The 65,750-nt window shown below is 42.2% G+C and overlaps 18 protein-coding genes across 18 annotated transcripts; 11 read left to right on the plus strand and 7 right to left on the minus strand.

The window, feature by feature from the left end:
* Positions 1–17: 17 nt before the first annotated feature.
* On the minus strand, positions 18–897 carry BDB00DRAFT_878877 (uncharacterized protein; the record flags this gene model as incomplete). The annotated part of the gene is made up of 3 exons (XM_053127791.1): positions 18–226; positions 340–438; positions 576–897. Coding segments are annotated over 3 exons (630 nt in total), but the record flags the coding sequence as incomplete, so codon positions are not given.
* Positions 898–1,151: 254 nt separating this feature from the next.
* On the minus strand, positions 1,152–3,276 carry BDB00DRAFT_855776 (uncharacterized protein). The gene is made up of 7 exons (XM_053125747.1): positions 3,042–3,276; positions 2,837–2,935; positions 2,590–2,736; positions 2,316–2,500; positions 2,080–2,244; positions 1,816–2,011; positions 1,152–1,664 (listed from the first exon to the last, which is right to left on the minus strand). Exons 1-7 carry the CDS (start codon positions 3,145–3,147, stop codon positions 1,507–1,509), a joined length of 1,056 nt encoding a protein of 351 aa, XP_052973411.1. The 5' UTR covers positions 3,148–3,276; the 3' UTR covers positions 1,152–1,506.
* A 233-nt stretch (positions 3,277–3,509) lies between these two features.
* On the plus strand, positions 3,510–3,873 carry BDB00DRAFT_775011 (ATPase, F0 complex, subunit J; the record flags this gene model as incomplete). Its single annotated transcript, XM_053120192.1, has 3 exons — positions 3,510–3,624; positions 3,718–3,753; positions 3,848–3,873. 3 exons carry the CDS (start codon positions 3,510–3,512, stop codon positions 3,871–3,873), a joined length of 177 nt encoding a protein of 58 aa, XP_052973412.1.
* A 332-nt stretch (positions 3,874–4,205) lies between these two features.
* BDB00DRAFT_878880 (YjeF N-terminal domain-containing protein) lies at positions 4,206–5,098 on the plus strand (the record flags this gene model as incomplete). Its single annotated transcript, XM_053127792.1, has 3 exons — positions 4,206–4,217; positions 4,300–4,572; positions 4,679–5,098. The coding sequence occupies 3 exons, from the start codon at positions 4,206–4,208 to the stop codon at positions 5,096–5,098; spliced, it is 705 nt and encodes a 234-aa protein (XP_052973413.1).
* Positions 5,099–5,221: 123 nt separating this feature from the next.
* Positions 5,222–8,589, minus strand: BDB00DRAFT_148557 (ADC synthase). Its single transcript, XM_053116244.1, has 8 exons — positions 8,361–8,589; positions 8,198–8,279; positions 7,841–8,099; positions 7,432–7,766; positions 7,109–7,354; positions 5,966–7,021; positions 5,445–5,902; positions 5,222–5,373 (listed from the first exon to the last, which is right to left on the minus strand). Exons 1-8 carry the CDS (start codon positions 8,492–8,494, stop codon positions 5,346–5,348), a joined length of 2,598 nt encoding a protein of 865 aa, XP_052973414.1. The 5' UTR covers positions 8,495–8,589; the 3' UTR covers positions 5,222–5,345.
* A 435-nt stretch (positions 8,590–9,024) lies between these two features.
* On the minus strand, positions 9,025–11,587 carry BDB00DRAFT_885273 (WD40-repeat-containing domain protein; the record flags this gene model as incomplete). Its single annotated transcript, XM_053128401.1, is given in 11 exon segments — positions 9,025–9,125; positions 9,201–9,633; positions 9,650–9,808; positions 9,879–9,990; positions 10,057–10,221; positions 10,293–10,464; positions 10,657–10,854; positions 10,975–11,023; positions 11,154–11,196; positions 11,288–11,369; positions 11,467–11,587. The coding sequence occupies 11 exon segments, from the start codon at positions 11,585–11,587 to the stop codon at positions 9,025–9,027; spliced, it is 1,635 nt and encodes a 544-aa protein (XP_052973415.1).
* A 2,628-nt stretch (positions 11,588–14,215) lies between these two features.
* BDB00DRAFT_894004 (uncharacterized protein) lies at positions 14,216–15,258 on the minus strand (the record flags this gene model as incomplete). The annotated part of the gene is made up of 3 exons (XM_053128499.1): positions 14,216–14,626; positions 14,782–15,036; positions 15,163–15,258. The coding sequence occupies 3 exons, from the start codon at positions 15,256–15,258 to the stop codon at positions 14,216–14,218; spliced, it is 762 nt and encodes a 253-aa protein (XP_052973416.1).
* Positions 15,259–19,494: 4,236 nt separating this feature from the next.
* On the plus strand, positions 19,495–22,298 carry BDB00DRAFT_855792 (uncharacterized protein). Its single transcript, XM_053125748.1, has 4 exons — positions 19,495–20,153; positions 20,255–20,333; positions 20,489–20,710; positions 20,804–22,298. Exons 1-4 carry the CDS (start codon positions 19,540–19,542, stop codon positions 21,833–21,835), a joined length of 1,947 nt encoding a protein of 648 aa, XP_052973417.1. The 5' UTR covers positions 19,495–19,539; the 3' UTR covers positions 21,836–22,298.
* Positions 22,299–23,676: 1,378 nt separating this feature from the next.
* BDB00DRAFT_775015 (uncharacterized protein) lies at positions 23,677–24,134 on the plus strand (the record flags this gene model as incomplete). The annotated part of the gene is made up of 2 exons (XM_053120193.1): positions 23,677–23,784; positions 23,907–24,134. 2 exons carry the CDS (start codon positions 23,677–23,679, stop codon positions 24,132–24,134), a joined length of 336 nt encoding a protein of 111 aa, XP_052973418.1.
* Positions 24,135–24,604: 470 nt separating this feature from the next.
* Positions 24,605–26,401, plus strand: BDB00DRAFT_878886 (regulator of chromosome condensation 1/beta-lactamase-inhibitor protein II; the record flags this gene model as incomplete). Its single annotated transcript, XM_053127793.1, has 5 exons — positions 24,605–24,915; positions 25,020–25,188; positions 25,291–25,701; positions 25,798–26,120; positions 26,197–26,401. The coding sequence occupies 5 exons, from the start codon at positions 24,605–24,607 to the stop codon at positions 26,399–26,401; spliced, it is 1,419 nt and encodes a 472-aa protein (XP_052973419.1).
* Positions 26,402–26,709: 308 nt separating this feature from the next.
* Positions 26,710–28,637, minus strand: BDB00DRAFT_792884 (uncharacterized protein; the record flags this gene model as incomplete). The annotated part of the gene is made up of 6 exons (XM_053121166.1): positions 26,710–26,754; positions 27,039–27,136; positions 27,216–27,368; positions 27,481–28,263; positions 28,351–28,491; positions 28,619–28,637. The coding sequence occupies 6 exons, from the start codon at positions 28,635–28,637 to the stop codon at positions 26,710–26,712; spliced, it is 1,239 nt and encodes a 412-aa protein (XP_052973420.1).
* Positions 28,638–30,323: 1,686 nt separating this feature from the next.
* BDB00DRAFT_148787 (uncharacterized protein) lies at positions 30,324–39,072 on the plus strand. The gene is made up of 26 exons (XM_053116245.1): positions 30,324–31,065; positions 31,153–31,257; positions 31,371–31,502; positions 31,583–31,957; positions 32,064–32,387; positions 32,466–33,150; positions 33,231–33,348; positions 33,415–33,528; positions 33,598–34,380; positions 34,456–34,605; positions 34,680–34,895; positions 34,960–35,022; positions 35,093–35,181; positions 35,247–35,364; positions 35,428–35,553; positions 35,625–35,792; positions 35,897–36,042; positions 36,112–36,472; positions 36,559–37,136; positions 37,220–37,273; positions 37,343–37,495; positions 37,563–37,847; positions 37,948–38,230; positions 38,298–38,456; positions 38,533–38,726; positions 38,801–39,072. Exons 1-26 carry the CDS (start codon positions 30,558–30,560, stop codon positions 38,847–38,849), a joined length of 6,336 nt encoding a protein of 2,111 aa, XP_052973421.1. The 5' UTR covers positions 30,324–30,557; the 3' UTR covers positions 38,850–39,072.
* A 584-nt stretch (positions 39,073–39,656) lies between these two features.
* Positions 39,657–40,759, plus strand: BDB00DRAFT_774987 (uncharacterized protein; the record flags this gene model as incomplete). The annotated part of the gene is made up of 3 exons (XM_053120191.1): positions 39,657–40,195; positions 40,259–40,562; positions 40,646–40,759. 3 exons carry the CDS (start codon positions 39,657–39,659, stop codon positions 40,757–40,759), a joined length of 957 nt encoding a protein of 318 aa, XP_052973422.1.
* A 1,360-nt stretch (positions 40,760–42,119) lies between these two features.
* On the plus strand, positions 42,120–42,999 carry BDB00DRAFT_855804 (uncharacterized protein). The gene has a single exon (XM_053125749.1). It carries the CDS (start codon positions 42,289–42,291, stop codon positions 42,811–42,813), a length of 525 nt encoding a protein of 174 aa, XP_052973423.1. The 5' UTR covers positions 42,120–42,288; the 3' UTR covers positions 42,814–42,999.
* A 13,828-nt stretch (positions 43,000–56,827) lies between these two features.
* BDB00DRAFT_855813 (uncharacterized protein) lies at positions 56,828–58,508 on the plus strand. The gene is made up of 2 exons (XM_053125750.1): positions 56,828–58,325; positions 58,423–58,508. The coding sequence occupies exon 1, from the start codon at positions 56,894–56,896 to the stop codon at positions 58,298–58,300; it is 1,407 nt and encodes a 468-aa protein (XP_052973424.1). The 5' UTR covers positions 56,828–56,893; the 3' UTR covers positions 58,301–58,325; positions 58,423–58,508.
* A 1,342-nt stretch (positions 58,509–59,850) lies between these two features.
* On the minus strand, positions 59,851–61,048 carry BDB00DRAFT_855815 (uncharacterized protein). Its single transcript, XM_053125751.1, has 5 exons — positions 60,929–61,048; positions 60,503–60,844; positions 60,281–60,365; positions 60,194–60,209; positions 59,851–60,113 (listed from the first exon to the last, which is right to left on the minus strand). Exons 1-5 carry the CDS (start codon positions 60,981–60,983, stop codon positions 60,075–60,077), a joined length of 537 nt encoding a protein of 178 aa, XP_052973425.1. The 5' UTR covers positions 60,984–61,048; the 3' UTR covers positions 59,851–60,074.
* Positions 61,049–61,726: 678 nt separating this feature from the next.
* BDB00DRAFT_855818 (fk506-binding protein 2) lies at positions 61,727–62,499 on the plus strand. The gene is made up of 3 exons (XM_053125752.1): positions 61,727–61,759; positions 61,886–62,061; positions 62,204–62,499. Exons 1-3 carry the CDS (start codon positions 61,749–61,751, stop codon positions 62,341–62,343), a joined length of 327 nt encoding a protein of 108 aa, XP_052973426.1. The 5' UTR covers positions 61,727–61,748; the 3' UTR covers positions 62,344–62,499.
* Positions 62,500–63,116: 617 nt separating this feature from the next.
* On the plus strand, positions 63,117–63,959 carry BDB00DRAFT_855821 (uncharacterized protein). Its single transcript, XM_053125753.1, has one exon. It carries the CDS (start codon positions 63,417–63,419, stop codon positions 63,705–63,707), a length of 291 nt encoding a protein of 96 aa, XP_052973427.1. The 5' UTR covers positions 63,117–63,416; the 3' UTR covers positions 63,708–63,959.
* The last annotated feature ends 1,791 nt before the right edge of the window (positions 63,960–65,750 follow it).

The following is a 65,750-nucleotide window of genomic DNA, read 5'->3' on the forward strand; positions in this document are numbered from 1 at the left end:
TTTTGTTGCTGCGGCACCGAGTTATTACTGCTATGGCTTGCTCGTCGTCCGCGGCTTTGTTTCTTGTCCTTTTTACTCGTGCTACCTTGTTGTTGACGAGGACGCTGTTGCTGTTGCTGTTGCTGCTGCTGCTGCTGCTGCTGTTGACGACTTCGCGTGCCGGGTGCAGGTGTTGCGTGCGTAATAGTCGGTGTATACCGCTTCCACTGGCCTTTTCCTTTGCCTGCTTTTGTTTTTTTTAAAATAACAGTAATAGCATGTCAGTATCTCGTGGATGTGGGTACAACAAAAGGCAAGACAACCTCCTTGTCTATTTCAATAACAATCAAACAAACGAACCTTTGCGTAAAGAGATTTTATCCTTTCGCTCCGTGTCGTCGGCCGTGTTTGTCGCTGGCGACTCATTGGGAGCAGGCCATGCACTTGAATCTTGCTTGTCTAAGTATATAGAGAGAGAGTGTGTGTGTGTTTAAACAGGTTAATTCATCTATCACAATAATCCACCTCACCCCTTCGCCCCCATTCTAAGAACACAGGCTATGTGAATTTATAAATAATCAGAAATGGTTCTTTACCTTTGTATTCGAGCTCGGATATTTTATCCGTATCGTTGCCGGTGGCAGCCTTTCGAGCTTGCCACACATTCACTTGAGGTGCAGGTGCTGGTACAGTTTTGCTTACGCCGCCGCCGCTGCTGCTGCTGCCGCTGCTGCTGCTGCTGTAGTCATCGTCAGTCTCCTTGGCTTGGTTGTGGCGCCTGCTACCGTTACTTTGCTGCTGCGGTAGAGGAGGGGGAGACCCAGAAGAAGAGGACTGCACTGTTGTTGTTGTTGCTCTTTGGTCTTGCCCTTGTTGTTGGCTTTCGGGTAGAGACGATTGAACCGTAGGACTGACCATGATGGCAAAAAGAAAGAAAAAAAGGCGTAAAAGATTTAAGTTTTCAAGCGTGTGTGGGCTGTTTTTTTGTCCGTTGGGTGAATGTAAGAGGAAGGCGGAATTTACGCCAAATGGTAGTAAAGAGAGGGAATCAAATATAGAAAAGAGAAAAGTAGTATGTATAAGCGAGCTTTGTGAGGGGAGGAAAGAAAAGGTGACAATGTACAATAAGAATTCAGGGTGGAGCGTGCTTCACAGAGAAGTAAGAAGTTTAAAGAGAAAAGAGAAGAGAAGAGTGAGAGAGTTACAACAGTTACAGTAAAAGTAAGGACGCACACACACACACACACACACAATTCAAACTCACTACACAGGTAAGCAAGGGCAAGAGAGAGAGAGAGAAAGAGAACTTAAGGTTTGTAAAGATAGCTGCACTCCTTTCTGTCGCCAGCAGGCAAAAGGGAATATGTGAGAAAGAAAGAGAGAGAGAGGGAGCGAGCGAGGGAAAAGACTTGTTTCACGCAGAAAAGAGAGGCATTATTGATTGCGCTTACAATTGCCCGCAATTTAGGGTCCCGCCCCCTCCATGCTGTATGCACACTTTGGTAACGGCTCATTGGACAAGTTTTGTTATACAAGCACTTTGTATTCTCTGCTCCTAGTCAAGTACAACACGCTCTTGAGAACCATGTCTTCCAGACACTGGATGATCCTTTCTCGTGCAAGATCCGCGTACATCTTTTCTTCTTTCCTGACTCTGGCAATGATGTATTCTTGCATGATTCCGCCTACGGTGCATGAAAGACGGGGTATAGCCCCAGCCATCGAACACAAATTCGCACAAGTGGGGTGTTCACAGTGAGCGTGAGAATATATAGAGAGAGAGAAAGGTCGCGCAGCAGCACCCACACACACTGCGGAAGATCCAGTTTCACTTACCGAATGAAATTGTCAAGGTCTCTTGCTTTGCACGGATGATGCGGTATATCACTTGCTGCACATCAGCGTCCTTGACCAGCCTGAACAGTCCGGCCCCATTCGCGACCTCTACAATGAGCCCTTTTTTCGAGAATATTTCTGTAGCTCGAGCAAATATTTCATTGATACCATTATTCGTAGGTTCGTCATGCTTATACTGCAAAAGGACGATCGTTTTCATCAGTAAATTCGTTTCAAACCCAACGAGTCCATCTATGTACATACATCGTTGACGCAGACATGGCTTGCTAGCTCTACAAGGTCCTTTCTTGACATGACTTGGGTGTATGAAAATCGATCATCTGGGAATTCCTGTTGCACATGTGCCAGAAACTGCTTTTGGAAAAACTCTTCGTTGATCTCCACAGTCTCCTCTTGCTTTTGCTCTATCTGAATCCGCTCATTCGTCATCGATTAGTTTCCTTCCTCTTTCGATACTTGACAGAGTCTTTGTTGTTTACCTGACTGGCAGTAATTACACCCCGCCAGAAATATTCATCGTGCATCGCTCGTAGTTCCTCTTCAATTGCCTGTCTGTGTTCGAGAACATCTTCGGATAACGCGCAAGGCTTGCTGTACAGCGTCTCATACAGATAGACTGTCTGCAGATCATGTAATATTTCTCGATTTGGGTTTTTTATGACATCTTGAGCACATTAAAATGAAAGGTTACATGGCTATAGCGAGACAGAGAGAGAGAGAGAGAAAGAGAATAGACGCAAAGGGGAAACATACCAAGATGTTTGATAGTGATTTGTCGAAAACCCATAAAGTCGCCAATAAATCCACGGACTAGAATGCAAGTGCCCAAACCACGGGGCTTATTCTTTCTGTCCGGATGTTTCCACTTGATGCAACGCAGCGTTCCTGTTGCATCATCAACTAAATAGCGCATGCTTCTTAAATAAGAGAGCTCTTATGAAACCAAGAATAATAGCTTTCTTTTCCTCCCCTCAAAAATACACACAAAAGAGACTATTACTTGTGTATATTATCATATTATAGGTTTGTTCTACGGCGACTATGGTTCCACATATTTCAGCTTCTCGAATGAGCCGCGATTCATTCAACAGGTAGTGCCCTTTTTTTCAAATAAATCGGCATTGGAGGGTTTTGTTTTTTGTGTTGGTATATAGTAGTCCAAACCATTCGTAGTGGCGTCTTTTTCGCAAAACTAGTTTCTTTACCTCGTCGATTCGGAAATGGGCTAAGTGATAGGATGGTATGAATGAAGAGTTTGAGGGGTATAGAATAGAGAGGATCGAGTGTGTATTGAAGGAGTGAAGTCGACATGGTATACAAAAAGTAGAGAGGTGGGGAAGGTGTGTGTGGGGTTGAGAGAGAAGAACACGCGCGTTGAGTTTCTTCGAGGAGCGTGTGTGTTTCGCGTTTTTTTTTCAGGCTCCCTCGAGCAAGTGAATTATGAAGGGAGTGTGTGAGTATCATAGAACAAGAGAGGTGGCTTATCCGTCTTCCCCAGTGACGTATCATCTCCAGTCCGGACTGCATTGGGGTTGAGTTGTCCGGGCACAAAAAAAAAGAGCGACGGGGGCTCCGAACGGCGAACCACACCCCCTGGTAAATTTTAGCGGTAGCGGCACAACGAAGTTTTCCTTATTTCACCTTACTTTTCGAGTCAAAAGAAAGAACACAACATGTTTGGTATGCGCAAGTTCAACGCTCCTGTCCTCCGTCCCGCCGCTCCCTTCATTGTCGGTGGTGTCACTGTCTTTTACTTGGTTGCCAAGATCCAGAGTGCCTTGATTGAGAGTAATGCTTTATTTAATTGTTCATCCGCATCATAATCCCACAAAGGAAATGGCATTGACTCAAAGTTCCTTTTTTTTTTCTGTGAAATTATAGCTGACGAGTACAAGAACGACCCCAGAAACCCTGCTTGTATGTATCCTATCTTTTTTTTTCTCGCCCTGTTTTAAAATGAGTCGCGTCGCAAACACAGGAATATTGATTTTTTTATTGCTTATTTGAATAGTGGCTGCTGGCAAGAAGGCTCACTAAGAGAAAACTCCCCCCGTAACGTCTAACGCAAAACAACTCTGACGACGAACTCGAAATCTCGCATTTGTCTATATACAACAACTTGTAGAAAAAGAATAAACGCACTCCTCAAAAAAGCTTTTGCTGTTTTTGTATGGTAACAGAAAAGAAAGGTCATAGTGATGTTATTTATTGGATATCAAGGGTTAGGATTTTGGTACTACAGACAGCACTGTATTTTTTTTATTGTTGTAGTATGGTGCTGTTGAGAGTGTGTTTGAGAGAGTCTGAGTTGTTCCCTTTCCTTTTTCTTCCCTTTTTTTTTGTGTGCTCATTGAACCAACAGTTTAAACATGTCGCTGAAGGTATGCAAGATTGGCGCAAAAGAGGGAGGAAATATATACATAATGCCTAACCGAACGGAAACGCGTGTTTTGCTTTTTTTAGTTATTGTCGCAAAAGGTAGCTCAAGCTATTGACGAAGAGCTCATGTCAGCCGCAGGGGGATTCTCTGTCGACCAGCTCATGGAGCTAGCGGGTCTCAGCGTAGCGCAAGCAGTGCAAAAGTCGTTTGATAAAACGCAGTTCCCAAACATCTTGGTATGCGTTGGCCCGGGCAACAACGGCGGGGATGGACTAGTAGCCGCTCGACACTTGTATCATTTCGGCTATAAGCCTGCGCTGTATTATCCAAAGCAACCCAACAAGGACTTGTACCAGGTAGTATATACTTGCTGAATTCAATGATTATGTATACCCTGGAAAAAAAATGTGTGTGTGTGTGTATATATATATACTAATACTAAAAGAATATGTATATATAAAGCGCTTGTTGACACAATGTCGAAATCTGGAACTACCTATCCATCAAGACTTTCCCGGTGACGGTCATGCCGATGTCCTTGTCGACTCAGTGTTTGGATTCAGTTTCCACGGCGAAGTACGCGATCCGTTCAAGGATGTGATCAAGACGTTTGAACAGACCAACAAGCCAATCGTCTCGGTTGATATCCCAAGTGGCTGGGATGTTGAGCAAGGGTGTACCGACCAAGTCAAGTTCCAACCGGAAGTCTTGGTATCTCTGACCGCACCTAAAATGTGTGCCAAACATTTCAAGGGCAAGCGTCACTTTTTGGGCGGTCGGTTTGTGCCGCCTAGCATTGCCAAAAAGTTTGACTTTCAAGTGCCTCCGTTCCCAGACAGTGATCAGGTTGTCGAGCTATCTACAAGTGAATCATCGCTTTGAGAATAAAATTGTCTATATGTATTTTCGATAAAAAGGGCGAGGGGGCAGCTTTTGTACAGTTGAAATGGTACATTGAAAGAAAAGAGAAATTTACAATTAAAATAAGAAACAACGGTTGAATGCTTTGTATATATAATGCGTGTGTGTGTGTGAATGTTTGAAGGGCAAGAAAAGAAAATATGCAAGAAAAGGGTGTTTATATTCAAAAGAAGAACATCTATGGTGTACGTACGACGGGAATCTCGGTTTAGCAGTGCGCAAGGTATTCCTTGATGCTATGTTATTTATGTTATGCAAGTCAGTTTCAGTGTATATAAACTTCTATTGCTAGCATTTCGACCTTTACCTCGGTGCAACGCTTCTTGTTTTCAATAGCGTCTCTTTCCATTCTTGTTCAGCATCTGACAAGAACGTAATGGCTCCACCACCACCGACAGAAACTTCCACTCCTCCTTCCTGAGATGGATCGTCAGTCACCACAGCTGTTCGAATCACAACGTTGAAATCAGCGCTGCCGTTCAGTGAAAAGTAACCAAGACAGCCAGAATAAGCGCCACGCGGTCGATGTTGTTCCAATTGATCTAGTAACTGCACAGAGCGAAGTTTGGGTGCACCTGTCATTGAACCTGGTGGGAAGCATTTCCGAACCGTCTGCACGCTATTGACGTTCGGTAATAGCGTGCCACGTACCGTGGATACAAGATGGTGTACTTTTTCATATGTCTCGACGTGCATGAGTTTGGGGACACGAACAGTGCTGGGATCACATACTTGAGCAAGATCGTTTCGAATCAAATCGACAATCTTTATAAAAAAAATCAGCCAACAGAAGCTTTGAAAATTCATAGAAACCATTCATTCCTATACCATAAGATTTTCGGCTCGTTCCTTGACATCTTGCCATAAAGTTTGCTTCCGTTGCTCGTCTTCGTCGATATAGCAAAATCCATCACAGGTCTCATCTTTGCACGCACATGCCAAGGCACGGCCCACTGTGCCCTTGATCGGCTTCATTTCTGCAACACCCGCCGTGGATACGCTCAAGAACCGTTCAGGACTCGAGCTCAACAGCGTCATGCCGCAGACAGGGAAACGCAACAAGGCAGAATACGGCGCTGGGTTGTTCTTGCGTAGATAGTGGGTATACAATCGCGTCAAATCGTTGGATCGCTTGCTCAGCTGGTTTTGGTTGCAGCGGAATCGTGTGGTCAAGCATAGCTCGTACGATTCACCTTGGCCGATTTCATGGATACATCGATCAATAGCGTGAACATAGTGTTTGTGTTGCATGTCTGGCGTAAAAAGCGACTCTTGATCAATTTGCTGTGACACTGTGTTTGTTTCCATGGAATCGTCTTGTGTCATGGATACTGTTGCTGCCTTGGTAACAGCTTGTGTTGCCTCGTCTAGCCAAGACTGAGCTTGCTCCTCAGTTGCAAATCCAACGTCGTTGTATGGATGGCCACCGATTCCACCAGCAGTAGTGAGTTTGACCAAGCAGCACGCCTCAATTGTTTGTGTTGCATGATCGAATTTCCAAAAGCGGTCAACGAATTGGAAGCCTGCGTCAGGCTCACGCATGCATCGACAGTGATTAGCATCGGGATGTTGCTGGCACTGTTGTTCGATGGGCGTAACATATCCTGCCAAGCTTTCGCGTTTCATTTCATAGCCAAAGTAGCCAATGATACCACCACAGAACGTTGCTGCTGCTTCTGATGATTTGTTCTCCTCTTCCAGCTGAAATTGAGACAAGAGATCGGAAATGTACGTAAAGTAGTCTTGGTTTGCAGTGAGTTCAACAGCCCATTCAGCATTGCCGCTTCGATTTTGGAACGTGATGCGTCGATGAAGAGTCGAGTAGACCATGGTGAATGCTGGATCGATAGACAATACTGACATGTTGGAATAACTGGATCCTTTCTATACAGATTAACATCATGTAAGGTAAATTATGACCAAGAGATGTATATTTGTTCTATCAAATAAAAAAGAAGAGATGAAACGTACCCGACTACTGTCAAGCCAACCCACAGTATTCGTGTTATTCATTTGCCCCAGCACATGTTCTGCGTCCACCCACACAGACATTTTTCTTGTCAGTAGTCGATGGGTTGCTAGGCTACTTGATATTTGTTCATGCTCATGATCACCAGCAGCAGCAGCAGCAGTAGTAGTGGTTGGTGTAGTTGTGCATGACATGGCACGTACTGCAGGGTCCAATGGAACGCTGAACGAAATGTGTACATCGGTTCTCTAGAAAAACAGAATTGACATTCTTTTTTAGTAAAAAGATCAAAAGGCTGTCTTTGTGCAAAGAGATGCCTCCTCACCTGCTGATACCATTTCATGGATTCTATGGCAAAATTACGCATCATCCGTACGCCATGTTCGGTCGATACTGATTCAGGATGGAACTGTACACCCCACAATGGCAACGTTGTATGCTGAAAACCCATTACGGTCATACGAACGCTTGAGCCATGGCCATTATTTGTCGTAGTACCATCAGGATTCAGCGAGAGCGGTCGTTGCAAAAAATGATGCCGATCATCGTCCTGAGCATTATCCGAACAACCATCGGCCAGGTATTTCGAATTACGCAACGCTTCTACATCATCGTCGTTTTCGTAACAGTAGGCTGTTATCTTGAGCGATTCGGGAAGTGCTAAAGAAGTAATTAAAAGGCATATTTAGAGCGGATCGAGAAAAAAAGGGAGTGTTTTATCCAAGTTTCTTTACATGCTGGATCAACGACCAAAGAGTGATACCGCACAGCCCAGAACGGCAAAGAGCAATTGGCAAATACAGAATTTTGAGTTTCAGTGACGTGAATTTGCGACATACGACCATGCATGATGCGAGATGCATAGGTGACTTTTGCCCCTAGAATATGGGCAATGCCTTGATGACCCAAACAGATTCCGAAAATGGGTCGGTGATACTGAGATTGTGCAGGATCCAATTGCGCTTCAAGAAGCGGAGTGCATATTCCGAAATCCTTTGTATCTTTCATGTAAGGTTTCTGGTGCGACAAAGAAACAAGAAAATAGAAAAAAAAAAAAAAAAGATCGTGGTATAAACAAAAAGAACACCTACAGAGGTACGTTCAGGTCGTCCGGGACCTGGAGATATGATGATGTTGTGGAAATGTGGAAGGATATCTTGCTTAAACTGGGTCCTAGATGATCGCTTGTTTAGTGTTGAAAGATAGAAAGCGTAGGGTGCCTGAGGAGGGTTGGAAGGAAAAAGAAAAAGTTACCATGTAACCTGATCGTTACGAATGACAACGACATTGGCCTGATTATCACATAATTGCAGTAAATTAAAAGTGTACGAGTCGTAATTGTCGATAATAAGGGTCTTTAAACTGAACAGATCAAGATGCGTAGGCATTGTCTGTTTAGAAAAAAAAAAGTCAAAAACCGATATATCAGATAGAAGAGAGAGAGAGAGAGAGAGGGTCGCTAAATGTTTTTCCACGGAATACTCCACACACGTAAATGTTATACCAGATCCGCCACCGAGTCAGAAACAGAAAAGGTGCAAGCACTGTAAGTCTTTACTTGAGGTGTCATGTTGAGTCATCGTCTCCTCATTGTATAGTCACTGCACTTATAACTGGATACATTCATTGCTAGTGTACATAAGCTATTATTGTTTCTTTGGATTTGGATGTGTACATGCTAACATACACATAAAAAAACTAAAAGGACCTTCCACAAGTATTTAAAGGAATCTCAATTTTTTTTGATGTTCGCTTAACAGGAATAGAAATTTTTATACTACTTTCCAAGAGAGATGGGAGAGGGAGAAAAAAAAAACAAGTAAAAAAATAAAGGTTGTTTGTGTGTGTGTGTGTGTAGGCCGGTGGGAGAGAAAAAGGTGGGGGGGGGGGAATGGGGAAGAAATAAGCGACCGTGTCTTTATGGACCGATAGGCTCATAGGACCAGATTCTTGCGCGATTGTCACCCGAGCCAGTGGCAAACAGTGGTCGTCTACCAGGGCTCGTTGCTACGGAGATGACTGGGAGAAAGCATCCGACTTTAGTATGCAGTAAGTACATCCTCAGCGAACGTATCGAGTCGCAACTCTTCTTACCTGAGTTTTTGTGTCCTTGCAGCATGAACTGGGTCTGTCCGGTATACGGATCCCAAAACTGAACACCACGATCCTTTGATCCAGACACGATCCAGTTGCCATCGGGCGTGGTTGCGACCGACAGGACAAAATCCTTGTGGCCAGTGAAGACTTGCTTGCAAGGATTCTTTCCACGTTCACTGCTATACATGTTGTTGGTAGCCAGTTGCCACATGCGGAGCGTCTTGTCCAAACTGCCGCTCACGAGCGTCTTGCCATCGGGCATAAATGCAACCGAATACACGCTGTCCTTGTGGCCTTCCAATCGCTCAAGCACCTGACCTGTCGTCGCATCCCACACGCGTACCACCTTGTCCAAACTACCTGCGGCCACCAATCGACCGTCCGGCGAAATTGCCACACTCGTCACGCCTATGATCCTTTTGGTCGAGTTCTTGGATGGGTAGCACGTGGATGCAGCGACTCTCGTTCCAATCCCATATCCGTGCTGTGCGATCGCCTGAGCCCGATACAAGGAAGCTGCCGTCGCGACTGAACTCCAATGAATAAATGTCTTGGTCGTGGCCTTGAAGAACGCGACGAATACGCTTCTTTTGGATATCCCAAATCTACACGAAAAGATCATAGGTTTTTAGCTTCTTTTATACTTCTTCCAAATTTCCCATGCAGTAGACTTACGCGAATCTGTTTATCTTCTGCACCCGTTGCCAAGTGCGTGCCATCGGGGTTGAAACTGACTGAGCGAATGTACAAATCACCTTCTCTGCCGGCATTTTCATCTTGCAACACCCTAGTAGAAACATGATTGATGCAGTGTGAGACTAATTGGAGACACCCATTCATGTTGTGAACTTACGCAATACGTGTGGCAGAGTAGGTGTCATAGATATAAGTGGCTTGATTACAACCAGCAGCAAGATAGCGCCCATCATTGCTGAACTTGACGCAGCACACTACGCTGCCGTGATCGAATGTATGCACCAAATCAACTTTTAAGCGTCGCTGGACCTTTGGGTTGAATCTGATAACCGTTGAAAATCAGTCCCTATCTTGAAACTTGAAAAGCATCCATAGAAAAAGACTACTACTTACAAAGCAAACCAGTCTTGTCCTTCCACTTTCATATTAGGCGGTACTGCTTCTGGGTCCATATCGGCATAGCCGCCCACCATGCTGGGATTGCCACTGGCACCGCCTAGAGGTCCAGCTCCGGGCGGCTTGGAAGGATTAGCTCCCGGACCGCGTCCAGAAGAGACCATTTGATCTAGATGAATAAACAGAAAAACACGTAAGCAATCGATGAATTATAAAGCGGGCTATAGTCACACACACGCGCGCACACACACACACACACACACACACCCATTGAACATGAAATGCAATAACACACACGCACACACAAATACGCGTCTGATTTATCTTTAGCAGAATTATCAAAAATAGCGAGTATATTTACTTTGAGGAGGCGGGGGAGTACTAGTAGGATGTGGAGCGCCGCCATTGAGATAAGGAGGGCCGGCAGACATGGGCGGAGGAGGACCACCATGTGCGCCAGCGGGTGGAGGTGGAGGACCACCAGGGTAACTTGGATGGTGTACAGGCTGGTTTGATTCCATCATTGCAGGAGGCGGAGGTTGCGCGTAGCCGCTAGGACCTATTGGAAAGGGTTTTCCTTGTAAATTATTATTATTTTTTTTCAATCTATACAAAACGCGAGTATAACACGTCGCGGACGCGTCTTTTATAGCAGTAACAAGAGCGAAAAACACTTTACCACCATAGCCACTAGCAACAGGAGGAGCGCCGTGTTGAGAATGTTGTACCTGTGTGTGTGTGTGTGTTATCCAATCGTGTTAGCTCAAATCCTCATCTATTTTCCCTATCGACACTGGTGGCAGAGATGTATTTTCAACATAGACAGCCCTCACACTCCCATTCTTTTTTTTTTTTTACCTGTTCCAACTGTTGGCGAAGTCGTGCAATCTCCTCTTCGTACCTATCATAGCAATTACAAAATACCAATTTAACAACAATTCTCTTTTCGTCTTCCAGCTGTGTGTTGCTAGTTTTAAACATTGAGTCCGTACTGTTTCTTGATGATTTGTTGCATCCTTTCCATTTCCATAAGGCTCTGCTGAAACATATTCATTTCTTGTATTTGGCTGTTCACTATAACAAAATAGAATTCATTCAATTTTAATTCTTCAAATCCTCCCGTTCTTTGAACGCAACATCACTCTCCTCCCCAAACACTCTCAATATTTACTCTTGTGTTCGAATTCGTCCCGTTGGCTTTTGCACATTATGGCGTCCTGCGTAAGCTGGTCAAATTCCGCTCTGACTGCATCGAGCAGTTCAATGAGACGGTTCTGGGTTGGCGGGACCATAGGGCGATGGTTGTAAACAGACATTGCCTGTTGTCGTTTAATGCGGGACAGTGTAATGTGGGTCCAAATTAGAAGAATTGAATCGAAGAAAAGAACAGATTGTTTGTTTGGTTTTTTTTTTGGAGAAAAGGAACCTTACTCTTTAGGTTTAAAACCAAACGGTCGGCAGGCAAAGCTTAAGAACAAGGGGGGGGGGAAAGGGGAGGGGGAAGAAGAAGAGCTGTATTATACTCTGTTCAAGTGTCCTGTGGTAGTTGTGTGGTTGTGGTGTTGTAGTGGTGGTGATAATAGTGGTTGTGGTGGCAGCGTAGGTGTTGTAAGCGATGTAGCTACTAGAGAGAATGCGCGGATGAGCTTTAACTGTGGTGGTGTTGTTTTAGATGGGTGGAGTGTTGATGAACGATAAAACCGGAAATGAGTGCGTGATAGAAAAAAAGAAGAAGGAAAAAAAAAAGAAGAAAGAAATAGGGTGGACCCGTCCTATTCAGTTGCAGCAACCAACCGAAGTGAAGAAAAGAAAAAGAGCTAATAGCACTGAGAAAGAGTGTGAGTTTTTTTTTTTTTGTGTGTGTGTGTGTGTGTGTCGTCACAGCAGCAGCTGCTGCTGAGTGAGCGAACAGAAAAAAAAAAAAAATTCTAAAAAAAAATGGGGGAGGAGTATCTGTTTTTGGGGGGTGTGGGAGAGAATTGATTGGTTGGGGGGAGGGGGGTTGAATCAGGGTTTATGATGCACTCACTGAAAAGAATCCCACCCCCCAAGAGTGGAGTTTGCCACCAGAGGCATCCGCAACGGCCGGTATTCTTTAATCCGACACACTCGTCCAGTCGTCACTCGTCCGGACTCGGGGGAGGAAAGGCACCCACCCACTCACTCACTCAGCTTCCCCCCACCACCCACCCTCACTTAACGTATTTACCCACTCGATTATGGTTTTACGCGTGGTTGTGCCACATAAACATCGGCCTTGGTGTAACGTGGTTCATGTACCCAGTCAGGTCTAGTTTGCTACTAGTAAGTATTACATAGCCACCACCTGCTGCTTTGCTGCATCGTGCACCTTCCCCCTCTCCCGCGCCCGACAGCGGAGAGAGAGAGAGCTAAGGAAGGGATGATGCTTCCTCACTCTCACTCTCTCCCTCTCTCTCTCTCTCTCTCTCTCTCTCTGTGTTTCCCTCTCTCTCTCCCCCCCACAGCATACATGCCTAGTTGCAACACAGGGATTACTATGTGTCGCTCAGCATTGACAACACCAAAGACAGACCAGGACGAGAACTATACACTGCTTGGTTACATACAGCCCCAAAAATAACAGTGTGTAGAAGACGAGTGTCCGGACCTTCTCGAATACGGGCATCTCGCGTTCGAGTTACACGAAAAACAAAGCCATGGCTGATGACCCCAAACTCAAAACCTCTTCCATCCAAAACACCTTTGGCTGTATTCACAGCAGTGTCACAAGTAAAAGGATGGGTCGCAGATTTCAGATGGATCTTGTAGACCCTGTTTTGATAGAATCACCCAAAATGGCCTAGCGTCCTTTTTTTACGTTCCGCACTGCTTCTACGTTTCCATGACGAATTCACGAGATATCATACGTAGCATAGCAACTTGGCGCGGTGCTGCTGGTAATATGTCCAGAAGATTAAATATCCTTATCTCTCTAAAGTACACATATTACATATTCATGGGGTTTTACTTGGTTTATCGCGTTACGGACTTTTTGACGGTGTGTGTGTCACTCTCAATGTCACGCTGACTTCTTTAAGCTAATATTTTCATTGCTGCATCTCTATCAAGTCCTCAGTTTTCACTGACGGTTTTGACGTAATCTATACTCTATTCGATGTCCCCACTCAAACATGCTTAATGATAAGCCAATTACTCCAGCAGAAATTTCCCTTGATACTAGTGCATCAAACCGTTCTAACGATCGTTGAATCGGATGCGACATTGAATCCTCCCTGTAGCTGTTGTTGTGCAGCAGCAGCAGCACTTTGATTATCTTGGGTGGTGTAAAAATGTAAAGGACAGGTACGCACGTATACTATATCTCTGGATTTGAAAAGGCATTGGGCATCATCAAATAAGATTGTTTGTTGATAAGGTGCATGCCCTCATTAATATCAACTGCCAAAAATTCCGCATATGGCTAATAACTACAAACATGGTTCATCTGGCTATTTATCTTTTATTTTTCTGTATTGCTGCACACGTACGCTTCGGACGCCTCATGGGCGGGCTACCGTATATGATGATAATGGTTCCCGACCTGATATAAAATTTATTAGGCAATGTACCTATTAGAACCACCCCTTGAATATTCTTTTGGTCTAACAAAGCATACCAAAAATAGTACAGCATTATTTATAGAGGTATTTATGGTTTTTTCTTAGAGCACAGTAGTACGTACGGTAGCATGATGAATTCTTACAGTGTAAATGGAGATGTTGACGACGACGATGATGATGATGATGCCACTTTTTGATGGCAGCGATGATAACAATGTTGATAATGTCACAAGAAGCGAAAAAAAAAAACAGGAGGTGAAGAGCAAGAAGAAGGGTAATGTGAGAAAAGTATGCGGGTATTATAGACGGCGTCACCAGAGATGCATAATAATAGGACGATCAATGCTGTTGTTGCTGTAGATAGTGTTGCAGAGAGCCTCTTGACGAGGCCAGAGTGACATGACTTCTGTAAACAGGTGGTGGTAAAGATAACATTGAGCGTTCGTGCTCTTCCATGGAAGGTGGGCCGATGTCGAGTATCAGATCCTGAGATATTGTGTTATACATTGGCAGCCCCTCCTCTTCTTCGTCCCTTTGCCGATGAGTACTCGAGCGTCTGTCGATGGCGTTGTTGATCCGTGTAATTTCAATGATGAGAATAACGGCATCGTTCTTTCGACTCTTTGCTGCTGCCGTCGAAAAGTCAAATGATCTTTCGATATCTCTTGGTGACCGATAGTCCCATTTGAGTCGATGACTCGTATCCAAAACCGTCATGTTCTTGAGACACTCGTCAAGTTTTTCATAGAACTACATGAAATAACGTGTTGAATATGCAATGTATGCGTGAAGGTATTTTTGTTGTTACGACCGCTTCGGGTCGCTTAACCACCGAGAAAACACAAAAAGTCGGTGACTCCCTGTTTTCATTGCTACAACGTTGCAATTCTTTCTCATAAACTAACCTTGCTTAATTTGATAAAATACAATCCTCGGCGTCTTGCAGTCCAACATGCTATGATTGCAGGCACAACAAGAATACAAAGCGGGTACCAAGTTTCGATGGACAGCTCCACTGCAACAACGGCAAAGATAGCGGCGAGAATAACAAGTACCATAGCAAGTACAAACAAATATGTGTCAAGCCATACATGTGGAAAGTCAGTCGATACAAGCTGCTTTATATTTTGCATTCGAGATTCAAACAGCTCTTTTGGCATCTACAACATGTATACATTTTTTTTATAGAGTTTGTCATTATCATTAAATTGTATCCATGCAAGCACCTATCATTATTGGAACGTACAAGAAGAACCAGCAGAGGAACGAAAAGGTAGACGACATACAAACCTCCGAAGCTGTGCATAGTCGTCGTACTCACAATGTCTTAGAAGGGCCGGTCGCCACCGGCTGTTGATTATAACAAACGATGCCAAAGCCATGACATCAAAGTAGAATGTTGTATAAGGAAAAAGAAAAGATCGATTGCAAAAAGGAGGAGAACGGGGGGAAAAGAAAGAAAAGGTAGTATTTCATTAAAAGCCACAGAGCACACTAGGACCTATTTTTTTCCAGCAGGGTGTTGGTCTTTTAACCTGCTCTATATACAGCCCTTTAATTTAAAGAAATTCAAGAAGCCACTACTGTTGCTACACGCGTCTTATCCTTACTAAGCCTACTACATATGGACACGCCAAGAACCGCTATCCCCATCATCATGCATGGGCCTGCATTCACCGTAGAAGGGTTCGCCTTAAAATTTGTGTATCAAGAGACTCACTGATCGACATCCATGTTATTATCTATGAGTATTCACTAAGAGAACAATAAATGGTCATATGAGCTTATTTAGAAACTGATACAATAACTACGAGTCGCACTTTATCGTTTCTGCGTTTTCTTTTCTTCTAGCGTTGAGACTCAAGAATCTGTAATTGTCGCTCTATTAATACACATTGACAATCATATGCATGGATGAGCTTTTCTCTTCTTTTTCTCGTGCCCCGTAATGCGGCCAAGCAAAAGAAAAAGTGCATACGCATGCACAACGGCTGTTTTCTTGATTATCTGTTGACATTTGCACCAAAAGCAAGCCAAAAAAATTGACTCCGGTATATACACGCCATACGATAAGAGCTCTTCAATTTTTGTATAGTTTCGCAGTGTTGCTGTTGTCATTGAGCTGTACGTGTGGCGCTAGTAGATGACATACAAGGGATCTACATGATTACATTCGATTCTTTGAATTTATATATACTGGAACTGGATATGATACATTTTTTAAAAGCTTACTTTATGTGACTACGATTCACATATCGCCTCATACGTACATATCATAGACACAGAGGAAGAGATAAGATTACTATCTCTCCTTCGGAGACGCCTGATAGTGCAGTAGGTATGCGTAGATACATAACATGCGAATCACCGTAATCTTCACGATATGACATGCATCGTGAGCCGACATCAGTATGCATGATGTATGCAGAAGGCTTCCGATAAGCACTGTTTGAATAATGGATGTTGTCCATCTAGCGAGAGCATATTTTAAATTCAACATTAAAAGTACTGTTATTAAAAACAACAGCTGATCTGTTAAGTAAAGTATACTAGTATCACAATAAGTTTTGTAATTTGAAGTGTTTTAAAAAAATGATACGAAATTTAGAGCATGCCGCTCTCTTCTGCGTTTTTCTTTGTCTATCTAAAAAAGGCAATATAACAGTAAAAAGTATCTATATTACCTTCTTAAACAGATTGCTTCGTTGGTTATCCTGTCTGTCTCAAAGTATAGGAAGAGGATAATCATTACTTGTGGTTAGCTACCATAGAGGAGCAAAAAAAAACCTATAGTCACACACTTTGCTACTGTTGCTGGTACCTTTAATTCACCGTGAACCACGACAATCATTGCTTTAGTAAAACAGTAATATGCAGCTTTTACATGTAGTATGAACATGCGATATCTCATCCGAACTAGTAGTACTTAGTATGTAGTCCTCTCTATACAGCAGAGGGTGACAAAATGACAACGTACACCGTTTTCCCGTGTTATACTCTCTGCTGAGACTTGTATCATCCCTCTCACGTTTTGATTGTTTATATTGTTATACTTGACGCCAATGTCGTGATATATAATAGCTGTATGTATCGCAGGAAGGAAGGACAAGCTTTGACAATGAATTCATTATACTTTTCGAACAAACTTACATAGCAGAAACAAGTAAGGGTCTTATTTAGAAATCGTCGTGTACGTTGTTGGTGCTCATCGCTTATTCTGGTTTTTTGGGAGCTTATTGACATTACTCCTTGTTGGTACTCCATTACTGCTACTGATGCTAGCTGACAGATTAACATGTTTTATCCGTTTCAAGTGAGTTGTATTAAAACTTCATTACAATTCATACAAAGTCTGAACACAAAGCAGCCTTTTAGGCTCTATTTTGAATAAATCCAAGCAAACCTACACATATTTGGAGATATATCGCCACAGCCACCGCTGTCATCCGGATTTCTCTACTTGGCAATACACACATACACATATGTATATATAATAGCAGCAGAATTGATGGTTTGTTATATAATCGCTGCCTTTTTATATTAGCTTGTGTAATATTTGTGTAAGAGGGGCTTAGTGCACACATGTATTTTTATAGTATTATAATAGTTAAAAAGGCATCTGAGTGAGGTTATATGATATCACATTCAGTATGTATGCATCGTAGTATTTCGTCCTTAAACAAAGCTAGACCATGCTTGACGTGTTTGTTATTGTCGCTTTTAAGATCATCACTGAACTTCATATGAATTTGCACGTACTTCATTTCGAAAAAGGAAGGCACTGTAGTACTTGAAGCTTCGCATCAACTCAATTGAGATCGTATTTAAATGGAAAAACGCACAGAGCAGTATACAATGTTGTACACGGCGCTCGAGAAGCTCGACTACAACAATGACTTTGGATGTTTACAACTTTATCCTTTCCATTGCTTGTGCAACGCACCACTTACGCACATTTGACAAACCACCATTAACAAGACATATTCCCACTAGACTCAATAATAGTTTAGCCACCAGTAACATTATTATGTAGTGATTTGTACAGTAGCTCAATTTTTAAAATCTGCTAAGAATGCCACTCTTAAAACTACATGAGGTTTGATCATGCTTTTTGCAAGGAAACCATTATCACAAAAAAGAAAACATTCAAAAGCTATAACGTATAAGTCTGGCGAGTTCTTCATAATACTGACTATTCGTAAGCGAGGACCATCTTTTAGCAGCCTAGATACTGTAACAAATGACAGTTTAGAGTATATCTTTCCCCATCCGTCTTACATATGGCTTCACAGCATCGACCGGAGAAGTCATTTACCAGCGGTGAAATCCGTCGTCGGATGAACATTATCGAAAACGAAAGCACCCCACCACTCTTCAAGTACTTATTGTAGCAATTATTGGTTTCAGTAGCATAGGTTGAGTAGTACTGCAGCGATATAGGCTTGGAAGCTATACATTACAAGGCGAGAAAAATAGCAAGTGCACTACTACGAAAATGTTGCTTATCTCCTTCAAACGAGCGGTACGAAAAGTTACCTGCTGTACATGGACAAGTCTCGATATTTTGTTGTTCTTCTTTTTATTGATTCATTCATTTAGCATATTTTTGTGATGAAAAACCAAACATTTCATTTGACAAAGGATTCTCTTATATGCGAGTGAATGACGTAATAGCATGTGTGCTTTCATGTAGTAGCTGTAGCACCAGCGCAGTATATGATAATGAATGATGAATACAGTAAGTCCTGTTTATTTGCACCTCCACTTTGTGCAGCCTTTTCCCATGAGAAACCGCTACTGGAAAAAGAGGAGGGTCTACTGTTATCGTCACTTTGTTCTGTTAAATGAAAATTCTAAGAAGTGGGATGCAACTTGTCCAGACATTGTCTGTGCGTATAATGAAAATTTTGATCTATTTAGTTATGTGGTCCGCCTAGAAAATCAAGCTAGGAATAACAGGGCCTTTTTTTGAATTACCACGGTAATGCGGTGACCTGTCAATGTAAACATGTTACCAGCGACAGGTCGTAGTACAGCAGATGATCGCCGCTGTGTGACCATAATCATTATCATCGATCAAAGTTTGTCAAGCACAATCCGTAGTACTAGTAGTACACGCTAACTCATGAAGCACGAGACGACAAATTTAAACAAGTTCGTGGCATGACGGAGCATTATTGAATTAGACAATAAACATTCAACTGATTAATGCCACTTTGCTAAATCGAAAAATCCTCACGCCCCGGTAGCTGCTGCTGTTCATGGTCAGTCGGGCTTTAATGCGGGTCGATCCATTTCGTTTAAGGGATCGACGTGTACGACCTGATCCGTTTTTGGTAAAATATAGTTTTCTCCCTTGCAAAACGGTTGCCTCCAAGCAAACAAGTAGGTTTATTGCAAGGTAACCAAAGAGACACCAGTATTCTGTCTCTAATACTAGCACTTATTACAACTGTCCCTACTACTCCAATTTGTCAATGCACTTGTCCAAAACAACAATGATAGGTCTCGGCGTCGGACTTGTAAAAAGAGGGAACAAGTGTTGTGTCACCCTGGATTGGTTCGCTTTATTTCTGTGAAAAAGAGGGGACGAGCTATTTCGGTGTGAAAAGTTATTGTTAATATTATTTTTGCTGTTAATACGTACTGCGTGCGTGTCCTCCATGACTATACATCGTTTGTGTACATTCGTTTTTATTTTTTTTGCCGCAATCGCACCTTGTCTTGTAGTAGTATTTGCACATGACAATGTCGAATTATCTCAAGACGACGAATTCTTAATTACAAAATCCTATAATCGCAACCACGACCAGAACAACAGCAACAGTCATCACAACCACAATCACCACAACCATGACACTGATCGGTACCATGAGCACGACGACAGCGACGACAGTAAGAACGTTTATCGCCAAGTAGAAGTACAGCACGAGACCCATGAAATATACCCCATTATTGCCGATATCTCTTCAGCAGAGTTCCAAGTATCGACTTCGTCCACAGGTGATGATGATAGCAGCAATACGGCTTTGAAAGATCAAGAGAATGAAGGACAGAACACACGACCTGGCAGTGCTTCGCTTACGGGTAATGACGACGGCACAGTGTCCAGCGCCAACTCGAACCGTACACCGGATTTCTCCATGGAAGTCAGTGAACACGTTCGAGTCGATTTGTTTTGTATTATCGACCCATCGTTCTGCGAACGGGTGGCAGTGTCATTGAGGGATGCTGCAAGTCAGTTCAACCAGGTGGTCAATGTTAAGAATGATTTATTGTAAGTAGTTTCAAATAGCTAGACACACACATTTATGTATCCGCATTATATATACTCGCTATGCGCTACTGACACAGAGCCTCTTCTTTTTTGTGGTCTAGAATACAAGCTACGTACTACAGCTTTTGTGAAAAGGGATGCGCAAATAATACGTTTGGATGGGGTGCCCCTTCTTCGCAGGTAAGAAAAACCGGATGACGGCAGAAAGAGAGAGAGAGAGAGAGAGAGAAAAAGAAAGGAGACTTTTCATGTGTATACATTTTATGCATTGCAACTCATGCTTTCGTTTTTCTTATATTCATGCTAATACAACAAAAAAATCATACGCACATTAGTTCACACTTCCTTTTGAAGATGGTGCAGACTTGAATTACATTTATCCGCAAGCATTGGCGAAGCAACTGGCACCGTACAGCAATACGTCTGCATGGGCAAACCATGATATTGCTATCGAAATTAATCACGACGTATACATGAACTCTATTAACTTTGATAAGGCGTATAATGATGGATGGAACAACACGGGTGTTCCTCCAGGGGGATTGTATTACTTCCAGGCAAGTGTTATGATGCGATTAAGTAGGAGTGGAGAGGCGAGTATCGCGCAAGAAAAGTTTAAATTAACGTTCGTCCTAACCGGAAAACAACAGAACGATACGATTACAGCGGACCAGGTGGACATACGATACATTATCCTCCACGAGATCCTACATGGACTTGGGTTTATTAGCTCATGGGCAGCATATTTTGCCAATGAGGCCTCACCATTTCGATCACTTATTGATGGGATCATTGATCCAGACGAACTGCAACTCGTTACACCGAGTCCATACTGGTACATCAAACAGCAAACCGGTCCCATCTTTGTCACAGGGTTCCAGCCAACCATGATATTCGATAAGTTTCTGTACATCAGCAACCCACAGAGCAACACATCGCGAGCCGAGTCGCTTGCATCGATTGGATTTGACATGCAAAATTTCTGTGTACAGGACAATCAGGCCTTCATCATCAACTTTGTGCAGGAGTTCAACCGGTCAAATCAATCACGGACGGCCAACCGGCTATGGACATCGATGGGTGAAGAAGGTGCTTTGACGTTCCATTTCCCGCCTGTTGCTGTGGACAATAGCTCGTATATTACAAACCAGTATCTGAACCAGACATACACGGTGCCAATGAAGCTACTGACAGGTGACCAAGCGCTGACGTCGCACATGGAACTCTCGGACCGAAATTTCCGACCTGGTATTTCGATTTCTCATCTGGAAGGTTCATACAATAACACGCCAGATTTTATCATGACTGCTTCATACATTCGTGGCGAACGGCTCGAAGATATCATCGAGGAAACGTACAGCAATGTGCCGGTGATTTATTACAATGAAACGGTCAATGGCACCACCACACAGCATGAGTACAAGTCGGCGATCGGCCCAGGTGTTTTACGCATGCTCGACTCAATGGGGTACAGCACTGTGCTCAGTAAAACCAACTACACGACAACCGGAAATGTCAAATCGGGTAAAATCCCGTCCATTTGTGATGACAAAAACAACAACCATGGCATGGCGCAGGCTTCCAAGACTCCAACAGCATCGGATGCAGCTGCATCGTCCAGTATAAGCATTGGGGATGTGGCGTTGTGGGTGGTTGTGCTGTCATCGGTTCTTTTGTTTTGAGTGGACAAACACACGCCCCTTTTTCTCCTCCCCTACTACTCTCTTCTTCTTCTTCCTATCTATCTCTACCGCTTTATATATACATACTTACATATATCATACACTCTCACATATATACACTTTCATCACCATCCACATTCTCTTCTGTTCTTCTCAACTGAACCCCCCCGAAATAGCCCCTCGCTCGAAAACAACAACAACAACAACACCAACTCCTTCTTCATGATTCATGACGCTTGTATATTTTCTTTTGTCTTCTTCTCCTTAACTGCCTCTTATTTTGTTTGTGTTTATTTGGTTCTTTTCTCTCTTACATGATCTTTGCAGCAACAAAATAACGTTTGTTTTTATTTGGGATCAGTTATCAAGATGATGTTGTTATCAATCTGGTACATGATATTAAGATTGATAGGATTCTCTTCTATCATAAAAAGTACTTCATATCATCAATGCATAATCATACAGCCAAAAAAAATACATGCAGTATTTGTACATATACAGCAGGAAATGCTACTTAATTGAACAAAACAAATGCTTTTAAGCATGAAAGGAGCAGAATGCATGATGGAGCATGAAAAAACATGTACATCTTGTTTTTATGACGGTCTCTCACTGTATCATTGCTGATCCATATCAAATTGTCGTCCTCGTTGTGTGTCTAGAACTTGCTTTTGTTGTACTGTACATTATACTATATGGTACTGAACCCGGTCATTCTCGGATAAACAAAACGGTGTCATGACGATGATGATGATGACGACAAGTTTTTGTTAGTATATAGAAGTTATCATCCACGATGGTAATCTGGGTAAAAACGGTTACTAGGTAACAAAGAGTAAATAGGTAACAGCAGGGGCGAGTCCTGTTTGGTTGCCACCCAACATATAAATAAAATTCATGCGTTGCCTAGGTGATAAATACACACACATATTACATTACATACATTGGTTAAAGAGGAGAACGGTTTTGTTGATGAAGGAAGGGGTGTGTGAGTGTGTTTGTGTTGGGGGAGTTGAACAATTAGGAGTTGGCAGTATAATCCATTATCCTATTACATACATACATCGCCGTCAAGAAGAGAGGAGAGGTATGAAATACTTGGGAGGGGGTAGTTGAAAGCAAAGTGTACTGGCAAGTCTATGAGTATACGTTTATGTAGTCCCATGGAGGAAGAATGACGCGAACATCATTAGGTTTCTAGCCTAAGCCGTCATTGGAGAGATCGCCGTTTCTCTTTTTTTGAATGTCACAGGGCATGTCCCCCCACTAGTACTCCTCTCTTTTTTCTTTTTTTTGGCAGTCAACAGCACCATCAAACATCAACAGTAAAAGCATTTATGATAGTTATGTGCGCATTATAAACAGCCTGGCTTATACTAACTTTTTCATAACTCCTTTTCCTGTCTGTCCTCTACCAACCCCTTTCATGCGTATCTTAACGCGGAGTATGTAAAAAAAGTATGTTTTTAGCGATCCGCATTTTGCAAGTCCTTTTTTCTTGTTTCTTTTTTTTTTCGCCACCCAAAACAGAATAACTGGAGTCAAAGATGTTCGTTCCATGCCGCTCTACGTTCCTCAAAACCAAATGGAGCAGCTTCTTAATGTGGCTCAATAACAACACCAACCATCATCGTCCATCACGAACAAACAACAACAATACGTATTACTGTACATTCTGCTCGGAACATGAACAACTACAACAACAGCAACAAGAGAATCCGTATTCACCTGCAGTGGCGTCATCGGTATCGCCACCCCCACAGTACTTTTCAAAACGACGAACAAGCAAATGCTCCAACGCAAGCGAATTTACAGCATCCAGCCCTCCAACACAGCAATTCATGTCTCTGTTCCGACGCAGGGCGTCGAACGCGTCTGAAGTGTCTAATGTGGAAATACAAAAAGATACAGAAAACGTATATCGCCTATACGAACTGGCTGTGGATGAGGTATGTAATAAGGTTCTCACCCTTCTCCCTTTTTATATCTTCTACACTCAGATTACATATTAGTTGCTGTTGTCAGATTCGATGATGTACAAAAATAACTTACCAGCAGGTGCTTTTAACAGGTCAACTTTGCAGAAGACTCGCGCGGATCAGCGTATTATGCTGGCGATTTGATCACAGCACGGGAGGCCATTGACGACTGTGCAGGCGCATTCATGCGTCTATTGCAGCAAATTCCAGATCACAGGCTGCGGACACAGTTGCAGTCCGCCATCACGCCAAGGCTGATAAACCTGCAAGAAAAGTTCAATGCGCTTCCACCTGAATCGTCGTTGATTTCGTTATCGTAAAAGAACAACAGCAATGCCGTCGTTCTCTTTAATACCATTCCACCATAAGTTCTAGTTTTTCTTCCTCTACTTCTTCTATCGTTATACATAGCTTTCCTTTCCTCCTCCTCCCTCCTCCCCTCCCACATCCTGCATATTTACTTGTCAACAATAATGTATGTATATAGTCTTCTTCTCAATAACAAAAGCAACCTCGCAACCCAACTAAACCAAACCAAACCAAAAAAAAGTACATATGTTTTTCTCTTCTCTCTCTTTCTTTCGATCGATCCGAAATCATGTGTTCCTGTCTTGTTACTCGCTTTTGACCATTACGCAGCATCAACTCTTTTCCTGTTTTGGAAGTTTTGTGAAACGTTATAACTGCATCACCCTAACACGCACGCAAGTCGCTTTTTCATTACTTTCTCTAACGCAAACTATACCCATACTTGGCACTGTGAAAAGCAATAACAACAACAACAACGAACATGAAGCTACTTGATTTGCCACTTGAGATCCTTATTGATAACATTCTTTACAATCTCGATGCCCAATCACTTGAACGACTCAGTTGTGCAAACAAAACATTACGTCGCTTGGTAGACGATGAACTGCTGTGGAAACACCGCGTGTTCGCCGACTACAATCTACCACACGATTCAAGCTTTCGTCATTCTGGATGGAAACGCCTGTATTCTAAGCTACAGGATTCTGTCGTATACACGTGGGGTGACAATAGTGATGGTCGTCTCGGTCACCCACCGCCTGCTACACCTATCAATATACGTTTCAGAAATAGGTATGATTTTTCTGCTTTCTTATCTATGATACACGTGTATCGTCTTTTCCTTTTCCTTTGCATATCTACCAACTTTCTTTTACAAATAAATAAAAAAAATAAAGGGATGTCTATGAGCTAATTGGGCAACATGGTAGACGTACCATGAGACAAAACTATGCATCGCCTCAGGAGCTCGTAGCTCTACGAGGCAAAGGCATTGTCGATATCTTATCAGGCGGATGGTCATTTCATGCATTAGATCGTCATGGTCGCGTCTGGTTATGGGGAAGGGTAAAAATACGAATAACAATAGCAAAAACATATGTCAACGTGAGAAAAAACACTTTTTGATAAAAGCTATGGGGATTCGTATGTTGTATGTATGATATGTAGATGCATGGTGACATGTTAGCTCGACTATCCCTAGGCGCACGGCTTGTTTCAGAGCCAACGCAAGTACAGCTGCCAAGCAGTATCCAAGCGATTTCATGCGGTCGATCCCATACGATTGCTCTGGCGCGTGACGGCGATGTATGGCATTGGGATAATTGGCAGGTTGTACAACGTATTCGTGTTGCCAAGCCAATCGTCCAAGTGGCTGCCAATTGGGGCTATTCCTCACTGCTTACCAGTCAAGGCGAGATACTGCGGATTAATCACCCCGAATCTGTCACGAACGAGGGCGACACTTTGTCTGACTTAGAGATCACTGAATCGGGTGTAACGCTGCAGAGCGTAGAAGGGAATGCCAAGGCTAATTCATTACCATTTAAACCGATCGAAAAGGGTGATAAAATCGTACAGGTACAGAAAGATTATAAGCGGAGAGGGCTGGGGGGTGTGCGTAGTACATACGGAACATCTTTGAGGGACTTAAAACTGATAGTGTTATTCTGTCAGATTGCAGGATTGGAAAAGTGCACCTTGGCATTAACGCGATATGGACGTGTATTCAAAATCCACACTGAGAATGCTGATGAACTATCCGTGGCATCAGCAAGCTTGACAACAGAGCTGACCAAATATGGTGCGACACAGCAAGAACTCAACGAACGCGGCCCAGGTAAAAAGATGCATCGGTTCGTCTCGGGCCAGTTTCGAAATTTCGCAGTCTATACAGCCCAAGGGAGCGTATTGCTAGGTCATCAAGATCATCCACCTGAACAGGATCCTGAGGTGCTGGAGCAATTACAACATGATGTCTGCAAAGTTTCATTTGGCGAGTAAGTGGATCGAACATTGTATAAAAAAGCTTAAAAATTCACTCTATCACGTTGTTGTCTTTATCTTTTGGATCAGTTATCACAGTGGAGCATTGACGAATCAAGGCCGTCTTTTGACATGGGGTGCGAATAGCAACGGAGCAGTGGGTCACGGTGAAGCTGGAATGTTTGTCGAGCCTAAAGAGACACCAGAAGCTATATCGACCTTGCGCAACATGTTTGTATTTGCAATTGGTTTCGGAGGATGGCAAAGTGGTGCCTTGGCTATCCCTCGAGATTAATCTTTTGGTCTTAAAGCCACGAAATATCTCCCCTTTCCTCTCAATAACAGGCAACTAGAAGACATTATTATTTCTTCTGTCAATGATGGTTTTATAAGGGAGACAATGTGTAGTGTATTGCTATATTGTATGTGCTATCAATGAATGTTTTTTAGGATGTGAGAAGGGTGGCAAATGGTAGGGGGCGGGTTGGATGAGAGTGGCGAGCAATAAAGAGGAAATATATCCTTTTCTTACTAAAAGAACATGAAGGGGAGAAGTGATAGGGAGAGTAGCAGATAGAGCGTTTGAGATGCGAATAACAACGATTACGACTGCTTGCATTCAGGTGCATTTTCACCCTTAGCAGGTTGCTATCATGTATAGAATTAGTATAGACTCCTTTACCATATTTTATATAGGAAAAAGAATCATGAAAACTTGTTCCATGCCTTTCTCACCTTTCCATCATCATCATCATCATCGTCATCATCATCACTTTCATCGTCGTCGTCATCGTCGTCATCCCCCTCGTTTTCATTGAAATCGTCCTGAAAACAATTAATGAAAGAAACATATCAGGACAATCAAGAAAAAGGTTTGCATATATTGCTTTTCACCAGATTATCACTCTTTCCTCCTTGTTCCTTCATTTTACCTCAAACTCGTCTTCGGCATTGAAGTCCTCATATTCTAATGCTTTGCCGGTAAAATAGTCGATAGCATGAGGGATGACTTTATCTTTGAACTCCTCGCCTAAATCAAATGATAAATGATAGAGAAGGCTGATCAGTATTACATGATACACAACACACAAAGAATTTTCTAATTTTACCAGTCTCATAGTCGACTTCTAGTTTGGCATCCAAGCCTTCTGCTTCCTCTTCGTCAAGCTCCGTACTGTCATCCGGGAATGATGGGGGACTGAAGAAGGAGAAGAACGTATCGGCAGGAACGGTACGCTTGACAACACGAGTCTTGTTTGTGCCTAACTATCCGGGTGAGTATAGAGACCATATATTATATGTTATATACCAGATAAGGGACTTATTGAGAGAGAGAAAAGGGGTGTGGGGGCAGGTGGTATTTTTAATTATTACCTTTGTGGCGCTGTTTCTTGGTCTCGACCTTAACTGTCAGATCTTTACCCTCCTTCCAATGGACGACACATCCTTCCGCGTGATCGTACACATAATCCCCACCATATGCATGTTCTTGGTAGTAGTACGTCTTCGTCAAAGTCTTATCGGAAAAGAATTCATTGTCGTCCGCAAAGTCAAAGTGGAGCTTAAAACCGGGCTTGTCCATGTACGACATGCGAATGTCCACCAAGTGTTTTAAAACCAGCTCGTCTTGGTCGGTGATACTCTCCGAGATTTGAGGATGGTTTTTCAATGCTGTCAACCAGAATTCAGGGATGCCCTTCATCGTGGTATCGTCTTGCTCTTGCTGTTGATGCTCCTCCTTAAACTTCTCCTCTTCTTTCTTTGCTTTTTTCCCTTCTTCTTCCTCTGTATCTTGATCCACCTTTTCGCCAAGAGCAACCTCTTCATCCGCTGGCTCATAGGTCCCCGTAATCACTTGAGCACGTTTAGTGTACAGTGGCGTGTACAGTGCAAGATACTTTTTCTCCAGTGCAAGTACTTCTTCTTGAAACTTGCCCTCAAGCTCGGCGTGCTGGGATTGGAAATGCTGCAGACCGTGTATGCGGCGCTTGACGTTGACAGGCAAAGATTCAATATAGTCGGAACGACGGCCGACAAGATTGCCAAGTTTGCCTTGAAGCATACTGATAAGTGCAGGATTGCTGGTAAATGCACCGGTCAGATTCGACGCTTCTGCGGCTGTGTTGTTGCTACCATGGTTGTTTTTGTTGCTGTCAACTAACAGATATTGTATACAAGAAGAACGGAGAAGCTTAGTCTACTACCAATTACTAGGTTAAAGAAAGGCAAAAAACGCGTATATACCCTTTGACTCCGTATCCTCCGAAATGCTAGATACGCTCGGACGATAATTGGAAGTAATGGGAGCTGGATTAATGGGAGTGTTTTGCGGCGTGGGAGCCGACAACTCTTGTTTTCTACTACTGTTGATGTCCAGGCGGGAAGCTATCAAAAAGTATATTAAAAGAAGTTGTCCGATGCATAACAACAATTTAGAATGCCAAAGCAAGCTATTTGAGGAGGAGGAAAAGGGAGGAATTCTACAAATGAGAAATAGTGGACATGGATATACCTCCTTGCTTGTTGTCCATGACGGGGCGGGCCTATGCGTAATATGTGTAATATGCAGGAAAAAAAAGAAGAAAGTGTGGAGTTGTAAAAAAGATGGGTGAAGCTTTCATTTATTCAATGAGTCAGTCAAAAAACACCGCGAACAACGATCCACACGCTGTGCTTTATCCACGTTATACATCCTATTAGTATCATCCCCACTCCCCCAAAACATTTTGCGGAACCACGACGTCGTACACTTGGTAGCATTCTAAGCAAGAAGACGGATGCTCTTGTTTGTATACATAGTAACGTACAGCTTGTGAGGTAGATGAATTGATTGAATGTAAAAGAGGTCACTGTTCTTGTTCCTAAATGTAGCCGCACTTGATGTCTACAGGTTTTGCAGCAGAAATTTGTATGCACATACATAGCTGCTCGGTCGTATACAGTATTAGAAAGTATGCATTTGGGATCACGTCACTCGTTTTTTCATAAACTACAGTATTGTCATGATCATATCCTGTAGGCAATACACTTATCCTTTTTAAAATAACTTGTTGTCAGCAATAGCGTATATATTGTAAATGCAACAAATGCCATGTGCATAAGTTTCACCCGTTTGAGGGTGGTAATGCTGTGTGAGATGATTAACGATATAATTGGAGGCACTATCATACCAACTTCTTAGTATGGTCAATTACAATTTGGAGAGGCTCTACTTCATTCTAACTACTTGAATACAGCTTATAGAACCGGTTTTATAAGGAAGTCAGTGAACATAAATACACACCAGTTTTGTTGTAAGCACGAAATAAGAATTGCGACTTGTAGAATATACACGAACAACATATGTGCGCGCTTACTTTTTTCCTTCTTGATGTTGATATCCAAAGAAGCGCATACTACTAGGCGAGGCTAAGTAAAGAGAATGTGGCAACTATCATACTTTACTATAACGATGGTGTTGACGATAACGATGTAGAATTATAGGTTAGCTGAGTACACCTATGACTGTTCATCAAAAATAGCGGATGGACTTTATAGTGTATTTTTGTTGGTCTAATCAATTGAATTTGTGGGGAATAAGAGAAAAATCATATGGGTTGACGTGGTCAAATCGTACTAATAACGGCAGAGCCGACAATTTTGCCGGCTGATTGTGTTAGGATACAGCATGTCAACTCGCATGTTCTCAACTAGCTTTCAAAACAACATCATTAAGCTAACGTATCAGAAAGCAACCTCATTTTCCTCTGTTCACAAGCAAAGGTAATGTTTTATCAAACTCAACTAGGAACTAATGAGCAATGATCTAATATATTCCTATATGGTAGAGAAATTTGATTGTTGTAAGACTCATCGCAGTGTTTTTAGTATTAGCAACTAGTACTCGGCAGCAGTGATTATCATGCTAGAGTTGGTATCTTCTCATGATGGCATGACAAAGTCATATGTAAAGGCATCATCATGTAAATATTGGCTGGTGCTAAGATTTCAAGTAGAAAGTGAAGGTGGACAATGATCTTGCATTATAGAAGCTAGTACTACTGTAACGAACGGCAAGGCAAACATACATATCACCACAACAGTCGCATTATTGATATATAAATTTATTGTAGTTAAGCAACTATCGACTGATTCTATGATTTTGCAAAGCACATGAAGAGCAGGGAGCACAACCAAAATCGTAACTTTTTTGTTGGTTGTGTGCCTGACACACGCCCTGGGCCTGTCGTGCTGGTGGTGGTGGTAGTACTACGACTTACACGGAAGCCCGTCTCAATTTTTCTAGGTTTTGCCCTCCCTCCTTCTTTCCTCTTGTTCTCTCTTTCTTAGCCTCTTTTCTAACGCTTGCTTCTCTCATTATTCCTGACTTTTCTCAAGGTTTCTGTTTCTCCACCTTTTCCCCATTAATCATACTTAAACTGTTTTAAAATTGCGATTGGGTGGTGTCTGTCATGCGGAAGGCAAGCTCCGTAATGAAAAAGACACTTATACCGGGAACCACTCCCGGTAAGGCATCTATGCCACATTCGACGACAACGGCGGAAGGCAATAGTAGTGGTAGCAGCACTAGTCATTGGCACGAACAGGACGATAGTAAAACGACCACGGCAACGACGACAAAAGCAGCACCTACTACTTCTGCTCCTGGTGCTACGACGTCCTCTAATACGACCACGTCTGCTAATGCTGCTGCTGCTGGTGACCAGCAGCGACGAGCTACTGGCAAAGACAACAATAGTAACAACCATACCGATCTTTTGGCATCTCAAGAATCGACAACAGCAATGTCAACTACAAGTGCAGAATTAGGACCTGATATTCCCATTTTGCCTTCCACGTCGACATTTTCGCTTGCTGGCAAAGATGACAAAGGAGAAAAACAAAGAAAGAAAGCAAAGAACTTTTTGGACGAACGTCAAAAGATAAAATCCAGAGCACAGAGTTTATGGAGCTATATTGGTATTTTAACGGCTATACATATCTTGTTTGACATAGTGATGGCTTGAGACTTAACAGGCTTATGCAAAAACATTTGTTTCCCAACAGATGCAACAAACACGTTTGATCAGGCGCGTTTCTTTCAGGAGAACGCCGAACAAGTATTCCATGTCGTCTATGAAACGTGTATGCATCACATCGAAAAGATCAAGCGTAAGCGAGAAAAATAAAGAAAACAAGCAAATTCGTGTGTGGATAGAAGAGGGAGGGAAATATGCGCGTCTCTTTCCCACCAACATAACGGTACTTTTCTTCTGTTTAAATAGAAAGAAGCGAACGTCCACAGTCATGGTCATCAAAAGAGCTCGTGAATCTGCAAAAGAATTTGCTGTTGTTTCGTAAAATCTTCCTCTATGTCCCTGAACTTATGCGAAATGGGTGGCAGAGAAAGAATATTGGTAAAGACTAAAAGCATGGTAGCAGACAACTGGCGATTTGGATGGACACTAAATTACGCATTTACGGATTTATATCATAGCCAAAATACTGACATATATCTTGGATCATGGCAACCACCTACGATTACGTGCCCTGGGCTTTCATTTGTTATTGTTATGGCTGAACGACCAAGTCGTGGAGTATCCAGAATGTATGGAGCTCTTCGCAAACGCTATATCGCTTGACTTGTTTGTTCTCGACGAGATCCGACCAGTACCGGCACCAGCATCGCATACTTCCAATGACGCTTCAAATCCTCCAGAAGAAATCACTGCGTCAAAGTCCCATACAGCCGGCTTGCATTTCGTGCGAAAGCTGAGCGAACGACATGCCGAGCGCTCTTTTGGACACGCTTTGGAACGCGATGATCGCGTCAAAAAGTCTAAATTTAAACTACACCAGACCTTAATTCGCGGTATGTTTGTTTTATTTTCTTTTATCAACTCTACGACACACACGTACACATACAAACAAAAAAAAATTCAGAATTTAGTTGATTGATTTTATGACTGAATTATTAGGAGACGAGCAAGCGCCATTATACCCTAGTCCTACCTCTCCTACTTACAACGATTCTATCGCATTACTTCATATCTTCCTTTCCAACCTTGTTCGGCTGGCTTACGTTGCTGCCGGATCTCCTCCCCCGCCCGATGACTACGAATACCCGCCAGGCGACAGCGTAGAAGCTGACGATGGAATTGCAACTGGTGTTGGCATTGATGCAGCTACAGCAAGCGCGAAATTTCTGTTTCGCATATTCAGAACATACTATTTAACGAAATTCACGCCTCAGGTTGCAAGGCAGCTCCAAATGGACGGTGTGCCCCCAGACAATGCAGAGAGTATGTGTGTTGTTGTATATATAAGAGATCAAGGACGCTACACACCTTAGTTTGTTAACGGTTATATACTCGCTGTAGATTACGGATTTCCCAAATGTCCGCCTAGCATTTTGCGGACCTTGCTCAGGTTCCTTATCGGCTACTGTTTGGATAACAGCTACGGCAGCAATTGGTCACATATGCCAACAGCTATCTCAGCATCTTCTCCAGCAACACCCATTCTCAAGTCAATCGTCCTTTCATCCTACGAAACGCGTGAAATGTTACACGAAATCTTACGCCAATCGTTAGTACTCCCATGCACAAATCCGAGTTATCGTGACATTACACGCGGCGCAATCCATATTCTCGGTGTCTGGATCCTTGGTAATGAAGATGAACGACCGTCGTTTTTGCGAAGGACAGGAAGTTGGACAGCTATTGCATCGGCGGGACACCCTGGAAGCGTCACAAGATCCAGTAGTTTGGCCTCAGTGCCGACTACATCCAGTTTTAAACCATCTGACGCAAATACGAACAACAATAATAATGATTACGAGGACGATTATAAGCATGCTGATGCGAATCGGTTCCTGCGACGCTATTTTCTCATGATCAAGCTAGTGTTTGAGGACCATTGGCAACGATTCAAGAAGCACCCTGAATCCAATGCTCAGCTTGGAACCGAGTGGGAAGGATTGATCGTGTTGTACAAGGACGCCATTAACGTATACCGAGCCATCACTGTTTGTCGCGGAGGAATTGATATGGAATGGGAAAGTTGGTAAGTTAATGAATAGTGCAAGAGGGTGATACGCATATGCAAGTGTGTGTGGATCGTAAATTTAATATTGTCGAAATTAGGGAATTGCTTTTGCATTGTCTGCTCGATATTCAAGACTGGTTCATGAATCAGCCTATCAAGTATACGTGCATACCCGTGCAATCGCTCGCAGACGAGCTTTCAGATTATATTTGCGAGGTTTGCTACCGTCCAGTAGAGGAGATGGCTACCTGCTGTTTATTTATACTAAACATGAGAAAATAGACGTTGCTTCATGCATTTGCGCGTGCAAGGATATCCCATATGGAATTGTGGAAAGAGCTAAAAATGCATATGATTTATTCAATGCGATGGTCGCAAACGCTGGGGCAATGGACAGTAAGCTGGTTCAAAGGGGTTACCCAAGGATCGTATTCATATGACCACTAGGCTAAAACAAACCAATAGAAAATCATGCACAAGCTTACTCGGGTGGTGTCATCTCGGTTATACAAGGTTGAATATGATATTTCAGAAAAACACGTGCAAGACGAAACCCGGAATCCGGTTCTCTCAAGTAGCGTACCGACGAGCGGTCGCACGCGCAACAAGGTACGTTCACGGCACTTGAGCATTCAAGGCGACCTGTGGCCAATCAAGCATGCCGCTGGGAGGCCGCTGTCGGCGGGAGCAAGCGATGGCCAACTTGTTGATATGATTGCTCAGGACAAGGTATTCGCGCAAGCCGATAGCACCAAGCAAACAGACAAGCCTGGTGGTGGCGGCGAGCAATTTGTTGACGCGACACAACAACAACAACAACAACAACAACCGCCATTCACAATAACGACGCCTCCTGTCATGATTATGCGCAACACAAGCAACATTTCACTTTCCGAAAAAGGCAGTTCCTCCAAAGCTTCTGATCGCCGTTCCGCGTATCTTGGTGATATTGAAGATGTGACCCTGTTGGATGAAGAGACTTTACAACAACAACAACAAAATAACAACAGCACCGTTCGCAGTGGTGGGAGCAGTAGTAATGTCGCTGGAGGAGCTGGAAATGTCAAGTTTGGTATCAAAAATATTATACCTACTTCATCATTTTCGACAAACACGATCCCAACATCATCACAACAGCAACAGCAACAGCAGCAACAAACGCCGGTAGTTTATCCTGCCAGCGGAGTAGCGTCGATTGGTGCAGGCTCACAAAAGCGTGGGCAGGGTGGTAGTAACAGTCGCCGCACCGTAAGCATTCATCAATTTGATACACTATGGCAAGACTCGGGCAGTAAATTTTTAAATTTCGTCCATGGGCAGCAGCATGGGGATAACGAAGGACCCATGACCTCATCCAACCATCGAAGCGCATCTGTTAAAGAGGATGATGAGAGGAAATCTCGGGCCGGTGACTGGGATCGTCGTAGCGCAAGTAGTCTTGCTATTGACGAAAACATGACCGTATCCAGCAAGGTTTGTTACGCTTTTCATTGTGAGCTTGTTAAATAAAGATCATCTTTAACAAACACAAGACTATATTTTTGCAGTCGAACCGAACATCCGTATCAGCTGGTTTACCACAAGGAGAGCTTGTGGCGCTTACAACGAATATGTCGGCTGTCCATGAAAGGTTACCAGCTGGTCTGGGCGTTTTCCGATGCTCTGAATTTCTCAATTTGTCAAACCTACGTGCGGACGGAACTGTAGTGCTGGGTGTATGGAAGAACATGCTGTGTGCGACTGGAAATGTGAATGAGATAGAGGTAAACCGCAGTTATTGAAATATGTTGATTGTTTGGCTTTATACTTAAAAAGATGTATATCTAGGATCCACAAAACTACGCTGTAGCGATGGGCTGTGTTGTCGACATATGGGATACTTTATCTTGGGTACGTTTTAGCTATAGACCATCCCCGCTTGCAATAGTGGCTAATGATTCTTATTATGTATATGCTTTAGATCCGATCGCGGCAACCATATCATAGTGTCCCTCGTCCTGCTTTATACGAGGTTGGACCGTGGCTATTGCAAGCAACCCAGCTGTCAGAGTAACGTGTCTACATAGGTGTTTCAACTGCTTGTTCGATATATATAAAAGCTAACTCCTATACAGGGCCTATGATACAGGACGTGCTTTGGCTTTTGGCTGCCTTTGCCGATTGATGTCTCGACGATCGGAAGAGCCTGTTTCTGCACAGTACTATGCTCATTTCTATAAAGCGGTGCTAAAGGTAATGCTACCACTCTCACACATATCGGTGAACACAAAACTCATATTTTGGATTGATTGGTAGGGATTGTCTTCCGGCGACACAGCCGTAATCCAGGCCATCATTCAAAATTCTGGGCGTGTGTTTTCATGCTGCTTACCTGGGGTGTATATATTGATACCATCGTTCATTGCAGCCATTGAAAGTCAGGTAGAGTAAAATCATCAAATAGAAACCAAGCTGTAAAGATTTGAGCCATTGCATACTAAAGTATTTCTTAGTTACTGGATGCGGATTCTGTCCGAGACGTCCCTACAAGCGTTAGGCGAGGATGCATTACAATCTTAGGCTCTCTCGTATCCATCTCTAACCATTTAGCAGATATCAAATTGGATGTGAGCAAAGAGTGGATTGGCCAGTTTTCTGAGGAGGAGCTATCTTTTACCGACGTAAGTGTATATACTCTGCTCGTTTCTAAAGTTCCCATTTCCTTCCCTTTTTTAATATTTCTTTTTGAATATCAATAATTAATATTCTTATTCTTTTATACAAGATTAAAGTGTGGTTAAAGAATCTTTTGTTGCGACTTGTAAACGCAGACACGAGTCCTGAAAAGATTGAGCAGAACACTGATGCCCATTGCATGCTACTTGGAGCTATCAGCGGTCTTGCGTTAGATGAGATATTGCAGTCGGAAAGGTAAGCATCGCCCACCTGAACAATACCTTTTAGATACTAACATGGGAATTGTGGCGTTAATTACAGTAGACCACAACAAGATATTGTTTATGAGACCCTCTTGGCTATGGTGAACCATCTGTATTGGAGCAACATATCCATCGTCAATACCGTCGTCGACTGCTTGAATACACTCGCGCAAATATACAAGGAGGATCTTGATCCTGATGGTGTGATAGTACAAGAAGTGCTTACGCGGGTCATTGATGCGTTGAACGTCCACCTCAAGTATTACGAGCGCAACAGCCGCGACGGACGTGGATTTATCATCTCAAAGCTATTCAGTTGTCTCTTGGAATGGCTGATGGTGATAGAGCCAATGATTCTTTCCGAAACAGAACTCTGTCAACTCGTCTTTGATGTGATTGAATATGCACTACATGTTACCTCGGTAAGCAACATCTACAGCTCTAATTGTACAAAACCTTCTCTTCATGCTCAGCACTAACCTATGAACCATGTTCCGCTAAACCAAAGGAGGGAGGCTCAGAGAAGCTTTTGCCGCATCCTCCGGTAATGCGTAGCAACACATCCAAAAAGAAAGAGCTGCCTTTCAAGTTCAAATTAATTACCGAAAAGCGCCCTACGCTTCATCATGAATATGTGAGCGTGATCAGTGGCTCAGAGTTTGCTGAAAGCGATCACAGCTATGTCAAGGAATCCGCTGAAGCCGTTCTCCTGCACTTGCTGCATCACTTTAATAACTTTGCACCGCCCTTCGGTCCAGCAACTATTCACAGCACAATTGTTGGCCCTGGCGTTGCAACAGAAGACAAGTCAGAGTTCCTCAAATACCAGTATTTCTCATTCAATGACACGACTATCATTGCTTTTGTCGAGTTGCCGGAAACCGAAACCGAAGGCCCACAAGCCAGAGTGATTGTTCGCGATTTGACTGGACGATATGTGTGGGATGCTCATGCCGAACCTTCAAACAAGAACTTGGAAAAGCCAAGGCCTCGCTCGGTGACCAACTCGCTGGACGCCAAGGATCAAGGTTTCTCGTTACGGCCAGGCGTACGGGTGCGACCCACTTCAAGTGAACCTCTTGACACGTAAGATGGATACCCCATGCGCTCTGTTTTCGTGAACAACAGTCTTTATTTATAACATCTTCTTTTGGCTATGAATCATCTAGATCAATGCGACGTTCTGCTCCTCGGATAGACAAGCTAGGAGAACTTATGAACAAGTAAGTACGCGTTAGAACCACTGTCAACTAAAAACGGCCATCATTTATACTGAGCAATTATCAATGTAGAATTGGAGAATGTAATCCTGATTGCCAAACAAACGTCAACACACCAATACCCCTTACACAATTACAGAGCAACATGGTTGGCCGGTTCGGCGAGCAGTTGAATGAGTTTCTAGAGGATGAACGCAGGAACAACGAACAACAAGAATCAGATGCGTAAGTGTGCTTAATTTTGCTTGCTTTGGCATGATGACACCAAAAGGCTAATCAATGATATACGCAGTGGTTTATGGTATTCTAAAATGAACATCCTGCGTCGTAAAGAGGCAACGGACCGCACCGACTCATTACACGCACATCTGACGGCCAATTTTTCGATACGAAAGGATTTCCTGCCTGCGTTCCCGCACGAAGCCGAGAAGTCGCATGTACCGTTTCAACAATGTCGATTATTGCTCAGTCACCTCGGGTTTATCAACTATGACCATCTGAAAGATGGTTCATTTCAAATGTTGAACAAAACACCGGCGCTGTACCGCGATCTGCGAGGATTGGATCGTAAACAAGGGTTAGCTAATCTGTCTTTGTTTGCTTCTGGCGGAAGATTTACTAACTTTAAACTTTCTTTCTTTCTTTTTTCCATGACACTTGCATGAAACAAACAATAGTCGGGAAACAATGAAGATTGCGGTGATATACGTCGGTCCTGGGCAAGAAGACGAACAAAGTGTCCTGCATAATAGTGAGGGCAGTGGCATGTACAATGCCTTCGTGAATAGCTTGGGATGGGAAGTCGATATTGCAACGCACACGGGCTATCTCGGCGGTCTTGAGCGTAATCTCACGAATGGTACGCGAACGAACTATTACTGCTCATCCACTTTGGAAATGATATTCCACGACGTTACCAAGATGCCCACCGAAACTGAGGATCCCAAGCAGCTCAAGAAGGTATGTGTAGAAAGAACCTGGCGGCGCACAGAAAGAGAGCTAAACAAAGAATTTTTTTTCTGCATAGAAACGGCACATTGGGAACGATCATGTTCATATTGTTTGGAACGAACACGATCGGGATTATCGAATTGGAACGATTGGCGGCGACTTTGGAAACGCGCAGATCGTTGTGACTCCTATGGAAAATGGATTATTCGCCATCCGTGTCTATCGGGATCCAAAGGTAAAAAGATTAAAAACTGGGCTGTGTGTTGTGCGTTGTCGTTCGATTACCTAATGTTTCTGTCACATGATCCCAGATTCCGTACTTTGGTCCGCTCTTTGATCGCATGGTTGTGTCACAATCGATCCTTGGACCTCTTGTAAGGGCAACAGCCGTCAGTGCATTCCGTGCGGCGATTCATACCAATATCTACTCGTTCTACAAGAGTGTCTTTGCACAGAGAGCAAACGATGTCAAGACGATAGCTCATCGTCACAAAGTTGCAAACTGGTAAGCTCAATAGGAAATCAAAATGACATTATGTCATCCGCTGGTCTGAACTTTTTCTTTGTTTGCGTTTGTAGGACTTATGAGCAGTTCATGGAGAAGGTCTTCATGCCAAACGATGAATAGAATATCACACATACACCCACATATCACATACAAACACGCACATTCACTCACTTATTCAAACTACTTTATTCATACTACATACCAAAGCAACACCCCCCTTAGTACCTCTTATTACATTCTAATTACCTATATTATTGCATGCACTTTGTCTCAGAATTTTCTTATAAAGAGAACACAATGGATTGTTCCACAGTTGATGCAAAAAAAAAGTCGTATAAAAATGCGCGCGATCGAAATTCGCTTGTTTGTTGATCTTGTTTCTTCCGCAACATATTTTCTCGACAAGCATGATAATACCCATATCCCCCACCACCTCCACTTCAACAACGTCAAGCGATAGTCCACCATCATTTCAGAACGACGCTGCTATTTCTGCTGCAAATCAATGCACCATGGACACTACCGATGAGGATGCGTGCAAGGACCAAGGACAAGGCTATTTTGATGATTATATGATGCTTAAACTACCAGAACAACGACAACAAAGATCTGCCGCTGGTGCCGTCGCTTTCGATTTGTTACGACTTCGCCGATCATCCGCTGTCCTTGACAGTGTTCCACGGTGTGATACCTGCCGCCGTCGATTTCATTCCTTGGGTAATCTTATGAACCATCACCAACTGTATCGCCATTGAATATCCCTCGATTGTTTGGCAATTACTCTATTGCACATCATTTTCTTGTATATAGTTTTTATCATCTTCTCATTTGGCAGTACATATTATAATCTATTAAAAAAGACCGGAGTCTGCGCTCTCTTTTAACTGTTTGTGTTCGGCTGACCACAATCATCGTCCATATTTTGTTATGCTTCTCCTTTTGTGGTCGTTGCTGCTGGTGTGCTTAACCGCGTCAAGTCAGGCATACAAACCGCTTTCTCCAGCAGCCCTTTCGACTCTTAAAGATCAACATCATTTAGTTCAAGAGTATTCAGAACCCTTATTTATTCCTCGCATTGCTGGAACTCCGGGTAATGCCAAAGTACGTTCCATCATCGTCGACCATTTCAAATCTTTGCAGTGGGAAGTGACCTTGGATACCTTCACTGCAGCAACGCCCGTTGGCGCAGTCGAATTTTCCAACATTGTTGCGACATACAACCCAAAGGCACAAAAGCGGCTTGTGTTCTCGGCTCACTACGACTCCAAGTACTACGAAGACTTTGAGTTTATTGGTGCCACTGATTCCGCTGTGCCATGTGCAATGCTGATGGAGTTGGGCGTTGCACTTGACGACGCGTTACGCCGCGTGGGTAAAAGCAGCGACACGACTTTACAATTGGTGTTTTTTGATGGTGAGGAGGCGTTTGTTCGTTGGACAGAAGAAGATTCGATTTACGGAGCAAAGTAAGAATTTGTATTTAGTGCTTTGAGTTAAAAGAAATTATAAGACTAAGCAATATAATGTAGGCATTTGGCAGAGAAATGGCACTCAACAGGTGACCTCGAAAAGATTGATGTGCTTGTTCTCCTCGATCTTTTAGGAGCACCCAACCCTTCGCTTCCAAATTATTATCCATCAACAAGCTGGTTATTTGAGAAGCTAGTTGAAGTTGAGCAACGATTGTACAACACACAAATGTTTGATTCAAACCATATCTTGACATACAAGGGCTATGTAATGCAAGATGATCATTTACCGTTCCTTCAGCGCGGTGTTGATATCATTCACGCTATCCCATACCCATTTCCTGAAGTTTGGCATCAGCAGCAAGTAAGTACAAATGTTCGATAAATGTACACTGATATATCAAACAAATGTAACTCACTATGCGTCATTCACCTTGATCCTCGTAGGATACCCCCGACAGAATTGATTTTCGTGTTTCTCAAGCTCTCTCGATTATCTTCCGTTGCTTTGTGGCTGAATATCTGGAATTGCCAATTAATATTTATCATAGTGAGCTGTAAAATACCAGATACAATATATGTTTTTCTTTTTTTTTTTGGATAGAATAAAAATCGTGTAACGAGCAGGACCAAAACCAACATACCCTGAGTTTCCTCAATGTGTTACAGACGAATATAAGAATAGTAACATAAGATCAGAATTACTTGCAACGTACCGAAAGGCCGTAGCATATATACATCTCTCTCTGTATACCTGGGTCCAGCCTTCACTAGAAATAGGAGGTAAAAATATCGGGTAAGCTTTTGAACGTCAAAGTTAATCATCTAGAATAAGTCTATCTGCTAATCTACTTGCTAAAATACAGCTAATGACTGCTTAAAATGTTCACAAATGGCAGCGAAATGGAACCGTGCTTTATAAAGAGATTATAACCAGGTATCTTAGAAAAAAAGATCGGCACCCTAAATGCAGAAGTGATCCTCGCCAGCTTTTTGCTACTGGAAGTACACACAATTGTATTGTACACATTCGGTAAGAAAGAGTAGCATCATGTGTTTGTTTTGATGCACGCTTTGTAATATTATCACCCTTGCCGAAGCCGAAGGATGAAGGGCCAAGAGCAGAGAAGCAGGTTACAGCATGTCGATAGCTAGGTAACCGTCGTGCGTGTATGGTGTAAGCTCAAGAACTGGATAGACCGTTGCCAACAACGTGTAGCAGCCCTTGGTTTATGCTCATTCATTGAAGTTTTATCAAAACCTAAACGCATGTATGATTGAAAAGGGATATAAATTCATTGGATATGTAACTATGTGCAATCCCGAAACAAGGTACGAAAGTCTGCACCCGTGCTGCCAATCCAATGAAAACATATTAACTTGCCGAGCATTGGTTACTCTTGCTACAGCTATTTATTTACAATTGCTTTGAAAATGAAATGAGGCACACGAAACATGTATTGCATCGTTTTTACAGAGCAACGATCTTAAGTAGCACAGTTTGCTCCAGCGTTAATGAGGAACCAGGTCAAAGAACCTGTAATTCATGCAATGAATCGTCGTCCAGTAATTGATTTAAAGATGGGTTTGCATCAAAAAATATTTTGAAGCACTTCAAGTAACACAAAAAAGCAGGCAAATCTTTCGGAAGACAAAGTAGAGAATGAGACGCCCTTGAGCCGCCTGTATACAGTGAAGAGAATGTAGCGTGCACAAAGTATATGTTAACAGCAATAGGGCCATTCGCAAAACGCGTCCAGAACCGGCCCAATGCGTGCTGCAAAATAAAGCTAAGGTAACCTCAACGGCGGGGGCTCAAAGGGTCACTGTGGTTAGTTATCGACCACGTGTAGTGTGAACCATTTTCGCAAAATAGCCACGAACAAGAGGAAAAAAAACACATTTTGCATCTTCCCTTTCCCTCTTCCTCTCTCTCTCTCTCTTCAATCCTACACTCGTCCTCTCCCTTTTCTTCTTTCCTCTCGCTCACGCTCTCTCATTTCGTTTGCTTCTCTTCCTTTCCTTCTTAATATCTGTTCATCGTTTTCCGCTTCCCTTTCCAGTCTTTTTCCATATTCTCTCTTGCAATCATGGCATCGCCATCCACCAACGAAGTCCTTTTTGTCATTATCATTGTGGTTGCCTTCTTTATCCTTCTTGGAACTTGCGTCTTCTGCGTGTACCGAGCGACCGCCCCGACGAAGCGACAACGTGAAGCTATCGAACAACACCAAGCGTCACTGCAGGCACAGCAAATCCAGTACATTACCGCTTCACAACTCGAATCGCTCAGACCACCCGAGTTGGCCAAGCAACTTTACGGTGAAAAGCAGGAAATCTTCAACGACAACAAACGCCGATCCATCCTCAACAAGTTCTTTTCTCCTCATCAACAACAGCAAGGCAACGGTATGATCAGACCCAGCTCTGTCCGTGAGCCATCCTTCCGTCCAATGCAACAACCTCCTTCAATCATTATTGACGATGCTGTAGCAATCCGAGATGCTGAAATTGCCGCTCTTGCTCAATCCCATCCCCCACCTGCGTACGGCGACAATCGCTCGTCTATTCCTGTACGTTTCGACCAGCAGCCATCCTATTCAGAGAAGCATTGAAGAAACTACGAGAAGATAAAGTAGTAGTAGTAGCTAGAAGCTCTTTGCTTGGTTTTACTACCTCTTCTCTTCGCCAGACCGTTTTCACTGTCTGGTTCTTTTTTTCTTGCTTCTTGTTGTTGTAATTAGATTCTACTCCTTCTTACCATTATTACATATATAAAGCATATTTTCGGTATTACCTAATTTTATTATATAATTTATATGCACAATAGTAGCGTTATATACGTACAGAGAACAATGACGATATACGCAGTACGCATTGATTAGCTGCTTATTTAACGAGTGATTGGACCTTGTTCTATCATATCCTAATATTTTCGCTGTTTTGCTTCAGTTCTCCACCCTTAATCGAATGCAATAATTTCTTGTTAAAGTATAACAACAAGGCTCAAACTCACTTATTACATAACAAGCTGCTTTGTAATCAAACACTATAATTATAATACATAGCTTATGGAGAGATGCTTCTATGTAATACAGTCTTTGTGGTGATGATGAGCAATTATATACCGGCTCGAGAAATACATTCTGTTTGCCTTTTTTTTATCATATATACTGCTCACAGACTGCTGCACTTAATTGTTAACGACTAATATTTCAATGCAATATTGTTGTCTATCGAATTAAACCTTTCTTCATGAAGATCGCTCATGCACGCCACATCCATACAAAGCGTGCAGCAGCAGACCTGCATTGTTATTGCCTCCTCCCACAATATCGGCTTCTCATCTAATATTTTAAGACATTACCATTTATGTGATTGCATAAATCGCTATTATGCTGCATAGCGACAAGACCAGCGATTTCAAATGTGCGAATTAATTGAATAGTGATATGAATTGTACGTACTTTTCCTTAAAGACAAAGATAAATATCAGCATACCTAAAGTGAGTAGTGATTACAGTGGTTGTTATTTTTCGCATGGAATATGGTTTCGGCAAAGGAGTAGCTTTTTAAAGGCACTTAGCATACCTTTGTTCGAGTCTCGATCCTGATTTCTGTAAAGTGGATTGCTTCTGTTTCAGGTAAACTAAAATATGAACAGGAGGTGAATAACGACACGGACAACCTCATGGTCGTATGATAATCGTCATAATCAGTGATTATTTAAGCGCAGCAGCAGCGAAGGAAAGAAAGCTTCAGTCAATAACCATGGTCGCTCACATTTCTTTTCGTAATTCTTACTAATTATAGCAGAAGCATTTATCGTGTAAAAAAGGTAGAATGAGCATTGCTGCCCCCTTCGCGCTCTGATCTACCCCTTTTTTATTCTTGTGCGTTGGTTAATGGCTGAATGCAAGGTACATTATCATGGAGCATGAACCTCCTTAAAAATTTCATTAAGCTAACTTTTTGTTGACAATATATAGACTACGAATCTTTGACAGGATCTAGAGTTAAAAAGATATGCAACATCGTCACCGGCGAAGTCGTGCATTACTACATATCATAAAACTGAATAAAAGTCTGACATTGCTGCTGGTTGAAAAACCTAGGGAATATGTACGCTTTATTTGTTGTGGGCATATACAAAGGCACGTATTACTCTACATATGTGCATACGTATCTATGTACAGTATAAAATATCTAATAACATTTTTTAAAGTCTGATGCATAAGCGTGGATATGTTAATGCAAAAAATTCTGTCGTCAGCCTTTGTAAGGTATGTACAAACTTTACAGATGGGTTTGATGGAGATGATCCTATCGTAAAACGTACATATGCATGATCCAGAATAGAACGTCATTTAACTCTCTTGTTATATTGATCATCCGAGAGTCTTTCGGAGATATTTAAGAAAGTAAGTCGCTGAATCAAGTAAAATAAGGAAAAACGTCAAGTACACAGGGAGAGTCTTTGTCTAGAAGAAGATGTGAATAATATAATAGTATCCTTTTTCCCGGTCGGAGAAAGCAAGACTAGATTGTGTGTCAGCGCGAAGAATTTCATACTTATGATCCTTCGACTCACGACATCAATAATATATGTACCATTGTATGGTGCATACTGTCTTAAACCATGAATTGTCGAAAATTGAGATTTTTTAAAGTGCCTCTAGATAATAGAATAGCCGCTACATGTGTAGGCATTGTCAGCCAATCCAATAGTAGACATTTCTTTGTAGATTGATAGCAACGTGTAGATTTAATCTTCTGTTCCACTTCTTCTATGAGAGCGATATCTACGTGTCGTAAACTTTTCAACTAGCTTAAGAGCTTCGCTTCCAGTTTTCATATCATTATATACTTGGATATAGCGCCAGCAACGGTTGTAATAACGGCGAATTTCTGCAGGTGGTTCATCAGGTGGAGATACCTGATCCAAGAAATCCTCGAGCCTTTTTCAAGAGCTGAAAACGAGTAGTCACACTCCTTTCTCGCAATTCGTTTCCCTGCACCCCAATACCTCTCAATCCAATTAGTCTCACAATGATACTTAGGATAGAGGGCAAAGAGATGACCAGCTCTTTCGACAACTTCGTGCAATGCTGTCTTCTGGGAGACAAAGTCAGGTTGACCTTCGAGCATGTGGTAGGGACAGCAGGTACGATCTTGACTTGGTGGTTGCTCGCAGTTGGTTTTCCAATGCTTCTTTTTCGCTTCGAATTCTTTCCAACGGCCGAGTCCACGTTCTTCCAAGATGGTCTTGATGCCTTTCCTCGTCCAGATACGCTCTTCCTTGAACCCCTTCCTTGTCTTTTTTTGCTTGACTTCCAAGGTGTAAAAGTTTTGGATCACCTTTTCTCCATTAGGTCTAGTGAATTTACCTGGCAAGATAACGCGCTCATCAATTGAGTTCAGCACTTTATCTTTTAGACCAAAGCGGCTCACCAATTTAGCGCTTGGTGCATACGCGCTGTGATTGCTTGATTGATCAAACAAAAATAAAGCCTGGCAGCCGGGGTGGAGCTTCTCGAACAACGGTATAGCATCTGCTTTGAGCTGGTTGACCATATCTTTTGACGTCCAGTAGCCTTCACGGTTGGTTCCCGCTTTGAACAGATGGCGAGATTTCCAACCTTTGATCCTCATAGTTCCGTGGCACGGGCATTGGAACTCGCTGACCATGATAGATCCACCTGGGCCCTTCTTTCGGATAGGGTTTTCATCTTCTTGTAACCACAAGCTTGTTTTGCAGTCGTTCGAATAAAAGGTAGATTCGTCATGCGTGACCATAACGATTTTCTTCTGACCCTCTGGCAGAACAGGTTGGTACTCGACCAGAACGTTATCCTCGTCGTACGTCTCCATGAAGCGGCTGCAGTCTACCATTTGGGCGGCCCACTCTTGTCTGTATTTTACGACATCTTCACGTTCATGGCCGTCGTAGTAGATGTTTTTTTGGTTGGGCCGATACTTGTAGCCCCATTCAATCAAATAATTGCGAAGTACAGAAGCTGAGATGTGTCCGGGAAGACCAAGGGCGTCCATGATGGCAATTTCGTTGACGAACTTTAGCATTTCTGGAATGCTTCGCTTCTCTGGCTTGGTGTTTGTCAACCACTGTTGCGCTGCTGCTTTGACATCTTCATCGCTTAAAAGGGAAAGGCGTTTGATGTGTTGCCTTGCTGGTGTACTGAGATTTAACCATATCGTATATATTCCTTGGCATAGATCTTGATCGCTTCAGGGCGGTAAAACCTGGATGGTGTTATCCACGCGATTTCAGCTGCTGCCTTGGAAGCTTCCATTACTCCTTTGCCCTTGAGCAGCTCGCGAAAATACGCATGAGCGCCGATGTGTTTTCGTAGCTCGTAGTCGCTCATGTTTCGCTCCTTGTCATTTTTCGAGTTCGTTTGAGGCTGGACAATTGGGGTCAGTTTCAAGAATGCTTCTTCGACAGTCAGCACTGGCACAAAGTCCTCCGAAACAACCTCCACTTCATCAGCGCTATGAAAGAAGGAAATAATCTCGTGGTTCCCTTTCTTCTTTTCCGATGCTTTCTGTAGCTGGTAGTATTTTGTGGTTCTGTCATGTCCCCAATATTTGCCACGGGACTTGGAATCTGCTTTATTATCCCACATAATAGGAAACTTTTGGCTTGTTGTGGTCGCTGTCGTCGTTGTCGTTGTGGTTTCTGTTGCTTCTTCGAATGCAGTGAGAATCTCGAAGTCGTTTGGTTCTTGTTCGGTCGCGTCAGATGAAGTCCGGATCTCGACAATCGGCGATTCTTCTAGTCTTGCGACTTTTTGAAATCGTCCGTTTTTTGAGCTTTGAAGCTGTTCTAAGGCGCGTTTTTTGTTTGTTGGATCTGGGAGCCATTTTCGCGTTCTGTGATGATAGAGCTTTGATAATAATAAGAGACAAGATTAAATATCTTTGAGATGATGTTTTAATCCAATAAAAGATAAAGCTTTTTTATCTTCTAGCTATTAAGACGGCGATATCAATTCATCCGACTAGTGGATAAACTATGTGATAGAGGAAGGATCAAGGACGTATCAGAACTTCTCTTGAAGTCGCTTTGTTAATCGGGCACATCTTTGAAACCGGCATTAGCTGATGTAATTGCCGAGGTACCTGTTGATAGGTTCATTGTCCTGTTCACGTAAGGTCAATCATCCGAGTGAGAGGTTTTACTCAATAGTGTTTAGCCGAGATGCTGTAGTATTCATATATGTGTGCTATAATGTTTAACCGAATATCTTATTGTTGATATTTTAAGCAGTGTATCAATGTGGTTCGTCACAGGCGTGCTTTTGGAAAAAATGGGTAAGAAGCAGTGTTGGATTATTCACCGTGAATATTCGGAGAGCTAATAATCACACCATGAAAAAGTGAAAAATGTACGTGAATATTCCAGCGTGAATAAACCTTCATCAATTGGAAATGCTTAAGGGAGAGCAAGAGAGAGAGAAAGCAAAGGCTCCAGAGTCCATTTATAAGTATAGGAAGGTTTATTCACGCGTGAAAATTGATTTGGTATGTATTATTCACACGTCGTGAATATGTACATTCTCACTGTCCATGAAAAATGGTCAACGTGAGTATTGCCAACACTGGTAAGAAGGGCAGTAACGCACTCATATTACTGGTTAAGCCAGCTCTTTGTGTGTAACCTTGGGTCATCTATGGTTACACACTGCCAAAAACATTTCTTCCCCTTGCCCAGCCGACTGTCGAAATCCTCCACCTACTTAGTAGCTTTTCATATTCCGACAAAACTTCAAAGGCTATCAGAGCAATGAGAAATGCTTTTCTCAAAAAACAAAACCGTACAATGTGTTAAAAATACCTTTATAAACATGTTCTACATCGCAAAATATCGATAACTTCATTTCAGACAGCCCTGATAGGATTCCTTTTTTTCATATCAGTGATCAGATTTATTCATGGTTTAAGACAGTATGCACTAGGGGTCCTCACGGTTCGGTTCGGTTCGGTTCTTGAAGGGAACCGAACCGAACCGTGAAAAGGATGGAACCGAACCGAACCGAACCGTGAGGAACCGTGGAACCGTAGAACCGAACCGAGCTTATATATAAAAAGAGGAAAATTCAGTTCTTACATGAAAAGCTGATATAGCATCAAATTTTATAATAAATTTTAATGATTAGAGTAAAAGAAAGTTTATTTCAACATGTTGCAGTGAACGATGAGTCAAAATGAGCAGGGGGAACAATGTAAACGAGAAGCAATCAGCTATTAAAGAATCGCAGCATAAAGCCAAGAAAATAACTTATTGAGCTTAAAATATTTGAAGCATGATATCGTTTATTAGTAAAGTATGATATTAACTAGGTATGAATTGGGGGAAAACTATGCAGTAATAGACATGCTAATATGTGTCTGTGAATGTCTGCGCCGTGTATAATATCTAATGATAAAGGAAAGCAAAAACAAAAAAGAAAAGATTTCCAGGAATCTGAAATGCCCAATCTCAGACGAGATGCACAGACTTGATCTGAGCAAAAGAATGGGTTGAGGTACAAGTTGTACGTCATGAGCAAAGGCCGCCGTTAAACAAGCAGTACGTCACGAACAAAAACGCTAAACCTACAAGCAATACGTCATGAACAAAGATGTCGTGAGCGGCAAAGTGAAGTGTGAAGTTGTCTAAAGTTCCGTTTCGATCGGAGATGGTGTACTGACAAAGCAGTATCCTTTTTACTTTGGAGTTTTACTTACATACCACGGTACCGGTAGAAAGCAAGTTATATGCCAATTCACATGTAAAACATATATAGTGTTTTCTTCAAACTTAAAAGATGGGATATAATCCGAGGGTGAAATAGAAGCTCATGTTTAGCTTTGAGGAGAGGTTAGCAAAGATCTGTTTATGATAACTTGACGTCGGAAGAAGTGTGAAAATGATGTCATATTATTCAATCTGTCGGAAGATGTATGCTTAAGTAAGAGAAAGCGATGATATCATTTTCCCTATTTGGTTACCTGCCAGCGGTTATTGTATAGAAGCATTGATAGTTACAGCATTAACCCACCATGATGAGGCGAACTTACATGATATCATCGTTTTGCTAGATTGGAAGAAGTGTATTGTATATAGTAAAACGTGATGATATCATGGACCGGGACTCATTATCCAGAAACACACTAACATCGATGAGATCATCATAGTAATGATTAGCAGCAATCGGTTCATTGCTTTGGATAAAATTGAATGATATATAAAGGGCTTTATTCTTCGCATCATCGATCCGTGTATCCTCTATATACTTGACACACTACTCTACCTCAAACACTTTACCGTTTTCATTCATCTCAAAATATGCCTTACCAAGCTGGTTCTTCTTCCCGCGATGCCCGTGCTGCTCTTCATGATGGGGTAATTATCAATCTGTGATCGGTCGTGCCGTGTTGTGTCGTGTTGTGTCGTGTTGTGTTGTATCGTGTTGTATCGCAAATCCCTAACATATATCGATGCTTGTAATATTTTACGTAAGGCGCAAGAAAATCCTGTCCGAGCTCCCACATTACCTCGTATGCCTTCTGCCATGTCGGTGGATAGTGTATCGCTTGCTGCTGAAGAGACGGATGGAGAGGTCATCACTGATTCCGAATCTGTTTCTATGTCCATCGTACGATCGCAAGGCAGTGCTGCTACCAAGGAGAAAAGCTGGGTGATCAAGAACAAGTTAGGCGAGCGCTATGATGACGACAATGGCAAGCCGCGCATCCGATGTCTAGTTGCAAACTGTGGCAAGACGTTTGCATCCGAACAAGGCTCCACGTCCGCCGTTATCAAGCACTTGAACAAGGTCCATAATGTCACCAAGGAACATGGTCCACATACCGGAACTAAGCGTGCTGGCGGTCCACTTGACTCGTTTGTACAATCGAAACGTGCCCGTGTATTCACTGCCGAACTATTCATCAAGGCGTTCATCAAATTTATCGTAAAAAGCAAGTTACCATTTACCATGGCTGAAAATGATGAATTGCAAGAACTTTTGGAAATCGCGCAATCTGCAAGTGACATGGAAATGGTGAAGCTTCCAAGTGCCGATACTATCACAAGAAAGGTAAAGAAATTAGTGATTTTGTTTTTTTTAGTTATGCACCATCAAAAAGAAAATAATTCTAATATCCTATTCCTTTGAATTTACCTTTAGACCATTGAAGAGTACAAGCTTTACAAAGCCAAGTTACGTTCCTTATTGGATACGCTTCCTACGATTTCGTGCACACTCGACGGTTGGACCAGCCCATACAACGATGCCTTCTTAACTGTTACTGGGCACTGGATCTCGCAAACGACCTGGAAAATGCATGAAGTTATCCTTGGCTTTGTGCCACTGAACGGACCCCACTCGGCGGAAAACTTGGCCAATGCTTTCATAGGTGTCTTGCACGACTTCGGCTTAGGACCCAAGTTGTTCACGATTACGACGGATAATGCCTCCAACATGAAAAAAATGGCCCGTGTCATCGAAGAGCACGGTAACGAGAACGGATGGTACGCACTCAAAATTAATATAGCAATGCATAATGTATAGTATAGCCTATTTGTAAACTTACATAATACCATTATAACTGTAGGTCGTTCCACGCTGATAAGCATCATATACCCTGCCTTGGTCATGTGCTTAACTTGGCTGTCCAGGATATTCTGCGTTGGGGATTGGAACCAGTAACGAACGATGTTTGTGCCGATACCGACGCCGATGATCTAGAAGGAGGGAACGATGGCGATGTCGATGCAACATACGAGGTCAATGCTGAGCAAGTTTTGGAAGAGCAAGAAATAGAAGCGATGAGCGTACTTATCAAGCTGCGCAAAGGAATTACGAAGATTCGGTAAGTTATCACTATCATCAAACAGCCGTTTTTACTACTTGAGATATTCATTAGCACTATGTACTCATCACGCTGTTTAATGACATAGTTCCTCACCCCAACGCTCGGAGAAGTTCATGCGCCAGCAGCAAACTGATTGTTGTACCCAGCTCATCCTCCAACTCGATGTGCGCACCCGCTGGAACTCCACGTACGAGATGCTTGCCCGTGCTTCCTTACTGCGCGAACCGTACAATGTGATGTGCACCAATAGCACCAACGACGAGCTCCTCCCATACATCCTAACGCAAGAAGAGTGGAAGCGAGTTGACCAGCTGAGGGAAATGCTGAAGCCATTTTACGAGTCCACCTTGGACCTCTCAGCAAGTACGAGCCACGCCACCATCAATGTCGCCATTGCACACTACAACAAGCTCATGGATTGCCTGGAAGACGTCGATAACAAGGAATATCCACGAGAATTGAAACGAGCAGCAAGACGCGGCCTGGAAAAGCTTCGAAAATACTACTGCAAGGTCGATGACACGGACGTATACGCCATTGCAACGGCGATGGATCCTCGGATGAAGTTTTCTTGGTGGCGCCAAGCTGGATGGGAACCCGAGTACCAAGTCATGAGCCAAAATATGGTGCACCGAGCCTGGGCTGCATTCCCCAAGGACGTTGCTATGCGGCCGGAGGTGAATGAAGAGGTGCAAAAGCTGTACGATCTATACAGAACATCAACGAGCGGCGACGAATTGGACGATTACTTGGAAGAACGGTTAAGAAGACCAGAACCAAGCCAGGAGGGGCAAGGATCGCCGGTCTTGAACTACTGGAAATCCCAGCCACAGTGGCCCAATTTGGCAGCAATGGCAGCGCAGTACTTGGCGGTTCCGGTCACTTCAACACCCTCAGAACGGTGCTTTTCACGAAGTCGACTGTTACTGCCGTACACGCGCAATCGCCTCCAACCGGAAAGCATCGAACGTTTGATGCTTCTAGATTCATGGTGCTCCTTTGACTTCGACGATTAGTCCTTCCTTTTTTTTCCGTGCTCCTTTTTCTTCTGCCCTTTTTCCCCCTCTTTGCTTTCTCTTTCTTTGCTTCCTCTTTCTGCTTTCCCACTACCTTTTTTTCCTGCCCCTTCCTCCCCTCCGCTCTTCATTTTCTACTTCCTTTTTGTTCCCTTCGTCTTGATATACCGTCCGTGCAACAAAATAAAGATCAGACCTTTATATACAGGGTCTCTTTGGGAAACAAAATATATCTTCGACGTTTTGTGAATGGTCTTTTGCTTCTTTAGTTTAAATTCTAGTCACTCATTGTGTTAATCATGAAATCATTAAAAGCACCATGTAGTCTTCGGTTCTTCGGTTCTACGTAGAAAATGTCGGTTCGGTTCCGGTTCGGTTCTTGATAGGAACCGAACCGTGTTTTTACGGTTCCGGTTCGGTTCGGTTCCGGTTCCACGGTTCTGATGAGGATCCCTAGTATGCACCATATTTTCTCTATTTTTAGAAATAATAATAAGGATAATGAAATTATCTTTTATTAATTATTTCAGATAAAAGATAATTATTTTATAATTATTCTTTTATCAAAACATTAAAATAAGTATATTTATTTTATTTTTATAAAATTTAAAACATGCTTGCATTTTAAATTTCTGTGTAATATAAATAAATAATCATGTGATTTTTTATTGTTACATAGTAGGAACATTAAATTCTTAAATGTTTTAGGATATTCCTAGATAGAAAGAAAAAAGAATGAATTGTTTTTTTGTTCTAAATGTAAATAATAAACAATAGAAGGGCTTTGTATTGTCTGTTTTATATTGTGTGATGTGATGTAATGTGGTAGTATTGGAATTTGAAAATTAAAATATTAAAATTAATATAATGAAAAAAAAATTATATTTTTCTTAGTATTTAAGAACATAAAAAAAATTAAAAAAAATTATATTTTCATTTTATATTAAATAATTAATATATATACATTAATTAAACCAGGGCTAAATATTTACTTTTGTTTAATTCCTAAAGTGTTTAGCAATGGAGTCTGCAATGTATACTTGGACTTGCTTTACCTATGATTGGTAGAAAGGCGTGTAAAATAGATGGTCAGCTTTGTCAAATGAAAAATCACGAAACTATTAACTTGAGAAACCTTTGATGTTGATCACTACTAATAGAGATAATGTCTTGACTTAATCAAAGATTACCAATAACTGCAGTAATGATAGTGTTCTTGATAGTTTGATCTTGTAATAAAGCCTTGCTGAATATATTAGAACCAGGTCGAAGAGCAAAATACTTATTCTGCCCCAAATTTAACTTTGAAAGTCAGTTGGGAGAGAGTGTAAAGACAGTTGAAAAAAAACATTAAAGTGTACTTGTCATCTTGTTTCATAAGAGAATTGTATATTTCAACCATATGAAAGGTAAGTAAAGAGAGAATGGGAGGGGCAAGATCTTACTACTACAAGAGGAGAAACAAAAATGGAGGTAAAAAACAAACCACTTTTCATATAAAAAATAAACTTGGTTTGTTATTATTACTTCTTTACAACTTCCTTTTTCACCTCCATTTTTGTTTTTCTCATTGTAGTAGTAAGATCTTGCCTCTCCCGTTCTCTCTTTACTTACCTTTCATATGGTTGAAATATACAATTCTCTTATGAAACAAGATGACAAGTACACTTTAATGTTTTTTTTCAACTGTCTTTACACTCTCTCCCAACTGACTTTCAAAGTTAAATTTGGGGCAGAATAAGTATTTTAGGTCGAAGAGGTAGTGTCATTGAGGCCAAATCAGAGATAGTTTATAGAATTAAAATCCATAATCTTAAAAATATGTTCGATATCATATACAAAATCTTTTTTACATTACTATTCTTTATATTTTTAAATTTATTTCTTATATGAAATGGATAATGTGTTTATATAAATGGATAGATTGACTTCATGCTACAATGCTTAGCTGATTGCCGTAGTAATTGCTGTATGCTGTGTATGCTTTTGATATTGAACCGAATACCTTATTCTGATGATGTTTTAGGCAATGTAATGTTAATGTGTTTTACCACCACACTTTATTCATATCATACATATCGTTCCGTTTCATCGTACTACAATCAATACGAGCTCGATGCAAAATATCATATAAATTCATAAAGCAGCATAGAGTTTTGTCAATAGTGTATTATTTCACATTGATCTTGCACAGGCTTTAAATACTCATCAAGCTAAGCAAATGTTGTGCGCAAAACAGAGCAGCATGTGGTTTCTCTATACACTTCTTGTGCATTGGTGGTGGTATGTAGCAGAACAATCAACAGAAGAGTGATTGAAACGGACAGCATGCGCATGAATACGTTATCCTGAAATCATCACACCATAACAATCATCTTACGTTCCAGAAAAACCTTTTATATCATCCTCCAGCACTGCCATCAATAGCAGGGACTTGTTTATTATTTTCTGGATTGGGTGGCCCTGCATTACTACTCCCGCAAAAATGTGATTCGCACCTGTGGAGTTGATGTCCAGTCGGAAGCATGTGCATTGAACGGTGTTATAAATCAATCATGTAGGATCAAGTAATATATGATGCGTGAGTAAAAGCTACATCCGGGTAAATGCCTCAGATAGTAGCTAATGTTAATTACGTGATCCATACAATGACAACTTCTTCTTGAGCATAGCCAATCCGCGTTACACCAAGATGTGTATGGATGAGGAAATGTCTGCACAAGTGAGGTTATGAAGGAAATAACAGCAATTGTTAATGATGGATACAACATTTCGCCAAATATAGGCTTCGCCGAGAGCAACTCAACTCACAAAGCACCTTTGACTTATCTATTTTATTACACAAACGCCATACACATGCATAAATCCCCTTAAAACGAAAGACTTAAATGTATAGAGCCGTTAGAACACCCGATATGAAGTTCAATCATAAATTTCGTCTTAAAAAGGAAAAGAAAGAAGCTCTTGAAAAACTCATAAGTTTTCTACTCACTGCTAAAAGCTCTTGTCCTCAAGTCTTTTAAAAAAAGGTCAGGGTAAAAAAAAAAGCGGGGCTCTACATCGCCTGAGGCAGCAGCATAACACACACTGTCGTGGCCGTATAGGCCATAACAAGTCAATCTTGACATTGCATCAACCAGGGCTGCAAGGCAGCATATCCTTGTACAAGACCCTATATGAAGTCTTCTTCCATCCTGGCTGACTGGACTCTTTGTATATAGTGCAGATGTGCTATGTACTTGTTGCCATAATATATCTTGGACCAACAATCAAAGAGTTAAAAAATAAACCTCAGGAACTATTTTTGGAATCCTACATAATGCAAGCAGGCATCGCGACCGTCACAAGTGATGTGATATGCACAGACCACCAGATGATTTGTTACAGAATATGCAATATCGTAGGCACAACTAAATCAGTAATAAAATCTATAGTACTCACGCGACAACGTGACCGCCTTCGTGAGGCCCGATGTGATCAAGTTATTGAATTTAGGTTATAGTACATATAGAGTAACAGCTAAATCACCAATCTGTTCATGCAAAAAAGTGATAGAGTTATAAATTTATCGCGTGGGTACTGTAGCATGCGCTTTCAATGTGTATGTGCTAGTGCATTCAAGTAGCAGAAAAATTTGATGACCATCCTTGTTTTGACGTTCTATCCGCTTGAAGCTCAAAAGTGATAAACTTCCTAGCAAGTACAGTAACATCGGTTGTTGTTCTGAGAAAGCAAATACAAGAGGAAAAAAAAAAGAGGAGAGTACCATACATCTCAACTAGTATGGCCGAGACAATGGCGGCTATGCTTATTATGTGTAACCAGACCATCCAAGGGAAACCATTATAAGATCTTACGTAAACTTTCGCACGACATATCATAACTTTGGTGCGAGAAGGGGGTTATTATCAATTATAGCCAGGGCTGTGGGCGGTGTGTGCGTAAACATTCACAAGAACCAAAAGTATTGATGTTCAACATACGTGTTATGAGAGCGAAGATTTCTGTCTTGTTCGCCGCAATACCTCATGTTATAGTTAGCGCTATAATGCTTACGTTTCATCATCGTCATCGTCAGCTGACACATAGAATTAACGTATTTATACATGAGTGGTTGAAAAAATGGTAATCCATGAAAGGGGAAGATAGGTCACGGGTGTATCGGCAAGAAAAAGAGAAAGTCATTGTTTCCAAGTTGCTCAAGTTTCTGAGGAATCTCCTTTTGATGCAGACTTGCAAGTCTAGAGGAGTGAGGTCCTGTTTGTCCTTACGTACCAACTTGGCATGAGATTTGCCAAGAGATCAAAATGACTTGCTCAATAAAATTGAATGGTGAATGGTGAATGGTTTCCATTTGTGCTTCATGATCACAAAGCACTTGACAAGCACAGTATGAATGCGTAATTTTCACCCTCAAAAAATAGGCGACACGGGAAAACTATGCTCGCATGCTAGATGAAACTGCATATGAACATGTTACTGGTTTCGACTTGAGCTCACAGTAACATTTGTGATCTATTTTTTTATCAATATTACACAATATTGTACATACGGTTGCTGAAGAATTATGATATCATCTTATTAAGGATCACATAAGACTGCAAAATTTGCAAGTCCCGTCGTCATCTGCGCCATTGTTTTAGTCTAATCCTCTCATTATCGGGGTTAGGGCCAAAAAAAACGATCCAAAATAGATAGCATGGTTTTAAAAGGATCGACGTCTTTCCACTCGCAACATTTTTTGATCTTTTTCCTTTTCATAGAATACCCCTCGCTCCTTTTTATTCTTTACACACGAATGTTTCGACCTGCACGATCATATCGGTCTTGGGTTGCCGGTTGTACTGCCGTAGTCGGTTTCTTATTGTTAACACATATACTGCTACTACGACCGACACCCAACAATACGTCTAGCGTCAGCTGGCAATCCTGGCTACGAAGACCGCGCGCGAAGCCATGGACCCTTAGTCGCGACCCCAGTACTAGTATCAGCAGCAGCAGCAGTAAATCCTTACCACTATCAGAGAAGTTCTTGACGTTTCTCCCGCATTCCGGCCTTCACAATCAACGTATTGCTCTCATCAACGCAGCTATTCTCGCCCATGCACTTAACCGCACACTACTAATGCCAGAGCTTAATCTCGGCAAAGCTACGTTTTGGCGACCGTCGGGCGATTTGGCCGAGAAACTTGCGCGTTGTCCCGGCAACAATTTGAAAACAGAGAGTTGCTATGACTATCGTGACTATGTACCCGTACCAGTCGACGAGATCTTTGACTTGACACCGCTCCACGAGCTGGGTATCCGAACGATGCAACGGCACGACATGAGCCAGGACTACTTTTTACGCTACTGGGGCATCGACGAAAACAACGCCGACGAGATGATGTACATACTTGACGACACTACACGATACTCATATCAGATTCACGACGAGCTAGTAGTGCCCAACGCCACCTTGAAGCAGTTCCAGACACGAGTGGACATACAAGACCTCGCTAAAAGACAAGAGCCGTTCATCTTGTTTGGCTCGCTGTTTGGGTCGCAACGATTGGCACTCACTCGGTCCGACCTGCTCAACATGCGCGAATATCTACGTCAACAAGTCGGCGTAAAACATCCGGCCGTGCTTCACGAGGCGAATGAAATTGTTGACCGCCTCGGCGGGCCCAACAATTATTTAAGCGTGCATCTGCGACAAGGCGACGGTCGATTTAAAAAGGAAGCCAAAAAGACGACTGACCAGATCCGCCGCGCCCTCAAAAAATGTGCACAATCACACAACAATGACGGAAGCGATGGGGAAGACGAAGACGACGAAGAAACCAACTTGGCAGAGTTGCAGCAGCATATTGACGATCGCCCCTTGCTCCTCAAGGCGTGCGTTGCTGCGCAAGGAAAACAGCGGCACCCGAGCCTACGACTCATTTACATGGCTACTGACACAAAATCTCCACGCGAAAAGTTCGCCGATCTCTATGACGAGTTTGTATGTCTATTTACGCTTAATGATTTTCCAGACGTCGTACAGGCTATCCGTGACACAATATCCGACGAAGACCCCTATTTACGGGACGGAAAACGCTTACTGCCGCTGGTCGATGGCGAAGTTGCTGCAAATGCTGATCATTTTGTCCCAACGCCGAAAAGTACTTTCTCAGGATATATCCGCCAACGAAACGCCTTATTTCATGAGTTGATTTAACCTTCTACAGTTTCATGGCGTCTGTGTATGTACAGTAATATTTCATTTGTTTTTCTATTCTAAGGCATCTCTTTTTTCCTCCTCAGTCCGGATCGGCTGAACTTGTAAATTACTTATATTAGGAGAAGCTACAATCACTATCACCTTCATTACACTGTATATCATATGACTCAATACATTCTATTAAGACAATACATTTCATTTGCACCCACCTAATTGTTTTACTAGACTTTATATATGTGCTTGTAAAAGAGGTGACATCTGGGGCAGCAAATAGAAAAATCTGCGCTAACCGGAGCAGAACGTGCTAAACAAAATATATGCATATCAGTTTTCTTTAAAGTAAAGCATGTCTTGGCTGTATAACAAGAAAAATTTTGTAGTCTAGAAGCAATATACAGGATCTCATTATACTAGAAAGAAAATGGTTCCCATTAACGACACGCTGAACAAACCAAACAGCAAGGGTCATACATATTTTTCAAGGTCTTTTTACAAGATCAAGTGATTATCCATTCCCAAACTGACAGTATCACTTAAAGAACTAGAGTGGAGCCATGTAAAATTACAGTGCACAGTATCACAATCTTTTGCTACCATACTGCAGCCGTCAGTCAGTTCTGTTCACCGCAGTGATAAATGCATGCAATCGATTTTTCTCTTATTTATTTACACGCATGCAAAAGATAGTCATAGATACACATATAAACTGTATTTCCAGCTGACCCGGCGTATCGTTGGATTCTTCAGTTTGAAGAAAAACGAACAGTATGATATCGCAGTAATATTAATCCGTCAGCAAAATGATGTTTTTAAGTGTTGTCATTATAATATTTCAATGCGCAAATTATCTTCAATACAATCAGCTCGTCATGCTAAAAGCAGGTATACGCAGCAGTGTGCCCTTGATGGCGGCGATATAGATACATGCAGCTGTGATAATTGCCACATGCCATTTGAAGCTATCACTTATCGAGTTGACAAAAAACAGCCTTTTTAAGCTATAGGAGCGCACTTTTATCAGAAATCAGGTTCCTTGATCTCGCTCTACCTTACCAGTATTTATATCCAATTATATAGCTTGTTGGGTCATATTCACTGTTCAGATCTTTGTAGCTATAAATATATACGTCCATACGTCGAATTTGACAACATCAACCTGTGATTACTGAGTTTTGATCAGGGCTATCGTATTATACATTTTGAGTATGTACTATGCTTGAAAAAGCCAGATCATCTCTTGTACACATCAATCAATATGTATAATAGATTAAATAAGCTGCGTACTCTTCTTCAGCAAGGTCACACAAAAGAACAAGTCCAATTAACAATTCTCTGTAGCCACACGCCCACAAACACGCACTCACGGATCACTTTAGAAGAATACTTCACGTGAATCGAGGCCTTGATGCTTAATTAGCGTTTAGGGGAGAATGTGAAATTGATTGAACCATATATAGAGAATGGATGTTTCGAATTGCATAATATATCAGCAACAAAGCAGATGATCATCACTCAGATCTATGTCGATTGATAAAATAACTTGAATATTGCAAGGGATGAGAAAAAAATCAGTTGTTTATTAGTACTTGATAGTGTTACGTATATCAACATTAAGGGCTTCGTCATTTGTTTCGTATGAACGGAAAGTCTGAATGAATATGTGAGGGGTTATTCTTCTTATGTTTATGTGGAACCATCGGATCCCAGATCTTGCTGTTGCCCAACTTCTCTTTCCGCTACTGTCAAAGTATTCCATTATGGTCCTCACATTTTAACCAAGCGCTGCATATGCTAATTCATCTTCCGAGGACTACATAATATCAAAAACAGCAGTTAGCTTTTTTTTGTAGATATTCGTCTGACGATATGTTTAGGCTTGGTAACACTTGCATCTTCCTCATAAACCCTACAGAGTATGGGCGTAATATAAATGTTAGCATGATTAAATTTTATACAATCGTCATTTGTGCTACATACGGTTCTCCCAGAAGCCCTTGCAAATCTCGTACTTGATCCTTGAGATCATCCTTGACTGAAATCAGATGTCGAATATGATCCACCGCTATTATTTATAACAAGGTATCATATAATCATACATGTGTATGTGTTTGTGTAAGTTAGGCACATTTCTGTCCCTCTCTTTTCCTCTCTTCCGAATCGAAGAAAAAAGATGATATAATAAGAAACAGAAATTCTCACATTTTTGCAGGATAAGCGCTTCACTACGATTTCCTTGACTCAAGGACGGCACGACTTCAATCAATTGTTCGAAACCAAGGCGGATGTTTTGTCGCCGCTTTTGTTCGGATGCAATATGATTAGCCTTCTTTTCGGCTTCCGTTAATAATTCATGAGGTGCTTTCCGTGCTCGTCGTTGTCGACGAGGTTGTGGTTGCTGTTGACTGTTGTTTCCTGGGTCAGACGACGACGACGGTGAAGATAATGCTGCTGCAGAGTCTTCTCTAGAAGAGTCGTCTAATTCGTCTAATGCTCGTTTTTTGCGAGCTGTAGGTCGATTCGAATCAGTCGCTTTTTCAACGTCTAAAGTTACGTTATACAAAGCATAAAACAGCTCAATAGTCAATCAGGTACCGTTCTGATTGGAGCATACTACAGAAAGTGTACCTTTGTCGCAGTTTAATTGACTAGGAAGCTGTTTGTTATCGTCAGGCGAGGTCATTTTACAAAATGCTTTTTTTTAGTGAATGAGTAATTGGAATTAATTTCGAAGGGCAAGTCGATCGGCTCTTGCTCTCTTGACTCTCGCCGTTTTCTTTCCAGTGATTTCATTGGCTGTCTTGTACAACCCCGTGTTGGGGAGGGGGGCGCAAAAGGCGAAGCGGACTTTTGGGAAGTTGGAGGCTGTATGTAACACAACTATTCATCTGCAGCAACCACAGCGTGAATCTGTGATAAATAAATTGCAAACATGGCGTCGGATGATAGTGTCAAAAAATGATTAAGCTGCTTCTGCACATAGCTGCTATGCGACAAGGGAAGGGTAAGGAGACCCTCATCCAGTTTTACAGAAACCAGACTCACACAGTGTTGTTTCACTGAGACATGTACGACAACAACACCGCTGCCTTTGATGCGAAGATGTGGGGGGGGGGCTTGAGGGGTGGCTGTCATTAGCGATAATTTCGCTTCTAAATGCTTCTGGCAACAAAGTATAAACAGTTCCACATCAAAGGATACATACTTATGGTGCAAATCCAAGAACGCTCTACCCGCTTGCATGCAAGAACATACCCATTCAGCAAGGGCAAAACTACATCATAGGGGGGCTGCTGCTTTGGTTGGGTCAATGTCAGCCAATGAAACGAGCGGTGGTTACGTGACTTTGGGTTCCTCCGCCGCGCGTTCTGTTGTTGTATGATTTGTACTATTTTTTCTCTTCTATTTCTTTCTCTTCTTCTTTAACTTTCATATTCTTTTTTTTATCATGGGTGTCGAGTAAGTTAGTTCCACAAATAGGGTGTGAAAGGCTGTGGGTTTTTTGTATCTCTTCATAAAACATGATCCTACTTGGATGTTCGCCATACTGATATGTTGTCCATCAATCACTTCCCTTTCTTCCAGTATTGAAACTACTCAGGCTGGCGATGGCCAGAACTTCCCCAAGCCCGGTCAGACCGTGTCTATGCACTACACCGGCACCTTGACCAACGGCCAGAAGTTCGATTCGTCCCGTGACCGTGGCTCTCCTTTCGTCTGCCAAATCGGCGTTGGCAAGCTCATCAAGGGTTGGGATGAAGGTATGTAGTTGGGGTTTGTTATATACCAAAAAGAGTGCGACCTGGCATATCCATGCGGAAAGGGAAGAACCTGTATTTCGTGGTGTCCGTATGCATATGCTGCTGGTTGCTTACAAAAACCTTCGATTATGCAAAAACACAGGTGTTCCTCAAATGTCTGTTGGTCAAAGAGCCAAGCTTACCTGCACTCCCGACTACGCCTACGGTCCCCGTGGTGTTCCCGGTGTCATTCCTCCTAACGCCACCCTTGTCTTTGACGTGGAGTTGATCAAGATTCATTAAGCCTGAAAGATGAAGAAGCCTTTATACGACGGTGTATGAACTTGCAGAAAAATAAAGTAAAATCAAGGATGACACGCGTTATCCTTGCAGTAACATGATTGGGCTGGCAAGAAATTTTTTTCCACTGTGAAGTGAGCGGGGAATAATTTGGCTTGCACACGTAGCAAAAAGCGATACTCACTGCTTCTCTGGGGAAGTGATCGGTTAGTAAAGCTTCGTTGTCTTCTGTAGAGCATCCATCATAAGGAAGCCAGGAGACCTCGAAAGGGTTTATATTCTACATGTGCTGATATTCTTCACAACTTGCGGACGCGCGTCTTCACTTAATCAAACCAAAATCATAGCAACTAGAGGAAAGAGGCCCATATAGCGATGGGTGTATTTGCATGCATGTTCAAATGCAAAATCTATTAGTGAGTCTTCTACGTTGAAATTCTAAAAGTGGTACGGCGTCTTTCACGCAGATATAAAGCATCCCTCTAGCTTCTAAATTCTGCCTTTGTTTGACAACGAGAAATCCTGGGATGTACTAAGCAGTTGTGTGCTGCTGTTAGCTAGTGTTTGATGTTGTTATCTCTTGATCGTCCAGAGGAGGGTTGTCGGATGATATGTAGAAACGATAATACAAGTTCACCTATTCCTGATTCCTCCATTGGAAGTGGTTTGTTGGTTTCCTCGTCGATACTAGTGCAGTTATGTATCCTAGAGCAGATCGTTGAGGCGTTCTCGTCGCGAGTTCTTCCAGTTGTTGGACGCTTTTCGGAGAAGTGAACGCAAGAACTTGTGCTACATCTCGAACTTAAATTTAAAACTTGGTGCAAATACAGAACAAGGTGAATCATGCATTTGTTGCTCGGGCCATTCGGTACTGCTTGAACGTCTTTGATCAAGTCAAGACGTTACCTGTGTTGGTAGTGATCGGCATCGAAGGTTTCTCAAGCAAACAGTTTCGTGATTTCGCATTTGACAAAGCCGACAGCAATCCATTTTACACGCATTTCTGCCGATCGTGGGCGAAGCAAGTCCAAGTATACACTGCGGACTCCATTGCCAAACACATTGACAGTTCACCAATGGATCTAATGATTGCATTGGCATATGTCCTTATCCTCCTAGAGAAAAACGTAAGGGTGCTTGATGAATATGACGACCCAACCATCCAAGGTATCTACAAGACAGCCCTGAAGATTTTCTCCATCGAAAAAAACGTCAATACCTATTTGGCCTCACGCGCTGAGTCATTTTGTGATGCTATGGCCAGCCAGTTCGCGAAAACTCTCAAGTACGAAAAAGATTGCTCAGAGGAGTCCAGAAAAAGACTTCGTCAGTACGCGAAGATGGAATGGATTTCGCTCGACAAATGAAACGTCAACATCTTTGCACAGAATCTCCAAGTGTTACGCCAATCAGAGCTACAAGTCCAGAGAAAGAAAGTGGAGATCTAACCTTCGTAACCAGCGAGAGAGCCCAATCATCTGGAAGGTTCAACTGGGCAGAATGCTATGAAAAGGGTAATGTTTAGCAGATATACCAGCCATATCAGCCTTAAGCAGGCATTCTCTAGGAATACTCTGTAGCTTATATTACAATAAATGATTTCTCGCACTGCCAAAAACATATCCTAAAATTTGGTAGAGATTTGTAACTGATTGTCGTTAGAGAAAGATGAAGGACTGTCATCTTCGACCATTTGGCCACAGTCAGCAGAGTCCTTCGCCATGTTATTGCAAATACTGTCATGGCTGAAAAAAAAATAAGATAAAAAAATGGCATACCATCTATAACAAAAAAGATCACACGTTCAAAGCCTATGAGCGCCATACGAAGCTACCCAAGCTGCTCAAGCCACTCAAACTTGAACAAACAATCCTCAATTTTTCCTTCTTTCCAACCCATAAAGCCATCCGAACCCTTTGCTCCCTGCCTACAAAACCATTTTACCGGTGCAAACGTCCAATCAATGGTGTATATATCGCTGTATGCTGCACGATGTACGATTTGTGTATGGTGCATTGATGGTGCATTGATGGTGTGTGGACGGTGTATGAATCGTGGATCGCGTATGAATCGTGGGGTTCAAGGTATCGAAAAGAGAGGAAAATCGCGGTGCAGAATCCTGGAACACTAAAAAAAATCACAAGTGCGAACTTCACGCCATTTTTCTCAATTCGATACCTTGACCTTTTTACTAAAGCGCGTCTGAATACGTCGGTGGCTAGGACTAGCTGAAAACAAGCAAGAACGCTGTCGTCATTACAGTATTGCACTTCACTTAACATAGCTATGATGCATGGCAATAGTCTAGAAAGCATCACTACAGGTTGCAAATGTAACCATATTCATTTTGTGCTCTGTCTCCCACGGCGTTACACGGGGGTGATATCAATGGCGGTTGCGATACCAAACAGCAGCAATAGTCGTGGTGGCTATCATACGCTCATATGTATATGCTTCTGCGACTGGTGGCGCTGGCGGTGTTGATGGACACCATAGCTTGAGCAAACGCTTTTTAAACTTTGACTTTTCTTCTTCGTTAATGGTACTGGCTCGCTATTACAGCATCAGTCTTTCCATGAAGCATTTGTTAAGCGCTACGTATATATAGTTTCTTAAGAGCTAGCAGATACTTAAATCCGCTAGCTGAAACGCATCTGCAGTAACATCAGCTTACGTTCGCCTGTATTTTTTTGCACAATAAGCGTGTTTGAAACTTGGGATTTTTCAGCCAAGTACCTACCGGCTACTTGCGACGATTGACTGCTCATAAACTCGGCCCTCCTTCGCCGCAAAGTGAAGCTTTCATAAAGATCCTCTGTGCTTCCTAACATCATCCAAAGCCTTATTGACAGTTATTAAGTTATTTCAGTCGATCCTCGACATATTAAAATACATAAACAAAAGAATGTAATCCGTATGTGCCTTACAGATTCTTCAATTTTTGGGACCGATGGCATTTTTCTTCCTTGTTATTCTTTATATCAAGTTCATCATGCCCTTCTGCCCAACAAGACGGCGGGTATAACAAGGCTTTGACAGCTCCCACGAAACATGGCTCGTGCGACCTTATTATTTTCGGCTCTCGTTAACTCGATGGGTTTCAGAAAACAACAGTGCGATGTTCGCCCTGCTTGCTCATGATCAGCGTGTGGCGCTGGTAAAGATCTAGAATATCCTCTCGCACCCAATTGTACAAATGCGTTAATGATACCATAAAGTTTTAATGCAATTATACGTATGAGCAAAACTGACATATAAGAAAATGACAGGGAGATACTTCGCTTTCAAATTTATTATATCATGTTCTCAATCTCATCAGCACTTAGATCTTTCTCCAAGTGTTGCCTGTATAGTATTCTATCTATAGTAGTTTTTGAGTTTCATCCATACAGAAGGAATCTCGCGATGAC

Source organism: Zychaea mexicana (assembly GCF_025766255.1).
Source record: "Zychaea mexicana strain RSA 1403 chromosome Unknown BDB00scaffold_151, whole genome shotgun sequence".
Taxonomy (NCBI): Eukaryota; Fungi; Mucoromycota; class Mucoromycetes; order Mucorales; family Lichtheimiaceae; genus Zychaea; species Zychaea mexicana.

What these genes read in the sequence shown, in the direction of transcription:
- BDB00DRAFT_855776 (XM_053125747.1), bottom strand. Translation starts at nt 3,147, where the DNA reads ATGTCGACTTCACTCCTTCAATACACACTCGATCCTCTCTATTCTATA. An exon ending in CCCATTTCCGAATCGACGAG is followed by an intron (nt 2,936 to 3,041) that starts GTAAAGAAACTA and finishes TTTGAAAAAAAG; the next exon opens with GGCACTACCTGTTGAATGAA. An exon ending in TAATATGATAATATACACAA is followed by an intron (nt 2,737 to 2,836) that starts GTAATAGTCTCT and finishes TGCGCTATTTAG; the next exon opens with TTGATGATGCAACAGGAACG.
- BDB00DRAFT_148557 (XM_053116244.1), bottom strand. Translation starts at nt 8,494, where the DNA reads ATGCCTACGCATCTTGATCTGTTCAGTTTAAAGACCCTTATTATCGAC. An exon ending in GACGACCTGAACGTACCTCT is followed by an intron (nt 8,100 to 8,197) that starts GTAGGTGTTCTT and finishes AAAGATACAAAG; the next exon opens with GATTTCGGAATATGCACTCC. An exon ending in AACGAGCCGAAAATCTTATG is followed by an intron (nt 5,903 to 5,965) that starts GTATAGGAATGA and finishes TTTTTTATAAAG; the next exon opens with ATTGTCGATTTGATTCGAAA.
- BDB00DRAFT_855792 (XM_053125748.1), top strand. Translation starts at nt 19,540, where the DNA reads ATGACTATACATCGTTTGTGTACATTCGTTTTTATTTTTTTTGCCGCA. An exon ending in AATGTTAAGAATGATTTATT is followed by an intron (nt 20,154 to 20,254) that starts GTAAGTAGTTTC and finishes TTTGTGGTCTAG; the next exon opens with AATACAAGCTACGTACTACA. An exon ending in GGGGTGCCCCTTCTTCGCAG is followed by an intron (nt 20,334 to 20,488) that starts GTAAGAAAAACC and finishes TACGCACATTAG; the next exon opens with TTCACACTTCCTTTTGAAGA.
- BDB00DRAFT_148787 (XM_053116245.1), top strand. Translation starts at nt 30,558, where the DNA reads ATGCGGAAGGCAAGCTCCGTAATGAAAAAGACACTTATACCGGGAACC. An exon ending in ACACCAGACCTTAATTCGCG is followed by an intron (nt 31,958 to 32,063) that starts GTATGTTTGTTT and finishes CTGAATTATTAG; the next exon opens with GAGACGAGCAAGCGCCATTA. An exon ending in GGATTGGATCGTAAACAAGG is followed by an intron (nt 37,848 to 37,947) that starts GTTAGCTAATCT and finishes AACAAACAATAG; the next exon opens with TCGGGAAACAATGAAGATTG.
- BDB00DRAFT_855804 (XM_053125749.1), top strand. Translation starts at nt 42,289, where the DNA reads ATGGCATCGCCATCCACCAACGAAGTCCTTTTTGTCATTATCATTGTG.
- BDB00DRAFT_855813 (XM_053125750.1), top strand. Translation starts at nt 56,894, where the DNA reads ATGTTTCGACCTGCACGATCATATCGGTCTTGGGTTGCCGGTTGTACT.
- BDB00DRAFT_855815 (XM_053125751.1), bottom strand. Translation starts at nt 60,983, where the DNA reads ATGACCTCGCCTGACGATAACAAACAGCTTCCTAGTCAATTAAACTGC. An exon ending in TCAATTAAACTGCGACAAAG is followed by an intron (nt 60,845 to 60,928) that starts GTACACTTTCTG and finishes ACGTAACTTTAG; the next exon opens with ACGTTGAAAAAGCGACTGAT. An exon ending in AGCGCTTATCCTGCAAAAAT is followed by an intron (nt 60,366 to 60,502) that starts GTGAGAATTTCT and finishes TATAAATAATAG; the next exon opens with CGGTGGATCATATTCGACAT.
- BDB00DRAFT_855818 (XM_053125752.1), top strand. An exon ending in CATCAAGGGTTGGGATGAAG is followed by an intron (nt 62,062 to 62,203) that starts GTATGTAGTTGG and finishes GCAAAAACACAG; the next exon opens with GTGTTCCTCAAATGTCTGTT.
- BDB00DRAFT_855821 (XM_053125753.1), top strand. Translation starts at nt 63,417, where the DNA reads ATGGATCTAATGATTGCATTGGCATATGTCCTTATCCTCCTAGAGAAA.